A 72,089-nucleotide genomic window follows, 5' to 3' on the forward strand; every position below is an offset into this window, starting at 1 on the left:
CACACACACACACACACACACACACACAGAGACACACACACATATTCATATATGTATATGGTCGGCCCCATGTGGGACCCATCTACTAAAGGATTGGCTGGAGCATGTTGCACCAGCTATATAGCTGGTATTGACGTTAGTAACTTTTGTGGGACCCACCGATGTATGGGTCTTATCCACACCATCCAGATGGTTGTACGGTGGGACCCACCATTCATGTATGCTGCTGGGACCCACCTCTAATGTATGTGTTACATCCAAACTATCCAGCTAATTGGCAAGCTCGTCTCACAACCTGAGACTAAAAATGAGGTAGATCTATCAGGTGGACCACATTGCAAAAAATAACAGAGAGTTGAACACCTACCATTGGAACCCTTTAGGGATTCCAGAAGTTCTGGATTAATATGATATTTATTATTCCCCTTGATCCAGGTCTTTGTGACCGTATGATCAGATTGGATGGAAAATAAATCTTATGGTGGGCCTGTGAACTGTTTAAATGGTGAAATCAATATCTCCACTACTATTTGTGGTGCGGTCCAGATGATATTTTGATGGGCCCATTTAATGTATATGAGGCCCGTTGTTCTGACCCATCTTAATGTATATTGGCCCATTGATACGGCCCATTTGATATATATGACGCCCATATAATGTGGCCCACTTATTGTATTTGAGGGCCATGGGTTGTGGCCCTTATGATATACTGAGGCCCATGGGTCATGGCCCATTGAGATGTATTTTTTGCCCATATGGTGTGGCCATTGTGATGTTTTTATAGTCCATGTAATGAGACCCATATGTAGGGCCCACATGTTATGTATTTGAGGTCCATTAGCAAGGACGACATGTTGTGTATATAAGGCCCATTAATGCGACCCACTCGTTGTATATGAGGCCCATTGGTGTGGCTATTGATGCGGCCCACTTGATTTATATTGAGGTCAATGGGTTACGACCCATTATGATGTATATCAAGGCCCATGGGTCGTAACCCATTGTGATGTGCCCCATGGTGATGTATACTAGGCCTGTTTGAGTGGCCTATTGTGATATATTTTCAACCTATACGTAAGGCCCATTGTGTTGTATTTCTAGCTCATTTAGTAAAACCTAATGAGATGTATTTTTCAGCTCATATATTGCGGCCCATTTGACATATATAGGGCCCATGTATTATGGCCCATAGTGATGTACATGAGATCAATGAGTGAGGCCTAATGCGATGAAAGTACGGACCGATGTAATGTGTGATTTCACTATAATGTATGTAATGATGTTTATGTGGGTCACTGCTTAGGAGCAATGTTGGTTAAATGTCTACATTGATGGGTAATGTTGGTTAAATGTCTACATTGTGACCTTGTCTTAGGCCGATTGTTGAGGCCGATTCTGATTGTCAAGGCGATTTCGATTGTCGAGGCCGGTTCTGATTATAGAGGCTGATTTCGATTGTCAAGGACGATTATCAAGCCCGATTTCGATTGTCAAGGGAAATTCTGATTGTCGAGGCCGATTCCAATTGTCGAGGCCGATTCCGATTGTAGAAGTCGATTATCGATGCCGATTATTGGTGCCGGTTATCGATACTGATTATGAGTATGTGATTGTATAACATCATGACACATACACAAATGCATCATCTGCATGTTTGTTATGAGATGTGATTGACCATTGCATATATCATTGGGCAGGTTGTTATGAGACTCCATGATTGGCAGAGATTATCTCACATGAGCGCACGGTATGCGCAAGATTGATGCAAGACTGGATTGTATGACTCATGCATCTTGCATTGTGAGTTGTGATTACTGTATGCCCTAGCAACATCAGAGCCATAGCCTCCACAGGCATGTCGTGGGGGGCCAAATGGGACACCGAAAATCTGTTACTAGCATCGAGACGCCATAGATGTCCTTGGGTGAAAATTTCTAAACTTCTGTGGCCAGGAGACGCCCCAACGTCGAGACTAAGTGGATATATATGAGCGTATGAGGGCCATATACTAGTAGGCCGCGTGTCCCACTGTGTCGTGGTTAGTTGGGAGGGGGTGTGACCTTACCCGCCTGAGTGAGGGGGTAATATCTAGGTTGAGTTTGACTAGCTGAGGAATGGGTCCGCTATCGACGAGTCGGGCCCGATATTGGCAGGTGGATAGTGAGGTCTCTTTCACTTACCCATTGTGCGCTCGGATAGGGGCAACAAGCTGGCGTAGAGTTTAATAGACCCCGGTGATGATCCCAGATATGTATAGTAATGATTTGTGGAGCAGGAGTTGTATACTTAACATTATATTCATCTACTCATCTATTCACTATCTACTCGGGCTGGTGGTGCACAAGTATTCGTTACATGTACCTTCGCAATGGCCAAGATTCATTTGGGGCACGCGACTAACCTGAGATTAGGAGCTTACCACATTGAGTCTATCTATCCAAATTTAGGTATGAGACTAGTTTGGATAGAAGTCCTTTGTGATAGGGCCCATAGCCTACGATACCACATACTATCATCCCAACTTCACACTGTAGCTTGGTCATTTCATTCGCATCGTATATTGCATTACGTCCGCGGCATACGGTAATTAGATTGCTATGTCTTTTCATCGCATATCCTGGATGAGGTTCAGTATATGATATTTGGCTCATTATGATCTTCATTGCGTACTCTGATATTGTATGACTCGTGGACTTAACCAGTATGTTCCCTCTTACTCTGATATCGTATGATTCATGATCTTGAGAGTATTTCTAACATTGTATGATTATGGCATTATATTGAATACTTGACACTTATCTTGTACACACACTTACACCACCCTCTAAGCTTTTTATAAGCTTATGCACAATAGATGCGTGCAGGTGGCATTAGGTAGCAGCAGCGTTGAGCTTGGAGCGTGCAACGGACTCTTGGAGCTTTGATTTTGTCATATGTATTTCCCTTTCTACATTGTATTCAAATGTTTATATTAGTGGATATGTGCTGATGATGTTGCCTTTGTGATTTGGGTAAACTTGTGGTTATGCTTCTTATGAGATAAATTTACGTTGAAAAATCCTCCTTATAGGATCCCAGGATCAGAGTCTGGCGTATAGGCGCTAGGAGCTGAGAATGGGATACTATGGAGGCTGTCGACACCAGATTCGACGATTGAAAATTTTGTGAGCCCGGTTTCCGAGTATGGGGCGTGACAACAATTGTATCTTGATTTTATGAATTAAACTAAAAAGTTCATGGTACAGGCATTTTGGCCAATAGAGACTAATCAGACCGAGTGAGAGTTTATTAACAAAGAATGAGAAGGTTGAATCTCTCGATCGATCCTGATGAAATGATGTCAGCGACACCAAAGTGAATGAAAACTCATAATTCCTCTTGAAGTTTTTGGATCTTTAATGAAGGTACATGGGATTTAGCTACTAAAATATCACGAGAGAAGGCTTGCTTAAAAGATGATAAGATGTCTTCCATGGGAAGTAGCTCCTCAGAAGAAGAAGTGTAACGACCTTGGAATTTTTGTGCTAATCTTTCCTTAAGTAGTTGTTTTGGGGTAATTAGCGCTTTACTCGATTGCTTGTGAAATTCGCATCAATCACTTTAAATTGTATCTGCATGGCTCTAAACGTGTAGATTAGTGAGCGCTACGTTACTCTGAAATCTGGGATCCATCGCTAAATCCAGTTGTTCTGGGGAATTTTTGGAAGATCTGGATCGGACCTAGACCGCGCGTCGAAAGTCCGATGGCGATGATCTTAGGCTGTTGCGGTCACTGAGTTGGGCTTGGTCTTCACCTCAAAAATCAAGTCGATCTGATGTTCTGGGTCGATTTGGTTGAGTTCGGAGTGAAGAGTGTGAGAACGGTTGGAATTTAATAAGCTTTTTATGAAATCTGAGTCGTGTCGCTTGCGCGACGATTTTAAGCATTCTGACCGTTGGATTCTGACCCAATTTCACCCTCTGATCAGGATGGTTGGCCCAGGCATATCCTAGTGCTTGTGGACCTGATCGAGTTTCCGTGACCGTTGAATTGAGTGTGGTCCGCCACGGCTGATCTGTAGAGCCGGTCGGTACGAAAACTCAGCCTGACCTAGATCCATGGTCAGTGAGCTTAAGTCCGACCTTTCGTGGTTATAGGCCCACCAGAAGTGCTTCGTTGGATCGAGAAAGGCGTACTTTGGTTATAACCTAAGTATACCTTGACCCTGGGGTTATTTCCATCATTTTAAGGCCTCTATATAGTCCTTAAACCCTAGCTCTCATTTCCATACGAATTTTCTCTAACCCTAGCTTGGAAAGAGAGTGGAAAAGAGAGTTAGTGAGAGAGATTGGTTGGTGAATCATCTTGATTCTTCCTTGTTCTTCTTCACCTTTGAACCTTTACTTTGAATCGTTCCTCTGACGTTTCTGAGTTCTTTTGGGGTAAGTTAACCTAACCCTAACCTGTGTTAGAGCTTAGATTAGACTTGGTGTTGTTGTATCTCATTTCTATCCTTATTTTAGGGTATTCTTGCGCCGTTGACGAAGACAACTCGTCTAAATCAGTTCGGCTATTCTTTCTTCGCTTAAGGTGCGGACTTTAAGTGTATAGGTTATGGTTTTCAAGGCTTTCAATCCCAGTTAGTGATTTATTCTTGTTATGGATGAGATTTCACATGTCAAATGTTATGTTTACATTGCTTTCCTGATATGCATGTGCTATATTGAGATTTGTGTATTCTAAGTGTATTTATAAAGTACCGTATACGTATAAAATACGCACCTATGTTTGCCATGATTTTTGGTCATGTATGTATGCTAGATGCATGTATGACAACTCCTTGGAAGAAGGAATTGTCTAAGTGCACGTATTTCAACATGCGTCATGTATGTTGTTCCATGGATGCTAAGTGTTTGTAGAAATGCATGAATGATCTACGTGTAACTGATTACACTAAATGCAGGCGTTGAGAAGTGATTCTCAATACTTCTATGGATGCGCATGATTTCCCTTATGCATTTACATTCCAAGTTATTTAAATTCAAGCATTCCTATGCTTACATTTATGTTAAATTGATATTCTTCAGATGTGTATGCACCATGATTTGAGTGGTTGTTCCATTACTGTTTTACATTCCATATGAATATCTGTCGTAGTGTAGGATGTTTGGGACTATGCCTTAGTCCAGGAAATCGGTAATTGACCCTTTGGTCGTGGTTGAGATTGCTTTCGCCACGTGAGACGCATTAGACGAACCCGAGTCGTATTAGAGTTGGCGGCAGTGGTTTGGCCACGCGGAGTGTTTGCGCACTCCATGTCGTTCATTTCGACGTGCGCTCGTGCTAGTCGAGTTCGTCAACTAACCCGATTGTCCAGTGTATGTTAACCATGTATGGACGCTACTGCTTGAATCTAGGGTACCGAACTTACCAGTGAAATCCTAATAACCATGGTACCTGATCCGCTAAGACTCATGAGCCGGACATGGTGGTATGGGACACCGTGGTCGAGCCGTCGGCCTACGCTGGGGTGACGAGCCTCCCGTAGTGACCGGTGAGCAACTAAACTCGTGAGCCGATTATGGTGGTATGGGACACTATATTCGTGCTGTTGTCGGCCTACATTGATTGGTGACGAGCCCTTTGTAGTGACCTCGAGCATACCTGGATACCGCAAGGAGGTGACGAGCCGATCTGTGGTAGTAAGGGCATGAAAGGCGTGCATTGATTGGTGACGAGCCCTTTGCTACGACCTCAACTATATGATCGTATGAGATGTCTAGGATTGACGACCCTAGTATGGATCACTGTTGGATGGTGATATGAGGAAGGTATCTTAGCTTCCCAATCTGTGTATGAATTGGACTAATAACAACTTGGTAATCATATCCATGCACCGCATTTGCATGTGCTTTGTAGATGTGGCGCACTTTGAGGCGATGTCATGCGTAACGTAAGATGAAGACGCCGAGGGTGTACGCGTGAGGGCACGCATCATATTGCATTCATACCGCATTAACAAGAGTACTTAGGATTTATTTAATTGTCCCGCTTTATCATTATTGTTTGATTGAACTGATAGCATGTTAACCAATGTGCCTTATTGTTCCACCGAGTTGATCACTCACTCCCACGTTTCGGGCGGTGTTTCACACCCACCAGACTGTCTTAGGCCCCGATGTTGCAGATGTGGATGCGACGTCGGAGGCAGAGCGAGCTGGATGACGACGAGGCCGCCTTCTCCTATATGCGGTTTCAGACGGGTTCTAGCGAGCCTCGATCGGGATCTATGGGATGATTATTTTGGGAACGAAATGATGTAACTTGTACTTATAATTTTGATAAATAACACTTTTACACGATCTGGTTGTATATGTAATTCAGTGACTTACACTTGTACACATATTTTACTATAAGTCTTCCGCTTGCTTTATTCACTTACCCTTGAATCATATCTGCGTTTTGGCTTAATCTATCCCATGTTTATGCACTAATACAGTCAACATACATCTCTCATTAATTATGTTGCATAAGTGATGTTTTGGAACTCGGGAGCCGAGTTATGCTCGACCCCCGAATTTCAGGGCGTTACAGAGAAGATAAGGCACAAGAAATATCAGACGATGGGGGCATAGACCCAAAGACATCAACCGTAGGAATCTACCTAGCTCGACCAGGATAAACTTCGGTTGTTTGAGAGATTTCTTCTATCAATACTTCTGTTTCATTCACAAGAACCATCCTGTGTTCGTTGACTGGGGTAAGGTCTACTTAATTGGTCAGTTTTGTGAATGGTGCAGTCTGAATGGAAGATAAGGTTGGCATGACTGATTCCATAACTCCCTGATATTGATTAGGTGCAAGCGATGAAGTTACAAAGTTTAATAGAAAACTAAAGGACTCTGCGGGCTGGTATATTATTACCTCCTCTTAAGTTTGACTTTCTGTCCGATTTTCTGATTGACGAATGTCACTCATTGTCTCTTCTGAATTGGAAACTTCGAGTCTTTCTATACGAGACTGAGCAACATCGACCAAAGTCTCCGAAATAAATGTCTCAACTTGAGGAGGTGATACAGATACTAGCTTTTCAGAGGCTGAGAGCTCTCTAATTATTGTGGAAAAAGAAGGGACAGAGTAAGATTGGTGGATTGAAAAATAATTAAAAAGGAAAAGAACAAAATATTGAACAACATCCACCTAAATTTGACTGAATAGCTGCGGCGGTAAATCAGTCACCTTGGGTAAAATTTTAGTGGGATCGACGACTAAAGCCAAAGCTTAGTTGGAACGAGCAAAATATGGAGGATTATGATATATGGCTTGAGCAATCAATCAAAAGAAAGATTAAGATCATTTAATCTTTCATTTTCACTTTGCCATTTATTAAAAATCCCGTTGAAGTAAGCATCTTTATGTCTCTTATATGCTTCTTCCATCTCTCAAGAATAATGTGAATGAGAAATACCCAGCCAAATTTTGGTTTTGTAATATTTTTTAAAAGCTGCAATAGTTATGGCCGAAGAAGAAATACCTAAAGCAGATCGACTAGAACTTGTAAGAAATGTATGACGAGCTGAGAGAGTCCTGAGCTCAGAAATCTTCAAAATAATTGAAGAAGCTATAGGTGCTAGGATTAAAGTAGTTGTCACAACCACTTTAGCTGGACCCAACTGTGGTCTTCTGATGCTTCAGTTTAGGTTGAGTTGGCTCGATTGTTCTTATTAATGGGAAAGGAGGTTCAACCATCTTTATTAGTGTTAGGGATGGGATGGTCGATGTGACTGAAGTCGTATTCTTTGATCGTGTCTTCCTATGTAAAGGAGACAGCTGACTGAGGTGTAGTCGATTTTTTGGTGCCTTCTTTAGTCATATTCTTCTTCTCGGCCATAGGTTTCTCCACTTTGGATGAAGGAGAAAGCCAGCCGATGATCAATTCATGGAACCTCTAATCAAAGTCCTATAATAGTTTTTCCAGAAGGAGTGAAATGACTTTAGTTTCTGAGGATAGTTGGTAAAAGGCGGAAGTATGAAAGAAGAGCTTATAGAATCAAATGCTCTATAGAGAGTTTGAAATGTGCTGACTGAATTTGCAACTAGTCGATGAGTTAACGGTTGGTTGCAAGTTTGATGAATAAATGAAAATGGAATGCCTTAGGCCAAACCAAATTGATGAGAAAGAAGATTAGAGTAGTATTGTTCAATTCCATCCTTAGCATTAACACCTGTATCTACGCTGCCATATGGTAGGCCTCTATAGATCAAATAACTCTTTCAAGCCGCATCTTTGAGGCTTGCCATCACAGTATCGGTCGGTCCGTAGTCTTCTGTGAATTGGGTTAAGCTAAATTATTTATCTTTAAATGGATAGAAGGAATTGTTAAACTTATTAAGGGTAAAATAAAGGAAGAAACTCATACACTCAATGAAGGAATATTGACTTTGGGGTAAAGGATATTATGGTAGCCAAAAGAAGTGAATTCCATATGTTGGAACAAATTTGATGAATTTTGCTTTAAAATATTCATAGAACCACATTTGGACAAGCCAGATAGGCCTGCCATAGTGGTAAAAACTTTCTTGTTTGCTTCAAACATACTGTGATAAAGGTGACCGAGCACAAAATGGGCGAGAGCAAGCTGGCATCCTTGAGCGAGCGTCTTGACCAGATGGATGCGTTCCTTGGTAATTTGAAGAGCACTCACACATAACAGAAATTGACAAATTCACAATAAAAGGAAATTTGTGTGTTATTTCTCATTAACTTCATCTTGAGATTTGTGTTGTAGTGGCATAAAAGTGGAATATGCCTTGCTGGTCTTGTTTGGAAGAGTAAATGAATGTTAATTTTTCGAAGCAGAGCCTGGATAAACAGGTTCACCAAATGGTAAAAGATGGGTGAAGGCACATACATCCATGATTGTTAGACCCATGGGGCCACATCCAAAATAGAATGTATTGGTTGATTGACTCCAAAAAGTTGAGGAAAGTATTGACTAGACATTTGTGCATGAAAATTTTGATACATTCATATATTACAACCTACTTCCATTTGTTGTCATGCTATACTTCAACACAAGTAAACCATTCTACTCAACCATTCATTAATTTTGGCCATGATCTTGAAGACTTTAAAGCATTAGAAGGGGAGAAAAGATCGGATTGAACAAGAAGAATTTCATTAGGGCACTTTGGAAAGTATGGTTCAATTTCATACAGTTGTTTGTCAATAACCTTTGGATATAAGATTAAGCAAAAGAGTTAACAATACCTTATTCAGTTCAATAGGAGTATTGAAGAAAATGTCGTTGACCACTACTGAAGAAAGAACATCCAGATCTTTAATGAACAATTCTAGTTGGAAGACTGGAACAAAAGAAGATGAAGATGCAACCATGATGATCAATAGAAAGAAGTTTAGAAATGGAGTTTCGACACAAGAGAGAAGAAGCGAAGGGTAAAGAAAGGTAAACCCAAACTTAGAGTTGTGTTTATGTATCGGCCGTTACACGTACACATTAATGAAAGGGCAATCATGACTCTTTGTACGATAGGATTCTATATGATGTGTGATATGGACAGCTTAGAGGGAAGAGGTAAAGAATATATTTTGGTTTAGCCTCGGTTAGGTAGAATCAATGGGGTGACAATGTGGACCAATGGCCGATTGCATCAATTACATTTGGTAATGGAACAACGTCACTTTCACATTTTTCCTAAGGGTGAAGCAACGTGGGGGGGCAATGTTATACCCTATTTGTGGTCATTATAGAAGAAGCCAATAAGAAGGTGACATGTAGCATCACATGAGAAATAAGAGGTGAATGAAAGATCTTCAAGATACTTGGAGTGGTTTTTGCATAATTACAACTGACATATAAATCCAATTTTACATGTCATTAGATGGTTGATGAAGTAATGTAGCCGGGTAATCCAAAAGTTTAAGTGGCGAAGAAAGAAACACGGTTGAGCACTTCAAGATAAAGAAAGAGATCGAGAAATAGAGAGCTTGGTCGACAGAAGAGGAACATTCATAAAAGGAAAACATAACAAGAGAAGAATCCAGAGAGAGACTCTTCGACTATCGTAACTACTTAAGTAATGACAGAAACATATACAAGAATAAGATAGATAGAAGGTATTTATAAATAGCCAGAGAAATAGTAAAGTAAGGGGTCTTATACCAATCAAACAAACCAATTAAATTATCTTTCAACTATCTTGCAATATATCTTTCCTTATCATAACTTAGCTATTTCCTATGAGCAACGATAATCAAGTAATGGTAATTCTTAACTATAGTATTTAGTTGTAATACAAATCTAGGTTCATATGTTGGATTCATCCTTTATCTAATATCAAATAGTTCTTTCAAGTGATGCATTCTTATAGTTACTCTTAGTGGATTATGAGTTTTTTTTTTTTTTTTTTACTATATACTAAAAAAAATTTCTTATGAAATGCAAAGAACAACCCATCTTTTGATGTCGGGGGTCGAAATTGATCAGTTTGGATCGAACCACTACATCGATTCTAGCACGCCCCCATACATTACATGTGACAGAAAACATAGCGAGTGTCAACATAAACAATGTTATTAAGAGTCCGCTTGGGCTTTGGACCACGTCCTGAAATGAGTTGGCAAAATAAATGGATGACATGGATAAAACACATATATCATGATGCCCGATGGAGCTCAGGTAACATATGGCCAGAGGTATATTCCTTGCTGGTGCTACAGGTAGAGCTAGGCATCAGACTGAGTCGGATCGGATTGGGTCCAACTTGATTCGGTCCGAAATCTACATGGGTTGTCCGAACTTGATCCGATCCGGCACCGAGTCTGGGACATCTGACTCGAACTGATCCGATACACGGTTGGCCTGACCTGAACCGAGTCCGACTCGGTCAAGGAAACTAAGTCAGATCGGGTTGGATACGGTTCAGATCAGGTTGGGTTTGTGGATCAAACTATGAGGTATGTGTTATATCCAAACCATCCATCCATTTGGAGAATTCGTCTTAAGGCTTGAGCTGAAAAATAAGACAGATCTAAAGATCAGTTGAACCACACTATAAAAAACAGTGGGGGATTGAACGTTTACCATTGAAACCCTTTTGGAGATCAAGGAAGTTTCGGATTAATATGAAATTTGTTTTTCCTCTTCATCAATGTAGTTTTTAACCTTATTAACGGATTAGATGGAAAATAAACATTATGGTGGGTCTTACGAATTTTTTAACAGTGAAAATCATTATCCTCGCTGCTATTTTCAGTGTGGTCCATTTGAGCTTTAGATATGATTCATTTTATTTTTTATTTTTTTTGCAAATGCTCTAAAATGATCATGAAAAATGGATAAATAGTATGGATATAATAAATACATCATTGTGGGCCCAAGTAATTTTGATCTCATTTGAGCCATTCGTGCAATTCAAAGCTCGAGGTGTGTCTCCGCTCGTCTTTGCACAACATGTATCTACACCAGCTGGCAACTGTAAGCTACTACCTGTGTTGACGTATTGTGCACGTAACTCAGTGGGCTCGTCTTTGCACGACACGTATCTACACCAGCTGGCAGCTGTAAGCCGCTACCTGTGTTGACGTGTTGTGCACGTAACTTAGTGGGCTCTTATCGTACTGAGTAAACTCTGTTGGGGTCCACTGTGAATGCATGTGGTTTATCCACACCGTTCATTCGTTTTTCTAGATCATTTTAGTGGTTGAACCCAAAATTGATGCATATCCAAAGCTAAAGTAGACCATAACATAGGAAAAAGTAGAAGTATTGATTTCCACCATTGAAAATTTTATAAGGTCCCGGTGATGTTTATTTGTTAATTCATAAGATAAATATATGTGATAAATATTCATAAGAATCACTCCGGATCGGCTCGGATCGGATCCATTCGGTTCGGATCGGTCTGGATTAACCATGATCCGAAGTTGATCCGATTAATGGTCAGATCTGACTGATCCAACTCGAACCGCACCGTTCCAGACCTTCAGTTTGCTTCAGATCGGGTCAAATCCATTGGATTGGGTCAGTTTGTGCCCAGCTCTAGCTGCAGGAAATCTGCTTCCGTATTTGTTATCCGTGAGGAAAAGTCAGAGAAGACCGGTTAAAATCTGCTGCCCAAAATGCAGCATTTTTTTTTTTTCTGAAAACCAGCCCTCCCTTTTCACCTATAAATACATGCAGAGCTCCTACACCGTCTTACCCAAGCTAAAGAAGCACACTTTAAGCTTTTTTAGATGGAGAAACGGGTTTTCATCTCCCTTGTTTTGGCTCTCCTAGTCTCAGGTTAGTAGCAAGGCCTTAACCCTTTCATGCTCTATGTGGCATACGTCTGAGGTGAATATAAGTGTTGGTCTAGTGAAGCCACCTTTTGGATGGACCATTACGGCAAATGTTGCTGAAATCATCATAGATGTTCGATTGGGTAGCTGAAAAATGGCTGCCAGCATAAATAGATTGCTGCCCATGTTAATGGTTTGGATCGTGGTTCAAAATTTCACTAGGTCAATGATTCAGATCAATTTAAATGTGTCAAATAGTAGGGAAGAGCTACAGGAACAAGAAGATGGTAAGCGAATTGCGTGGTGACCCATTCCCACCAAGCTACGTGATGTCATGACTGTGGGGCCATCCTCGTACATCATGGTGGGCCCACGGAACTCGGTGACGTCGGTAGTCTGTGGCAGCAATTCGCTTCCTCTTGGACGAGTAGCCTTTTGCATGAAGTTCCTGGGCTGGGATACATGTTGGCCCACCATAATGTTTTTGAGAAATTCATCAGTCCATTGATTTTGCAAGCTCATTTTAAGATATTCCACAAAAAATAAGGTAGATTTAAAACTCAAGTGGGCCACATGAGAGGAAACAATGGGACTTCAGTTACCACCATTGAATCATTCATATGACCATAAAAGTTTTGTATCCAGATTTATTTATTTATTTATTTATTTTGTATTTTCACTTCATCTCAGTTGGACTGACTTTATAAAAGATTTGAATGGCATATAAACATCAAAGTAGAACTTAAATGAACACAGAGAAAAAAAAACAAATATAAACTTGATCTAAACCTTTTGAGGGCTATTAATGGTCAACACTGTTTCCACTTGATAAATGAATCTGCTTTATTGTTGGGATAATACCCGTACATAGATCAAGGTAGGCCCCACGGGTGCTCGATTTCCTGCTAAACCTTTCGGAGGAAGTTCCTGCAGTGGGAAGCTACGTGGCCCACCTCCATCTATTTTGGAAGATCATTTTAGGATATTCGACATAGTGGGATTTCATCACGTATGGATGCTCGAACCCTTGGCCGGGTGTTGAAACTCCTGGGAGTCTACCACCGAGCAAGAGTAAGGATCCTGCGAGTAAAACCGCCTCCCAGTACCACAATGGGGTAGTTTCACCCGATATTGCATCTTAAATGATGTTCCAAACCGTTCATGTTCTGTACCGTACGTTAACCTGGCAATCCTGAAATGCATTTGTTGAACGGGTAATTGTGTATGACGATAAGAATTTAATGGCTCATATTCAACTTCATGATTCAGAGCTCAGGATAACCGATGAAGCATGATTATAAGATTATAGCATATAAGTAACAGTGACATGAACGGCTCAGAAAGTACTTGCAGGGTACGCGGATTCGCTACTTACAGGTTGAGTACCGAGACTCACTACTGAAGTGACGTCACCAAGTTCCGTGGCCCCACCATGATCTATGTTTTGTATAGACATGAGAGATTATAATAGGGCATGATCCATGGACCGTGTCAGATCCAAAGCTCGAGTGGACACCGGAGAGATTATATTAGGGCATGATCCATAGACCGAGTCAGATCCAAAGCTCAAGTGAACCCCACCATAGAAAACAGTGGGGAGAGTGACTCCCGCCGTTAAAAAGTTCCAAGGGCTATAAAAGTTTTCAATGAACCTTCTCATATTTGTGTTTTCCCTTCTTTCATGTCTGCGTTAATATATGAACAGTTTGGGTCTCAAATAAACATCATGGTAGACCATAGGAAAGTTTCAACAGCGGGTGTCACTCTCCCCTCTGTTTTCTGTGGTGGGGTCCACTCCAGCCTTGGATCTGCCTCATTTTTTGGATCATGTTCTAAAATAATCTCTACAAATGTATGGACGGTGCAGATACAACATATACATCATGGTGGGCCCCACATAACTTGGTCACGTCACTTCAATGCCAAGTCTCGCTACTCAAGTTGTCATTAGCTAATCCGCGTCCACTTGCACGACCACTTGTTTGGGCCATAAAGATAATCTCAGGATTAAAAGCTGATGATAATTCTTCAATTTGTGATATCAGGGGCCAAATCAGCAACATTCAGATTCATAAACAGGTGTACATACACAGTATGGCCCGGCACGTTACACAACCCCAGAAAGCCCCAGCTCTCCCAAACGGGGTTTGAGCTCGCCCAGGGCGCAGCAGTCTCATTGGATGCTCCCAACGCATGGGGCGGCCGGTTCTGGGGCCGGACCCGCTGCACCACAGACACTAGTGGAAGGTTCAAATGTGCGACGGCAGACTGTGGCAGCGGCGTCGTTGCATGCAACGGTGCGGGCGCCGCACCACCAGCCACCTTAGCAGAGTTCACGTTGCAGGGTGACGGCGGCAAAGATTTCTATGACACAAGCCTGGTCGATGGTTTTAACTTGCCTATGTCCATTATTCCACAGGGAGGTTCAGGTGAGTGTTCCAAGAGCAGTTGTGACGAAGACGTGAACTCAATCTGCCCGATGGAGTTGGGGGTCACTGCATCAGATGGTGCGATCATTGCCTGTAAGAGTGCTTGCTTGGAGTTCAACAGTGATGAATATTGTTGCAGGGGTGCATTTGGTACACCAGACAAATGCAAGGCCAATAACTACTCTATGATCTTCAAGAATGCATGTCCCACAGCCTATAGCTATGCCTATGATGATCCTACCAGTACTTTCACGTGCACCAAAGCTAATTACCTCCTCACCTTCTGCCCATGAGATCAATAACCATATAGAAGGTTTTGAGCTACTATCCTTGTCTGGGAAATGTTATTGTTGCTCATGTCGGTCCCACGTATGGTCACTTTTCCTAGGTTTTAGTTTAGGTTTTGCTATGTTATGTCTTGCTTTGCTTTGTTCCCGAATGGAATAAAAAGAACTATAGAACTCCAACTATGCAAGGGGAGATCTACTTAGTATAAAAGGTGCATTTTGTGCAAGAAATGTTCTTTTCATGGTTAGTGTAACAAGTATTCATTTTGTAAATAGACAGACTATCATATATTTCGTTTTTTGTGTGTGTGTGTGTATAAGGCGCAGAGGGACCACAGAACCTAACCCTAATTTTGGCACGGTGTCTTAGGTTCTTCCTCTTTATACATTTTCTCTCAAATAGACACCATCTCCAGTACTGTCACTGTAGACAGCCCTCGTGGATGCATATAGGGCGCCTCCTGTTTCCTTTTTTTTTTTTTTTTTTTCTTTGGTTTTTAACATGCAAATAATATTTGGGCTTAAAATATGGTGCTGAGTTGCCATTGTCTAATAAAGCTCAATCTACTGCCAGCTAGACATTTTAGAGTTGCTTAGGGCTCGTTTGGGAGCCTATAAATGACGTAAATGGGAAATGGAATGGAAGGTAAATGAATTGGGAGTAAATGAAATATTCAAGTTATGTTTGGACGAGAGTAAATGAATTGCATCAAAATCTAAATATTCTATTTGGATGGAAGTAAATAAAATGCGATGGAATTTTATATTATATTTACAAAATTTTAAATTTTATTAAGTAAATCACTTTCAACACCCCAGATTAATGTATATATATTACATTAGACATTATAATTACAATAAGTCCTATAAAATATACATTTTAACCTAAAATTACATAAATATGAGCCTTGAGTGGACCACAAATTTGGGCATGCTAATTTTATTATTAAAATTTAGAGCCCTCAACAAACTCATATCAACCATAAGTATTGGAATTTTGGATATTATATCACTGTTAATCTATGCGCTTTGCAGAAGAACGTTCAACAAAGATAAAACAATCAAATAAAATAGAATAACCAAGAAATAAAGCAAGCAACCATAAATACAAAATATTTTACGTGGAAAATCATTGTGGAAAAAAAAAACCACAGAACAAATCAACAGAAATTCACTATAATCAAAGCCTTAAAGATTATACTTGTCACGCCCCAAACTCGGAAACCGGGCTCACAAAATTTTCAATCACCGAATCCGGTGCCGACAGCCTCCATAGTACCCTATTCTCGGCTCCCAGCGCCCATACGCCAAATTTCGATCTTTGGATCCTACAAGGAGGATTTTCAAATGTACATTTATCTCGTAAGAAGCATAACCATAAGTTTACCCAAATCACAAAGGCAACAACATCATCACATATCCACTAATATAAACAGGTGAATACAATGCTGAAAGAGAAAATATATATATCGAAAATCAAAGCTCCAGAAAACAGCTACACGCTACAAGATCAACGCTGCTGCGACCTAATGCCACCTGCACACATCTATCGTGCATAAAATTATAGAAAGCTTAGATGATGGTGAAAGTGTGTGCTCAAGGTAAGTTCCAAGTAAGCAAATATCAGAGTAAGCAGAAATACTAGTAAATCCATAAGTCATACAATATCAGAGCATGCAATGCAGATCGGCTATACGAATGCAGAGTCATAGTGAACTAACTCTCAGATATCGAGGATGCAATGCAATATGCAATGCGAATGAAATGACCAAGCGGAGTGTGAAGTCAAGATGATAGTACGAAGTATCACATGTTATGAGGTCCATCACAAGGGACTTCTATCCAAACCAGTCCCATACCTAAATTTGGATATATAGACTCAATGTGGTAAACTCCTGATCTCAGGTTAGTCACGCGCCCCAGCCGAAATCCTAGTTATTGCGAAGATACACAACAATTAGTTACGCACCACCAGCCTGAGTGAATAGTGAATGAATGAATGAATAGGTAAAATGATGAGCATACAACTCTTGCTTAATAAGTCCACATATCAGTATGACTCATCTTTAGAATATCACCGGGGTCAGTACACTTCACAATGGTTGTTGCCTCCCTAGTCACACAACCAACGAGTGGAAAAGACCTCACTATCTACCTAGCCAGTAGTTTGTCAATACTTACCTGGCTCGTCGATAACAGACCCATTTATGAGCTGGTCAAACTCAGCATAGCTTACAACCCCCTCACTTGGGTGGATAAGGCTACACCCCCTTCCAACCGACCTCAACACAATGGGAAACTCCGCCTATTGGTATTCGGCACCCAGGCGCTCATGTATCCACTCGGTCTAGACGTTGGAGTCTTCCCCGATACTAAAGGATTCTAGGATTCTCATCCAAGGATATTCTATGTGCCCACAGTGCTAGAACTAAATATTTTCGGTATCCCATCTGGCCATCCACGATGAACCTATGGAGACCATAGCCCTAATATCGCTAGGGCGCCAAGTGATCATGTCACATAAATGCGAGAGGTATGAGTCATACCATCCAGTCATGCATCAAACCTGCACGTATTGCACGATCATGTAGGGCAACTCCATCTATCAAGGAGTTTCATGAACAACCTGCCCTATGGTATATGCAATGGTCAATCACATCTCATAACAAACATGTAGATGATGCTTATGGGCATGTATCATGATGTTATATTGTTACATACTTATAATCGGTATCGATAACTGGCATCGATAATCAGCCTCGACAAACGGCGTAACAAAGGGCCTAAGGGAAGGTCACAATGTGGACATTTAACCATCATTACCCATCAATGTGGACATTTAACCAACATTTCTCCCAAGGAGTGGCCCTCATAAGGCCAAACATATAGTGGGCCCATAGCCTCACATAAGGGCCTCACATATCACAATGGGTCGTATTACATGGGCCTTATATACATCAAGTGGGCCACATCACATGGGCCTCATATACATCACAATGAGCCGCATCACATGGGCTTCATATACAACACATCGGGCCTCACTCATGAGCGACATATACATCACAATGGGCCTCACTAAATGGGCCATAAATAAATCACTTAGGCCTCATACATGGGCCGCGTATACATCACAATGGATCTCATTACATGGGCCTCATACATGAACGGCATAGATATACAACACATACATCACGGCGGGCCGCACAAATGGACAAATGGCTCGGATCAAACACGTGCACATCATGGTGGCCAGCTGGACATCCAGCCCATGGACGGATGGCTTGGATAGAATAGATATATCATGTGGGGTCCATGGACGGATAGGATGGATAAAACACATATGTCGCAGCGGCCCCACATGCAGATGGACGGTGTGATATACGACACATCATCAAGGTAGGGGTCCACATAGCCCAAAACGGACAGACAGCGTGGATGTAAGCCACATACATCACGGTCGGCTCCAAATGGACGATGTGAATATAAACACATACATCTCGGTGTATCCCACACCACCCATTCAAATGGACGGGTGTGGATATAGAACAGATACATCAAGGTGGGCTCCTACCCAAATCACCGTCCAGATGGACGGATGAATATACAACACATCATCTGGTGGGCCCTACCCATCCAGCAAATGGACGAACGGTTGGATGTAAGAAACATATAAAGGTGGGCCCATATAGATGAATGGCGTGAATATACAACACATACATGAGGTGGGTCCCACCGTCCAGAGGGCTAGACGGTCTGGATAAGACCCATATATCACTGACTACCCCACACGGCCTGTCCAGATGGATGATACTAATATAGACTACATACAGCAAGGTGGGCCGCACCCCACATGTGCAGCACGTGTGGGTGGGTCCTGCCATCCAGCCAATCAAATGGAGGGATGGCATTGTTGAAACAAATACATCAGGGTGCGTCCCACAGCACCAGCACCGTCCATGCACAGACAGTGTAGATTACATCAAGGTGGGTCTCATCCCACACGTGCAGCACGTGTGGGTGGGCCCCACACGCACCAAAAGGATAGACAGTTTGGGATATAACATATACCTCATGGTGAGATCCACCGTCCACGTGGCTGGATGGTGTGGATCTCACATGCCTCGTGGTGGGCCATAAAACTTGCTTACGTCGTACATCAGCTATATAGTTGGTGTGGGATGCTCTAGCCACTTAGTAGCCATACAAGGTGGGTCCCACATGGGCCCACCATATGATATTATATACATATATATTTATATTTATATATTTTACATATATATATATATATATATATGTTTTGGTCCAGCGTCCAGGCCTTGGACAACCTGGATCAGGCCCCACATAGATGGGCGGTGTGGCTATAATGCACATACATCAGGGTTGCTCCCACGTGGGACCCATGGACGGCTTGGATTATCGGATACATCACGGTTGGCATTCCACCGTCCCAATCCAGCGGACGGTGTGGATTTAAAATAAATAGATCAAGGTGGGTCCCATCCGCCCACATCAAGGTAGGTCCACATGTGTGGCCCATTAGCTGCTGATATTTACGTTTTCCCTCCCGTTCAAACCTAATAACAGGTTGGATGATGTAGATCCGACACATCCATTAAGTGGGTCTCACGAAGGTGGATGGCATGGATAAAACACATGCATCCTCAGGTGGGCCATGCATCAAGAGAGAGAGAGAGAGAGAGGGAGAGGAGGGACCCCACTACTATGGGCCCTCCCTTTCTTACAATGCATACATCAAGATGGGTCCCAAATCATGTGGGCCCTAAATAAAAAAAAATAGATATCTAACGCTATGAACACCCATCATTGGATCTTCTTTTAGGCTCCTTGATCTCCCAAGCTCCTAAGCTTCCTCTTTGATGGAGGATGATGAGAATAGAAGGGTTGGATGGTGAGGATTGAGGGGGTAGGAAGTGGGCTACACCTAGCTTCTCCTCTCCCTTGGACGTTTCATCTCCTTGAGTTGCTTGGGAGAATGGGTGGAGAATGAGAGAGAGAGAGAGAGAGAGAGAGAGAGAGAGAGGGGATGTAAGGGAAAGGGATGGATGTGATGGGTGAGTGATGGGTGTACTTGACTTGAGGGGTATGGGTTGTTTGACTTTGGGAAAAAGAGAAGTATGGGTGTACTTGAATTGATTGATGTGATTGATTTGATAGATTATAGAGATTCCCTTCTCAGGATTTGCAATGCACGACGTTTTCTCGATATAAACACGGGCCCACAACTCCTGGCTTGGGTATCGCATAGGTGCGCGAGATGTGGCGTTGGAACTGCGGTGACAGCGCAGTTGCTAGGGTAGAAGTCTCGGATCTGGCCAACTCTAATATACGGGATGCAACTCATGGTCGTGCGAAAATATCGATTATAGATTGCGGGTTGCCGGAATTCGATGGGAAGGATCGCGAGAGTCTACGGAATGGTACGGACTAGGATAAGGGCCCTACAATACTACTCACCTCCTTGATTACAGATGAGAAAACACTCAAATTAACCAAGCCCTAAATGGGAATAGGACTTAAATACCCCAAATTGCACTAATCTATTTAACTGTTCAGTAGGACCGAATGTAGCCTTCGGTCTAAACAAACTAACCCAACTGCACTTTTTAGTCGAGCAAAAAATGTGCAAATCATCATAGAGTGAATCTTGACAATCCACCAATTTTTGGTCGAACTGAAAATAATCTTGGTTAAACTGAGACAAGATTCCTCAGCACAATAGATTGATAACATCCAAGGCATCATGCACAACAATCTTCACCTCAACTTACATTCTACAAAGTCACCCAGAATATCTCTCATGCAACATCCACCTTAAGCATAGACCACTCCCTGCATTCTTCACTCGAAACACAGCTCCATCCGCACACCTGTATAAGGATACCTAATCTCATTAATGGCTAGTGAGATTGATCAAGCCCAAGTAGTGCTTGAACTTCTCTTTGATCATCGCTCTGTTAACATGTCTGTGGTATTCTCATCTATGTGAATCTTCTAAAATATAATCCATGTTAAAGTAATGAGATCTCATATTTTATAGAACCTCATGCCAATGTACTTCGCTCTCGCGTGATACACCTGATTCATTTCCAAAGGGATAATACTCTATCTCAATGCATCCGATATATTCACCTCATGCTTCAACCCAAGTTCTCCTATCTGACCTTTTAGTTACAGTGCCTCCTTTAATGCCTCCATCATAACCATGTATTCCACCTCGGTTGTAAACAACGCTATTACAAACTATAGCGTAAATCTCCAACATATCAATCTGTCTGCTAATGTGAAGCCATAACCGTGATAAACATCCTTTTGTTCAGATGACTTGTATAATCTGAATCCAAAGCCTAGAACTCACTACTAAAAAATCAGGCAACGACGATGGCTAAAAACCGTCGGCAATGACCTTCCCTGATGGTTAAAAGACGTTGGACGGTCTGTCGGGAAAGGAGGCGTGGACGTTGCTCGCCTACAAATTTAAACCATTGGCGTCTTCGACGGTTGAGGGTGATGGTTTTAGCCACTAGAGTTTTCACCGTCAGCATCTTCGACGGTTAAGGGTGACGGTTTTAGCCGCCAGAGTTTTCATTCAATCAACATTGTTTCCTGTAATGTGATCCACTTGAGATTTGAATATACCTCATTTTTTGGCTCATAGCAAAAAATTAACTACAAAAAAATATGGACGGCATGGATGAAACACATACATCATGGCGGGTCCCACAGAGCACCGACCACGCTAGTGGCTCGAGGAGTAGCTCATCTGTTTTCGTTGTGGGAAGACGAGCGTCAACTTTCCTCGAGCTCTGAGTTGTACGAACAGTTCAATTGAGATTAAAGTTACATGGACCCCACAATGATGTATTTATTATATTTACACCATTCATATATTTGCAGAGATCATTCTAGATCCTGAAGTGGACCACACCATAAATAGTAGTGGGACAATGATTATCACCGTTAAAAAATCCGTAGGGCTGACCGTAATGTTTACCTTCCATCCAATCCATTCACAAGCTCATAGACCTAGATGAAGAGAAAAAACAAATATCATATTGATCTAAAATTTTTGTGACCCCTAGAAGGGTTTCAATGGTAGGCATTCAACCTCCCACTACTTTTTATAGTGTGGTCCACTTGATTTTTGGATCCGTCTTATTTTTCGACTCAAGCCTTACAACGAACTCACTAGGTGGACAAACGGTTTGGATATGACTCATACCGTATGATGGGACCCACGAAACTTAGTGACGTCAACATACCAAGTACGTTGCCGGTGCGTGGTACAACAACCAATACGCTTTCGAACTAGTTGGGGTTGGAGCAGACGCTGATTTCCTGTAAAAGCCTTTGCAGGAAGTTCTTATGCTGGGAACCTAGGTAGGGCCCACCATGATGTTTGTTAGCAATCCACCTGTCCATCTATTTTGTAAGCTCATTTTAGGACCTAAGTTAAAAATGAGCCAGATCCAGTACTCAAGTGGACCAAAAATGTGAGGATTGAATGTACACAGTTGAAATATTCATGGGGCCACATAAGTTTTGAATCAGGTTAATATTTTTTGTTTCAGTTCATCGCAGTAGGAATGACATTATGAACGGTATAGAAGGCATGTAAACATCACTTTCAACCCCGGGAAGGTTTTAATGGTAGGAATTTCCCTACCCACCTTTTCCTTTAGTGCAGCCCACTTGAGTCTTGGATCTTGCTCATTTTTGGTATCAAGTGCTGAAATTATCTCACAAAATGGAAGGACGGAGTGGATTTCTCACAAACATCATGGTGGGTCCCACCTAGGTTTCCAGTACATGAACTTTATGTGAAAGGCTTTAATAAGAAATCCGCATCTGAGCGGAGCCAGAGACGGGCTCATGGAGCCCACTGTGTAATGTATTTTGTTCATCCACTTGTCTATCCATTTCCACAGCTTATTTTAGGGTGTGATCCTAAAAAGGAGGTAAATTGAAGCTCCGACTAGAGCACACCACTTATCAATTCTATATGTTTAATCTCTATTGTTTCCTATTATGTGGTTCACATAGGCCTTTAATATACCTCCTTTTTTGGGCTATGCCTTAAAATGAGCTTTTAAAATGGATAGATGACTTAAATTAAACACAAATATTGTAGTGGGTGTCATAATCCACTTTTTTTGGTAATGCACTTGTAGTTAATATTGCCTTCGCCGATGGCTTTTAGTTGTCAGGGAAACCACTAGATGATTGCAATGACCCGAAAAATTTCGTACCAAGACCCGAGTACTACCTCTATTTTCCTTAGAAGCTATTTGTGGGTTCATTAGCGCTAAACTCGATTGCTTGTGAAATTATCATCAAGCACTTTAAATTTGACCTGCAGGACTCAAAACCTGTAGTATCGTTAGCGCTATGTTACTCTGAAATCTGGGATTCAATGATAAATCCAGTTGCTCTTGGGAATTTTTAGAAGCTTTGGATCGGACCTAGACCGCGCGTCGAAAGTCCGATAGCGATGATCTTAGACAGTTATGGTCACTATGCTGGACTTGGCTATCACCTCAAAAATCAAGTCCAGATGATGTTCTAGGTCGATTTGATTGAGTCCGGAGTGAAGAGTGTGAGAACGGTGAGAAATTAAATGTGACTTTATAAAATCTGAGTCGTGTCGCTTGCGCGATGATTTTAAGCAATCTGACCGTTGGATTCTGACCCAATTTCACCATCGGATCAGGGAAGATGGCCCAGGAAGGTCATTATGCTTGTGGACCTGATCGAGTTTCGGTGACCGTTGAATTGAGTGTGGTCCGCCACAGCTGATCTGTGAATCCGATTGGTATAAAAACTCAGCCTAACCTAGATCCATGGCCAGTGAGCTTAAGTCTGACCGTACGTGGAAAAAGGACCATTAGAAGTGTTCCGTTGGATCGAGAGAGGCCTGCTTTGGTTATAACCTAAGTATACCTTGGCCCTGGGGTAATTTTCATCAATGTTAGGCCTATATAAAGACCTTAAAACCCTCTCTCTCTTTTCCATACGAATTTCCTAACCCTAGCTAAGAAAGAGAGGGGAAAAGAGAGAGAAAGTGAGAGAGAAGTTGGTGAATCATCTTAGATTCTTTCTGTTCTTCTTCTTCCTTAAACCTTCACTTTTGAATCGTTATTAGAACGAGCTATTAGGCTTTGATACCACTTGAAAAGGCCAAGCTATATGTCCTAGAGGGGGTGAATAGGACAATGCCAAATAAAAACTTATAACAGCGGAATAATAAAGAAAATGATAGCCAAATTAAATAATAATGCAAGAAAGAAAAACAACCTCAAAATTCAGATCTTGAGAGGTTGATACAAACGTTATTCTAAGGACAACCTTACACCAAAAACAGAGTTTATGGTAGGACAACCTTATTTCTAGAAAGGTCTTTGTATCAAGTCTCAAATCGAAGAGGAATACAAAAACAAATATGAACCGAATTGAAATAACTTGTAATTAAAGATGTATTGTTCTAGGGACAGCCATACACCATAAAAATGGCAGGCAACCTTGCTGTTGGAACAACTTTCAAAATGAAATTGAAAAACAAGCTTATAAAGGAATAGCAGAAAGTAAATTCTAAGCTATTACAACATTCTCACAAAGCTTGAAATAATTACAACATTCACCACCATACATACATCCCACAAAAAGAATAAAAACAATTAAAAGAATAAATCAATCAACCACAACTCAAAGGATTTATAGTGGTTCGCCTGTGTTCACCAACTGTTATCCAACAACCACACAAAAAGCTACTCCACTCCTAATATCCTCACACAGGGGATATTAGCGTTCACTAAAGATAGGTTTTCCCAGGTTCACCCAAAACCCTTACAATTGTGTCTTTGTATGTGGGCTTACACAATTAAAAAACCCCCACTTCTGAGTTTTCCTGGCTTTCCTCAGATAACCAATATAACAAGATTTTTCTGGCAAATCTTGAAAGAAACCAAAATAATAGAAAGGAATTTACAATATGTAAAATACCTGAATATCTTCTTCGTTGTAGCAGCCCGGTAGAACCAAATCAAAGTAGATGATTGAATGTCCAAGTTCAATGTCCAGTTACTCGATTACAATGGTTCTAGATCTAATTGATTTTAAATTAAACCAAATAGGGCTTGCCTTAATTGATTTTGATTCCAAAGAAAGGGAATAACAATTCCTCTTTTCAAATTAGATTGGAATAAGAAACAAAATCAATTAAAATAAAGCTAAGGAAAGAAGATATTAAATAAGCACACTTAGCTTAGATGGAGCACAAAATTATCTCTCAGAAGTTCGACGAAGATTGGCTTGAATACTATAATTAAATCGATGATTTCTTCTGAGATTCGTGCACTATTTATAGGTGAGAAGATCAGGTCTTCGACTGGTCTAGAGTGCTCTTCGACTAGTCGAAGCCATAACAGATATTTGAAAGATTAGGCGGGATAAGCGCAGGTTCTACGATCGTCGTAGCTCTCCTACGATCGTCGTAGGTCACCTACGATCGGTCGTAGGTTTCCTTCGACCGTCGTAGGTCCTGAATATCTTTCCGGACTTGAGTCATAGATTCTACGAGGTCGAAGATGCGGCACTTGTTCCTACGATCGGTCGAATGCATTCCAGGACTAGTCGAAGGCTAACAGATTTTATCCGGAATTTGTAACAAACTTACGACTGGTCGAGGATTTTCTTAGACTGGTCGAAGCAAGTCTAGGACTAGTCGAAGAAGACCTAAGACTGGTCGAAGAACAGACCAATCACATGTAAAATAAACATTCGACTTATGTATCCGAAATGACCTACTTCTAAGGTCATCCTATGGTCAAACAAACCTCAATCATGAAGTATGGACATTGAAACAAGAGACCATGAAGAATGAGCCTTGAAGTCTTGATGTAGACTAAACCTTGAAGTAGCTCAATCATGAAAGTGGCTTGAGTTTCAGCTTGAGTCTTGAGTTCAGCTTGAGTCTTGCCTTGTACTTTCTTTTTCTTTTCAGCTTGAGTCTTGTGAGCAGTTCTTGCATTCAAGAGTCTTGTCTTGTGATCAGTTCTTTCATTCAAGATCTTGAGTCTTGTACTTGAGAGCGTTGCTTGATGTGAGCTTAGCTTGTACATGTATGTTGATCCTTGAGAGAGCTTCACTTATGCAAGTTATATATAACAGAGTATAATAGTGATTTTGGCACCACAAATTTGACAACAAACAGGGATATAAACTATAGCACTTACAATCTCCCCTTTGTCAAATTAGTGACAAAACACATAACCAAGATAAACATAAAGTAAAACAACTGGTTAATACCTGCAAATCATCAACCAGTTTCAACATTCAACAAGAAACAAGATCAAACATATATTCTTCTTGACACCCCACTCCCCCTGAGTAACATAACCAATGCTACTCCTCTCACAATCACATTAACATATATTCTTCTTGACACCCCACTCCCCCCGAGTAACATAACCAATGCTACTCCTCTCACAATCACATTAACAATAAACCATTCTCCCCCTTTTAGTCACAAGATGACAAAGGAGAACTAAATAAAGGAATGAGAGTAAACATGAGGAGGAAATAGAGTATAGCACAAGAGTCATAGAGATACTCAAGATAGCATCACAGATATCCAGCATTACATCAAGAAAAACAAATATCCAACATAGAATCCAACTCAAACTCAATCAAACAAGAGCAAAGTAATAAAGTTATTACATACCAAAAGTCTCATAGAAACTAGTCAGAATTAGAACTTGAAGATGGAGCAGGAATAGAAGGATCAAGTTGGTGCATGCCTTTGTTCAAGCGCCTTAGGTATTTGCGCATGTATTTGAATTGCAAATCATGAGCAACAGACATGTTTTCCAACTTAACATTTATATCCTCAACTCTACCTTCTAATGCACTCAGACGTGCATCAACATCAGATGGTACAAAATCTGGATCATTAGCAGAGTCAGAATCCAGTTCCTCAAAAATATCATCCATATTAATATCAACACCAGCTTCTTCAGGACCACCATCAACACCACCACCTTGTTCAGGAAGCAGATCCAACTTCATCTTATTAATATTTGTATTGTTGAAGATCAGATGATGGATTGGTGCTTCATCAACAGGCATATCGACTAACATATGAGTAGCCAATACAGTCATAAAGTATGCAAATGGAATGTCACTATGACCAGGATGGAGACGAAACTGAAGAATAAAATGACAGATTAAGGAAGGCAAACAAATCTGAGTACCATTTGAGATAGCATGGATAACACGAACCATAAATGAAGTTAAATCAGATTTATTACCCGATCGAGGATACAGATTAGACACAAAGATTCTGTGAAGAATTCTGTATTTGGGTAACAAATACCTTGCGGGGAGCGCATTCCCTTTTTGAGTCCATTGAACATCCATATTACACAAGTCTCTAGTGAGCATGCGTTTTTCAGCCATTGAGGGTTTATCAGTGAAGTTATGAATTGGAATACCCTCATCATTCACAGGAATTTCCATAAGGGCTGAAATTAAATGACGATCAACGTCAAATGGCCCTTCTCTAGTAGAAATTTGAAAAGTTAAATTATCCTGTGAAAATGCACTAATACATGAAAACATGGATTGGGCAATGGACCGGTATGCAGGCCCACCCCAATGCAATAAGTTAGTCCAACCTACAGTTTCAAGCATAGGAAGGATGTCAAATGGAGCAATATGATTGACATCAACAGCATGTTCAACGATAACCTTACGAGATCTAATGTCCCTAACAAATGATGGATCATCATTGGGAACAAGAAGATGACGTTTAGATAAAGGGGTAGATCTGGAGGAAGAAGAAGGACCACGTGAAGTAGTTTTCTTACCTCTAGAAGCCATTTGCAACAAGGATTTAAAGGAATAAAGAAGTTGCAAAGGATTGAGAAGAGGGTTTGCTCAAAACAGATTTTTCAAAATCTCAACCCCAAATCTCAATGATTTTCAAGATAGAAAGCTTCAAGAGAGAAAAGGAAGCAATCTTGACACAAATATGCAAGAAAAACGGATTTGGAACACTAACCTTGAAGAACTTGAAGGATGAGTTCGACGAGTCGAAGTTCGGCTCCAAGGAGAAGAAAGAAGAAATGAGGAAGAAAGTGAAAAATCCCCAATATGAAGTGAAATCCGTGCTCCACGACTGGTCGTGGGTATCTACGACCGGTCGTAGTACGACTGGTCGTGTATACTCACGACTGGTCGTACAAACCCAAAAATTTAATATCTTGCAAATTTTACAAAAATAGGAATACAATCTAGCAAATATATACAATATTATACAAGAAGGCATAAATTATCAATTTAAAATGCACATGCCAAGATCAAATTTCATCTTTTTGAACCTGCTTTTATCAAGAGGTTTTGTGAAAATGTCAGCTCGTTGATCTTCGATAGGAATATATTCTAGAGATATAACTTTTTCTTCTACTAATTCCCTTATATAATGAAATCTAATGTCAATATGCTTAGTACGAGAATGCTGAATAGGATTTTTTGAAATATTTATCGCACTGGAATTATCACAATGTAATAACATAGAATCCTGTTTAATTCCATAATCACTTAGCATTCGTTGCATCCAAACAAGCTGTGTACAATATACTCAGCTTCAGTTGTTGAAAGTGATATAGAATTTTGTTTCTTACTAAACCAGGAAACTAAACAATTTCCAATAAAAAAACAACCACCACCGGTTGATTTTCTATCATCTAGATTACCAGTCCAGTACCCAACTAATTGAACATTGGTTTCATGAGGATACCGGAGACCGAGATTTACAGTACTTGCGACATATCTAATAATTCGCTTGACAGCAATCAATTGAGATTCTTTTGGATCCGATTGATATCTTGCGCAAATACCAACACTTAGAGAAATATCAGGTCTACTAGCAGTTAAATATAACAAACTACCAATCATACTCCGATAAAGTTTTGAGTCAACATTTTTACCATTAGAGTCTTTTGATAGTTTCAGGGTAGTACTCATAGGAGTATCGAAATTCTTGCCATTCTCAAATCCAAATCTCTTAATTAGATTCAAGGCATACTTAGATTGAGAAATGAATATTCCTTCAGATTGTTGCTTTACTTGCAATCCAAGGAAATAAGTCAATTCCCCAACCATGCTCATTTCAAACTGTGATTTCATCAAATCTGCAAACTCAGTAGTCAAGTCAGTACAAGTTGATCCATAAATGATATAAACAACAAAAAAATCTACCATTAAGATATGATCATTATGTATTTTAACAAACATAGTTTTATCAACAGATCCCAATTGAAAATTATGACATTAAAAGAAATTTTGTTAGTTTCTCATACCATGCCCTAGGTGCTTGTTTTAATCCATAAAGTGCCTTGATAAGCCGATACACATGATCAATATTTTTGGAATCTTCAAATCCCATTGGCTGTTCAACATAGACTTCTTCATGTAAATCGCCATTTAGAAAAGCACTTTTTACATCCATCTGATAGATCTTTATCTTTTTAAAACATGCAATGGATATAAATAGTCTGATAGATTCAAGACGTGCTACTGGTGCAAAGGTTTCATCGAAATCAATCCCTTCAATTTGAGTATAACCTTGTACCACCAGTCTAGCCTTGTTTCTAATTATATTTCCACGTTCATCAGACTTATTTTTGAAAATCCATTTTGTTCCAATGATGTGTTTATCTTTAGGTCTTGGTACGAGATACCAAACATCATTTCTTATGAATTGGTTGAGTTCATCTTGCATCGCAACAATCCGGTCATCATCAAGAGCTTCTTTTACGTTAGATGGTTCAATTTGGGATGTAAAACATACATAATTACATATATCCTCAAGTTGTCTACGGGTGCGAACACCGGTGAGAGGGTTTCCAAGAATTTGTGTGGTTGGATGATCTTTAACAGTCCTCAACTCAGAATCAGTTTGATTTGATGAAGTATCGGGTTTATCAATGATTAGTACTTCATCATTATCTGAATTAGAAGTTGGTGTGTTTAAATGATCATCAATGACAACATTAATGGATTCTTGAATCACACCAGTCCTTTTGTTCAGGACCCTATAAGCTCGACTGTTTAAAGAGTATCCTAGAAAAATACCTTCATCACTCTTCGTATCGAACTTTCCCAAATTTTCACGATCACGTAAAATATAGCACTTGCTGCCAAAAACTCGAAAGTATTTAACAGTAGGCTTTTTATTGAACCACAATTCGTAAGCCGTCTTATTATTATCTTTTTTTTGTGTAGACTCGGTTAATAATATAGCAAGTTGTGTTGACTGCTTCAGCCCAAAGATTTTTAGAGAGCTTCATGCTATTCAACATGACATTAGCCATTTCTTGAAGCACCCTATTCTTCCTTTCTACAATTCCATTTTGTTGTGGAGTTTTGGGAGCAGAGAATTCATGTAATATTCCTAGGTCGGTACAGAACTTCTCAAAATTGCTATTCTCAAATTCAGATCCATGATCACTACGAATTTTACTGATTTGAGAAGATTTTTCAGTTTGAATCCTTTTGAGAACTTTTCTTACTTCTTCAAGGGTTTCAGATTTATCCCTTAAGAAGACTACCCAAGTGAATCTGGTAAAGTCATCAACTATTACCAAGATATACTTTTTACCACCACGACTTTCCGTTCTGGTAGGTCCTATCAAGTCCATGTGGAGAAGTTCGAGTGGTCTTGATGTGGTATTTGAATTCACCTTTTTGTGTGAGTTCTTTGTTTGTTTGCCTATCTGGCACTCACCACATATTTTATCTAATTTCTGAAGTTTGGGTAAACCTCTTACAAGTTCTCGTTTGCTCAATCGATATAAATTTCGATAATGTATATGTCCAAGACGTTTGTGCCATAAATCAGTCTCGTCTGTATGGACCATGTAACATGTTTGATTAGATGAGCTGGATTCACTAATAATATAGCAATTTTCAGATGTTCTACGTCCAGTTAATATTACAGAACCCTTATTATTTAATATCTCACAGCCTTGATTAGAAAACCGAACATTATGGTTATTATCACATATTTGTGATATACTAAGCAAGTTGTGCTTTAGGCCTTCAACATATAAAACATTTTTAAACACTGGAAGATTAAAAAGTTGAACCGTACCTTGGCCTATTATCTTGCAGTTGCTACCATCACCAAATGTGACTGACCCATTAGTCATATCTTTCAGATCGGTGAATAAAGCTTTGTCACCTGTCATATGCCTGGAGCATCCACTGTCTAGGTACCACTTTGAATGACTTGTTGCTTTGAAAGCGGTGTGAGCAACCAAGCAGGTGACTTTAGGAACCCATTTCATAATTGTTTTGGGTTTAGGAACATAGTTGGTCTTCTTTTGTGTATACTTGTAGGAATGACCTATAGAGTTAGATTTTAATAGCTCCTTGAGTAAATCAACTATCTTTTCAGCTAGTGGATTTCGATTCTGATTAAAGTTGACATGGTTGTTTCTAGGTTTTTGAAAAGTTTTTGAATTTTTAGAAAAATCTTGATAAGTACTTTTCCCTTTTGAGTTTGAGGACTCTCCTTTAACAAACATAGGAGGAGTATACTTTTGTTTAGGAGGTTGATTTTTATCATAGCCCAACCCTGATCGATCGCCACATTTTCTTGATTCGGATAACAATTTTTCTAACTTTGGATCACCTTGGGCATATTTCCATGTGTCCTTTAAACTCAGAAGAGAGGAAACTTCAGTTTTAAGTTTCTCAATTTCAGATTTTAAATCAACAATTTGAGAGTTTTTAAATTCCAAATCGCATTTTGATTTTTCAAAATTATCAAATTTGTGATTTTTCTAAGACAAGCGATTCAAAACAATTTTTGAGTTTAGAAAACTTTTCTTTTTGAAGTTTAAGTTTGTAACAATTTTACAACTTTCCTTATATAGGGCATTGTAAGCATCTTGAAGATCATCTTCATTTTCACATTCACTATTCAGATTTTCTTCACTTGTAGAGTCATTATCTGAAAATGTGAATTTGGCTAGAGTCATAAGAGCTTTAACCTCATTGCCCGACTCAGTTTCAGAATCTTCTGATTCAGAAGAACCTTCAGAATCAGATGATTCATCCCATGTAGCCAACATACCCTTCTTCTTGGGTTTGTCCCTTTTAGGACATCTATTTGCTAAGTGCCCATATTCTTGACAGTTGTAACATTGACTATCTTTCAAAGATTTTCGAGATTTGGGTCTAAACTTCTTTTTGTCATTTGATTTTTGAAAATCAACTCTTTTCTTGCTTTTGAAAATCTTATAAAATTTTTTAGCTAAAAGAGCCATGTCATCTTCTGAATCAGAATTTTCTTCTGAACTACATTTAGAAGATTTTAGAGCGATAGATTTACCTTTAGGAGCTTTAAAGTTTAACTCGTAGGTTTGTAGAGAACCAACTAGTTCTTCAACCCTCATATTATCCGTATCACGAAGTTCCTGGATTGCGGTTACTTTAGAATTGAACCGTTCAGGAAGTGAGCGTAATATTTTTGCACATACTTTACTTTCTGGGATTTTATCGCCAAGACCCCACATTGAGTTTACAATGTCATTCAATCTAGTGTAAAAGTCCATAAACATCTCATTTTCCTCCATATGAATTTCTTCAAATCTGGTTGTGAGGAGTTGGACTTTAGATTATATGACAATTGTAGTACCCTCGTGTGTCATTTCTAATATATCCCAAGCTTGCTTTGCGATCACAAGAGATGATTCTTTTGAACTCATCCGGTGATAGTGCGCAAGTAATTGCATTTAGTGCTTTAGCATTTGCACTACTCTCACTTTTCTGAAGGGTGGTCCATTGGTAATATGGTGTGGTTTTCATAGACTTTGAACCATCAACCCCAGTAACTTCCATGATAGGAGGATTCCATTCAGTCACTGTGGCTTGCCACACATTTTCATCCATTGATTTGAGGAAGATCCTCATTCTGGCTTTCCAATAAGCATAGTTGGAGCCATCAAAGGGTGGAGGCCTAGTGACTGAAAGGCTATCAAAATTTGACATCTTAAATAGCTTAAATCGTTAGCTCAGAATTAAATCCAAGAATTAAAAGGAGCTATTAGGCTTTTATACCACTTGAAAAGGCCAAGCTATATGTCCTAGAGGTGGTTATAATAGGACAATGCCAAATAAAAACTTATAACAGCGGAATAATAAAGAAAATGATAGCCAAATTAAATAATAATGCAGGAAAGAAAAACAACCTCAAAATTCAGATCTTGAGAGGTTAATACAAACGTTATTCTACGGACAACCTTACACCAAAAACAGAGTTTATGGTAGGACAACCTTATTTCTAGAAAGGTCTTTGTATCAAGTCTCAAATCGAAGAGGAATACAAAAACAAATATGAACTGAATTGAAATAACTTGTAATTAAAGATGTATTGTTCTAGGGACAGCCATACACCATAAAAATGGCAGGGCAACCTTGCTGGAACAACTTTCAAAATGAAATTGAAAAACAAGCTTATAAAGGAATAGCAGAAAGTAAATTCTAAGCTATTACAACATTCTCACAAAGCTTGAAATAATTACAACATTCACCACATACATACATCCCACAAAAAGAATAAAAACAATTAAAAGAATAAATCAATTAACCACAACTCAAAGGATTTATAGTGGTTCACCTGTGTGTTTACCAACTGTTATCCAACAGCCACACAAAAAGCTACTCCACTCCTAATATCCTCACACAGGGGATATTAGCGTTCACTAACAAAATGGTTTTCCCAGTTCACCCAAAACCCTTACAATTGTGTCTTTGTATGTGGGCTTACACAATTAAAAACCCCCACTTCTGAGTTTTCCTGGCTTTCCTCAGATAACCAAAATAACAAGATTTTTTCGGCAAATCTTGAAAGAAACCAAAATAATAGAAAGGAATTTACAATATGTAAAATACCTGAATATCTTCTTCGTTGTAGCAGCCCGGTAGAACCAAATCAAAGTAGATGATTGAATGTCCAAGTTCAATGTCCAGTACTCGATTACAATGGTTCTAGATCTAATTGATTTTAAATTAAACCAAACAGGGCTTGCCTTAATTGATTTTGATTCCAAAGAAAGGGAATAACAATTCCTCTTTTCAAATCAGATTGGAATAGCAGAAACAAAATCAATTAAAATAAAGCTAAGGAAAGAAGATATTAAATAAGCACACTTAGCTTAGATGGAGCACAAAATTATCTCTCAGAAGTTCGACGAAGATTGGCTTGAATACTATAATTAAATCGATGATTTCTTCTGAGATTCGTGCACTATTTATAGGTGAGAAGATCAGGTCTTCGACTGGTCTAGAGTGCTCTTCGACTAGTCGAAGCTCTAACAGATATTTGAAAGATTAGGCGGGATAAGCGCAGACAGTTCTACGACTGGTCGTAGGTCACCTACGACTGGTCGTAGGTTTCCTTCGACTGGTCGTAGGTCCTGAATATCTTCGCTGGACTTCGAGTCGTAGATTCTACGACTGGTCGAAGATGCAGAAACACTGCTCTACGATCGGTCGAATGATTCCGTGACTAGTCGAAGGCTAACAGATTTTATCCGGAATTTGTAACAAACTTACGACTGGTCGAGGATTTTCTTAGACTAGTCGAAGCAAGTCTAGGACTAGTCGAAGCAGACCTAAGACTGGTCGAAGAACAGACCAATCACATGAAAAAAAACATTCGGCTTATGTATCCGAAATGACCTACTTCTAAGGTCATCCTATGGTCAAACAAACCTCAATCATGAAGTATGGACATTGAAACAAGAGACCATGAAGAATGAGCCTTGAAGTCTTGATGTAGACTAAACCTTGAAGTAGCTCAATCATGAAAGTGGCTTGAGTTTCAGCTTGAGTCTTGAGTTCAGCTTGAGTCTTGCCTTGTACTTTCTTTTTCTTTTCAGCTTGAGTCTTGTGAGCAGTTCTTGCATTCAAGAGTCTTGTCTTGTGATCAGTTCTTTCATTCAAGATCTTGAGTCTTGTACTTGAGAGCGTTGCTTGATGTGAGCTTAGCTTGTACATGTATGTTGATCCTTGAGAGAGCTTCACTTATGCAAGTTATATATAACAGAGTATAATAGTGATTTTGGCACTACAAATTTGCAATAACAAGGATATAAACTATAGCACTTACGATTAATCTAACCCTAATCTGTTTTAGAGCTTAGAATAGTTTATGTGTTGTTGTAGCTCATTTCTATTCTTGCCTTAAGTTATCTTGTCGCCGTTGACGAAGACATATCGTCTGAATCAGTTCGGGGCGCTATTTCTGGTTTAAGGTGCGGACTATATTCGTATAGGTTATAGTTTTCAAGGCTTTCAATGTCAGATAATGGTTTATTCTTGTTATGGATGAGATTTCACATGCCAAACGCTATGTTTATCTTGCGTTCTTGATATGTATATGTTATATTGAGATTTGTGTATTCTATATGTATGTAGGAAGTATTGTATACGTATAAAATATGAACATGTATTTGCCATGATTATCTGTCGTGTATTTGTGCTAGATGTATGTGTGTCAACTCCTTGGAAAAAGGAAATGTCCAAATGTGTGTATTCCAACATACGTCATGTATGTTGAACTTTGTAGTCTAAGTGTTTGTAGAACTGTCTGAATGATCTGATGTGCAATATATTAACCTAGTATGGGCGTTGAGGAGCGATTCTCAACTCTCCTATTGGTGTGTATGATTTCCTACACGCAAGTCACATTCTTTGTTATTTAACTTCAAGTATTACTCATGTGTAAATCCATGTTGAGTTGATATTCTTCAAATGCTCACATACTACATGGTTTAAATTGTTGTTCCATTACTATTCTAAATTGTTGATATGAATATCTGTTGTAGTGGAATATGTTTGGGACTATGAATAGTCCAGAAAATCGGTAATCGGCCTTGAGTTCATGGCTGAGGTTGCTTTCGCCACAAAGGACGTGATTTGACGAACCCGAGTTGTATTAGAGTTGTCGGCAGTGGTTTGGCCACGCGGAGTGTTTGCGCACTCTATGTCATTCGACCCAACGTGTGCTCGTGCTAGTCGAGTTTGTCAAGTAACCCGATTGTTCGATGTATGTTCACCATGTATGGACACTATTGTTTGAATGTAGGGTACCAAACTTACCAATGAAATCCTGTTAACCGTTGTACCTTGATCCGCTAAGACTCATGAGCCGGACATGGTAGTACGGGACACTGTGGTCGAGCTGTCGGCCTACGCTGGGGTGACGAGCCTCCCCGTAGTGACCAGTGAGCAACCAAACTCGTGAGCCAATTATGGTGGTATGGGACACTATATTCGTGCTGTCGGCCTACATTGATTGGTGACGAGCCCTTTGTAGTGACCTCGAGCATACCTTAATACTGCATTAGGGCGACGAGCCTTAGAGTAGTAATGAAGGTATGATAGGCGTGCATTGATTAGTGACAAGCCCTTTGCAGAGACCTAAAACCATATGATCGTATGAGATTGCTTAGGACTGATGACCTTAGAATGGATCACTATGTGAAAATTGATATGAGGAAGGTACCTTAGCTTCCCAATCCTGCTATATGAAAAGGACTAATAACAACTTGGAAATCATGTTCATACACCGCATTGCATGTGCCTGGAAGAGGTGGAGCACTTGAGGACGGTTGTCATGCGTAACGTAAGATGAAGACACTGAGGGTGTACAGGCGAGGGCACGCATCATTCTACATACATCCTTGCATTAACAAGAGTAATTAGGACATGTTTGATTGTTCTGCTTTATCATTACTGCTTGATTGAATTGATAACATGTTAACCTTTACTTTATTGTTCCACTGAGTTGATCACTCACTCCCACGTTCTGGGATGGTGTTTAAACACCCACCAGACTCTGTCTTAGATGCAGATATTGATGCGACCCCTAAGGCAGAGCAGGAGTTTGAGGATGATGAGGCCGCATTTTCTTTTATGCAGTTCTTAGGCGGGTTCTTGTGAGCCATGTCCTGATGCGCGGGAATTCTGAGTTTTCTTTTGGGAATAAATGATGTCATATAATATTTGTATTTTTTTTATAGTACCACTTATAAGTATGACCTGGCATGTATACGTAATTCAGGGACTTACACATGTACACATATGTTCTTTAAGTCTTCCACTTGCGTCTATCACTTATCCCTGAATTATGTTTGCAGTTTGGCTTAATCTATTCCATGTTTTATATACTCTTATGGACAACATACATCCATCATTAAATATGTTGCATAAGTGATGTTTTGAAGCTCGGGAGCTGAGTTATGCTCGACCCTCGAATTTCAGGGCATTACAAGTTGGTATCAGAGTATGAATTGGATTAAACTGGACCTGGGTTATGGTCACACACTGCACGATGTTGCCACCTTAGTGTATTTGGGTGCGAGTTCATCGTAGAATTTGTGTATGTGTCCCGTTGCTTCTATCGGTGAAAGTTTACTGAAAATGATCACCGAGATCGAGTCTGTGCGCACTCCTGATCACACACAGCGACCCAAAATCTCTTTTAGACCGTACCTTGACGAGTTTAAATGGTTTATATTTCCATCACCGCCCTTCAAATGTCAGTAAACCTCTGCTTATATCAGATTTTAAACCGAATGGCCCGATAGGCGTCGAATCGGACAAAGGGGCCGATCGGGGCAATGCCAGGGGGACCCAGGGGGGACCCACATCATTTTCCACTTAAGGGGCCAGGAGGACCTCGCCCAAACGGTGAGTCATCGCCGGATGGTCCAGAGACTGGCGATGACCTCGCTGGGTCGATGCATGTGAGGCCTAGTGTGGCTCATCCCTCCATGGTTGCTCGATTAAAACACCTCCTAAACTCTACTTCCTTCACAAAATACCCTCCCAAGCTATCCTTTTCTTCAAGTTTCTCTCAAAACTCCACCAAAATTCCTCCCCAATCTCCTTCTTCTTCCATTTTCGTGCACACCCAACCAACCCATCTCAAAACCTTATCCCCATTGCTGTTTACACTTTCTTTTCTTCTCATTTGAGCTCCCAAATCCTTCTTTGGGATCTCAAGTGTGTGGAAGCTTCACCATCCTTCCTATTTCTCCCTTTCTCTCATTTTCCATGGCCTTGTTTGAGTTTGTCCCAGCCATCTTTTTCATCTCCACCTTTCTCTCTTTGATGGGGAAGAAGAGAGCGCCCGTGGATGAAGCCGGACCTAGCCACCCAACCCGTGCACGGAGGCGGAGAGGTGCCGCCGCGAGCACGACCGCCACCCGTGAGTTTCAGACCAAGCGGGACCTTGATCCTCAAGCTCCCATTGGAAGAACCTTGTTGGCGGAGCTATCTCATGGAGTCTATGAAGGCCATAGGGTCCTTTTTGAGGCTCATGTAGATCCGCGGCTATTTGGCGAGTTTCTGTTGTTGGAGCGCCTGGAAGGGACCGGTTGGTGTCCCTTGTTTGAGGGCGAATATCGCGCTAATGCAAGCACTGTTCGAGCTTTTTATGCCAACATTCGTGATCCTTCGCTGGAGCCTCTGCAGTTTAAGATTCCTTGTGGAAGCGGTCAAGAGGCCACGGTCAACGTCGCTTTGATATCCCGACTCTTGAATGTGCCGCTTGGTGAGGTGCATGCCAGTGAGAAGAATTTTAGCAGTATGCGAGAGAGGGATCGTCGCACCCGGCTCCTGTGTGGTCGTCTGGTTGAATGACAGCCTAATAGAAGCCTTCTAGCTACCAACATGACGGATGACTTCCGTTTGCTTTACCACATGTGCACCTTCAATGTATACCCAAGGTGGAGCAACCGTAGCGAGTGTACGTGCCTGATGGTAGATTTTCTGTATCATGTGGGGCAAGGAAAGAAGCTATGTGTGCCAATGTACATCTTGCGTCAGATTATCCTTATCGCTCGTTCGAACAGGAGGACCGAATCGCTCCCATTTGGCCAACTCATTTGTTAGCTTGCACATGAGTTTGGCAATAGGCTTGGGGCTAAAAAGCTGGTACCCGTTCGATACATTAATGAGACGACCCTAAATCAGATGAAAATTGGGCCTCGTCGACGACAAGCCTCAGAGAGTGAGGATGAGACAGAGAGCGATGAGGAAGAGAGTTATGCTGAGGGTGGATCTGAGATTGAAGAAGAAACAGAGCAGGATGAGGAAGAGGTAGAGGCACAGGATACGAGTGAGAGTTCTCCTCTTGTGGCACCAGAGCAGAGCGCAGATCAGGCTACCAGGGATGCTCGTATTGCTCGGCTTGAGGAAGGGCAAGCTGTTCTACGCTAGGATATCATGGATCTTCGAGGCCTTGTGAAGCATAAGTTTAAGAAGGTGACTCGAACTCTGAAGTCTATCCTGTGTTGTTTGCAGGATAAGGGTGCCCCGCCTCCATCTCCTGATTCCAACGAGTAGATGCAGTTGTAGTCATCCTTTGCTTTGTTTTGTTGTTTACCGTTGTTGGCATAGTGGTTGGTGGTTATTTGTTGGTTGAAGTTTTAGATGTTTTGTTCACGTGCTTTCTCTATCGCGATTCATGTAATGCTGCACTTCTTGTATTGTGACAATTTTGTTAAATGAAATGCATGTTGTTTATCGTTGAAGTTGTGCTGTGATTGCTGTGTGGGTGGATTATGTGGATGTAGAATCTTACAAGTTGCATCCTCTGTTGAATGTAGGGTATGCCTCCTAAGGGTTCGAAGACTTCGGCCCGTCTCTCTTTGGTTGAATCGCTTATCGGGGTTTCTCCCCTGAGCGATAGTCAGACGGATCCACAGTCGGGCCCGTCTCATACTGGTGCTGGGCCGACACCTGTGATTCCACCTATGGCTCCTCCAGTCACGTCTTCGGTTCTTGAGCTGAACCGTGCATCTGCGTCGATGCCGTATGCATCTTCTTCTGCTCCACCTTCTGATAGATTTGAGCAGATGATGTTGTTGATGCATCAGCAGCAGCAGCAGCAGTTCCTGTCTTCCATGGCTGGCATCTTTGCTCAGTCAGTGGGGGCGACTCCACCTGCTTCACCTATGCACCCATCTGGGAGCGCTAGTGCGAGCGGCACCTTTGAGCGATTCCAGCGCTTACGACATCCCACATTTGCAGGTTCTCATAGACCCGAGGAGGCCGAGTACTGGACTGATCGCATCTCTAAGATGCTGAGACCGCTGCACTGCTCAGAGGTTGAGCAGGTCGAGCTTGCCTCCTTCATGTTTGAGAAGGAGGCTAGTTTATGGTGGGACAGTGTTCTTTGCACTATTGAGGAAGGGTATGAGTGGTCGTGGCAGGCGTTTGAGGCACGCTTCTACAAGAAGTATTTCCGGTTACATACCGACATGAGAAGGAGAGTGAGTTCCTTCACCTCGGTCAGGGAGGGCTGTGTAAGTGCTATAGTTTATATCCCTGTTTGTTGTCAAATTTGTGGTGCCAAAATCACTATTATACTCTGTTATATATAACTTGCATAAGTGAAGCTCTCTCAAGGATCAACATTCATAAACAAGCTAAGCTCACAACAAGCAAAGCTCTCAAGTACAAGACTCAAGATCTTGAATGAAAGAACTGCTCACAAGACAAGACTCTGGAATGAAAGAACTGCTCACAAGGCAAGACTCAAGCTGAACTCAAGACTCAAGCTGAAACTCAAGCCACTTTCAAGATTGAGTTACATGAAGAGTTCAACTACATCAAGACTTCAAGACTGATACTTCAAGGTCACTTGTTCCTAATGCTTCAATGTCCATACTTCATGATTGAGGTTTGTTTGACCATAGGTTGACCTTAGAAGTAGGTCATTTCGGATACATAAGTCGAATGTTATTTTTCATGTGATTGGTCTGTTCTTCGACTAGTCCTAGACTTGCTTCGACCAGTCTAAGAAATTCCTCGACTAGTCGTAAGTTTGTTACAAATTCCGGATAAAATCTGTTAGCCTTCGACTAGTCACGGAATGCATTCGACCGATCGTAGGAAGCAGTGTCGGCCCGATCTTCGACCAGTCGTAGGAACAGTGTCGACTGCATCTACGACCAGTCGTACAACCTTCGACTCGAAGTCCAGTGATGGTTTACAGGACCTACGACCAGTCGTAGGAAAGCTTCGACCAGTCGTAGAACGGTCAGAGCATATCCCGCCGGATTTTTCAAATATCTGTTGTTGCTTCGACTAGTCGAAGAGCACTCTAGACCAGTCGAAGACCCGATCTTCTCACCTATAAATAGTGCACGAATCTCAGAAGAAATTATCGATTTAATTAAAGTATTCAAGCCAATCTTCGTCGAACTTCTGAGAGATAATTCTGTGCTCCATCTAAGCTAAGTGTGCTTATTTAATATTCTTCTTTCCTTAGCTTTATTTTAATTGATTTTGTTTCTGCTATTCCAATCTGATTTGATAAAGAGGAATTATTATTCCCTTTCTTTGGAATCAAAATCAATTAAGGCAAGCCCTATTTGGTTTAATTTAAAATCTATTAGAACTAGAACCATTGTAATCGAGTACTGGACATTGAACTTGGACATTCAATCATCTACTTTGATTTGGTTCTACCGCTACAACGAAGGAGATTTTCAGGTATTTTACATATTGTAAATTCCTTTCTATTATTTTGGTTTCTTTCAAGATTTGCCAGAAAAATCTTGTTATTTTGGTTATCTGAGGAAAGCCAGGAAAACTCAGAAGTGGGGTTTTTTTAATTGTGTAAGCCCACATACAAAGACACAATTGTAAGGGTTTTGGGTGAACCTGGGAAAACCTATTTTTAGTGAACGCTAATATCCCCTGTGTGAGGATATTAGGAGTGGAGTAGCATTTTGTGTGGCTGTTGTTTAACAGTTGGTGAACACACAGGCGAACCACTATAATCCCTTGAGTTGTGGTTGATTGTTCTATTCTTCTAATTTTTTTATTCTTTTTGTGGGATGTATGTATGGTGGTGAATGTTGTAATTATTTCAAGCTTTGTGAGAATGTTGTAATAGCTTAGAATTTACTTTCTGTTATTCCTTTATAAGCTTGATTTTCAATTTCATTTGAAAGTTGTTCCAGCAAGGTTGCCCTGCCATTTTTATGGTGTATGGCTGTCCCTAGAACAATACATCTTTAATTACAAGTTATTTCAATTCAGTTTATATTTATTTTTGTATTCCTCTTCGATTTGAGACTTGATACAAAGACCTTTCTAGAAATAAGGTTGTCCTACCATAAACTCTGTTTTTGGTGTAAGGTTGTCCTTAGAATAACGTTTGTATCAACCTCTCAAGATCTGAATTTTGAGGTTGTTTTTCTTTCCTGCATTGTTATTTAATTTGGCTATCATTTTCTTTATTATTCCGCTGTTATAAGTTTTTATTTGGCATTGTCCTATTCACCCCCCCTCTAGGACATATAGCTTGGCCTTTTCAAGTGGTATCAGAGCCTAATAGCTCGTTTTTTGGATTTAATTCCTGAGCTAACGATTTAAGCTATTTAAGATGTCAAATTTTGATAGCCTTTCAGTCACTAGGCCTCCACCCTTTGATGGCTCCAACTATGCTTATTGGAAAGCCAGAATGAGGATCTTCCTCAAATCAATGGATGAAAATGTGTGGCAAGCCATAGTGACTGAATGGAATCCTCCTATCATGGAAGTTACTGGGGTTGATGGTTCAAAATCAATGAAAGCCACACCATATTACCAATGGACCACCCTTCAGAAAAGTGAGAGTAGTGCAAATGCTAAAGCACTAAATGCAATTACTTGCGCACTATCACCGGATGAGTTCAAAAGAATCATTTCTTGTGATACTGCAAAGCAAGCTTGGGATATATTAGAAATGACACACGAGGGTACTACAATTGTCAAAAAATCTAAAGTCTAACTCCTCACAACCAGATTTAAAGAAATTCATATGGAGGAAAATGAAATGTTTATGGACTTCTACACTAGATTGAATGACATTGTAAACTCAATGTGGGGTCTTGGCGATAAAATCCCAGAAAGTAAAGTGTGTGCAAAAATACTACGCTCACTTCCTGAACGGTTCAATTCTAAAGTAACCGCAATCCAGGAACTTCGTGATATGGATAATATGAGGGTTGAAGAACTAGTTGGTTCTCTACAAACCTACGAGTTAAACTTTAAAGCTCCTAAAGGTAAATCTATCGCGCTAAAATCTTCTAAATGTAATTCAGAAGAAAATTCTGATTCAGAAGATGATATGGCTCTTTTAGCTAAAAAATTTTACAAAATTTTCAAAAGCAAGAAAAGAGTTGATTTTCAAAAATCAAATGATAAAAAGAAGTTTAGACCCAAATCTCGAAAATCTTTAAAAGATAGTCAATGTTACAATTGTCAAGAATATGGGCACTTAGCAAATAGATGTCCTAAAAGGGACAAACCCAAGAAGAAGGGTATGTTGGCTACATGGGATGAATCATCTGATTCTGAAGGTACTTCTGAATCAGAAGATTCTGAAACTGAGTCGGGCAATGAGGTCAAAGCTCTTATGACTCTAGCCAAATTCACATTTTCAGATAATGACTCTACAAGTGAAGAAAATCTGAATAGTGAATGTGAAAATGAAGATGATCTTCAAGACGCTTACAATGCCCTATATAAGGAAAGTTGTAAAATTGTTGTCAAACTTAAACTTCAAAAAGAAAAGTTTTCTAAACTCAAAAATTGTTTTGAATCGCTTGTTTTAGAAAAATCACAAATTTCAGATTGTTTTGAAAAATCGAAATGCGATTTGGAATTCAAAAACTCCCTAATTGTTGATTTAAAATCAAAAATTGAGAAACTTAAAACTGAAGTATCTTCTCTTTTGAGTTTAAAGGACACATGGAAATATGCCCAAGGTGATCCAAAGTTAGAAAAACTTTTATCCGGATCTAGAAAATGTGGCGATCGATCCGGGTTGGGCTATGATAAAAATCTACCTCCTAAACAAAAGTATACTCCTCCTATGTTTGTTAAAGGAGAGTCCTCAAACTCAAAAGGGAAAAGTACTTATCAAGATTTTTCTAAAAATTCAAAAACTTTTCAAAAACCTAGAAACAGCCATGTCAACTTTAATCAGAAACGAAATCCACTAGCTGAAAAGATAGTTGATTTACTCAAGGAGCTCTTAAAATCTAACTCTACAGGTCATTCCTACAAATATACACAAAAGAAGACCAACTATGTTCCCAAACCCAAAACTGTTATGAAATGGGTTCCTAAAGTCACCTGCTTGGTTGCTCACACTGCTTTCAAAGCAACAAGTCATTCAAAGTGGTACCTAGACAGTGGATGCTCCAGGCATATGACAGGTGACAAAGCTTTATTCACCGATCTGAAAGATATGACTGATGGTTCAGTCACATTTGGTGATGGTAGCAACTGCAAGATTATAGGCCAAGTTATGGTTCAACTTTTTAATCTTCCCGTGTTTAAAAATATTTTATACGTTGAAGGCCTAAAGCACAACTTGCTTAGTATATCACAAATATGTGATAATAACCATAATGTTCGGTTTTCTAATCAAAGCTGTGAGATATTAAATAATAAGGGTTCTGTAATATTAACTGGACGTAGAACATCTGAAAATTGCTATATTATTAGTGAATCCAGCTCATCTAATCAAACATGTTACATGGTCCATACAGACGAGACTGAATTATGGCACAAACGTCTTGGACATGTACATTATCAAAATTTTCAGAATGCACCATTTCTCGGCAAGAGGCCTCGGGCAGATTTTCCTCTGAGGCGTTCAGCGCCGTCCGCTCAACAGGTGTGAGCTGATCTTCGCTGTTCGTACTGTGGGAAGATGGGGCATTTGGATTGTACTTACTTTTCACGTATGCGAGATAGTGGATTTACTCCACTGCAGAGGATCAGTCGTCCGATGCCTCAGGTTATATCACCTCTACCTCTTCGTTCAGCGCCAGCTCATCCATCCTTCAGACCTTCTGTACCTAGCTTCAGGCCACATCAACGGCCCATGGTTCCTCCGTCGAATCGCCAGCAGCAGGCTCAAGTTCACGCGCTCTCAGCTGAAGCGCCTGTGGCTGACTTGGTGTCGAGATCCTTCGAGGTTACAACTCACATTGAAGGTATTCTCGTTTCTATGTTGGTGGATACAGGGTCCACTACCTCTCTTATATCGTATGCGGCAGTTAGGCGTCTGAATTTGGGCACTGTTTCTATGCAAGGAGTGACGCTTACTACCGTTACAAGGATCTCTTCTGCTATGAACAAGCGTTTTTTGGATTGTTTGATTGATCTTGGGAGTGGATCGATTCTTGTTGACTTTTTTGTCGCACCTCTTTACCATTATGATGTCATTATGGGTATGGATTGTCTCACGAGGATGCGAGCAGAGATTGATTGTGAAGCAAGGTCGATGACAATCCATGGACCTGAGGGCGAGACAGTTACTTTCCCAGTTCAGGTCAGTTACCCTTTTCGTCTTGGTTATTATACTTCTCTATTGGAGAGTATGACTGGGTCAGCGTTTGAAAGCATGCCTGTAGTTCGAGAGTTTGAAGATGTGTTTGAGTCGATTCCTGGATTACCCCCCTCAGCACGAGATTGATTTTACTATCGATCTCATGCTTGGTGCGGCGTCCATTTCTTTGCCCACCTATCGTATGCCTCCGAGTGAAATGGAGGAATTGAGGAAGCAGATAGATGGTTTGTTGAATTTGGGCTTTATTCGAGTGTGTCTCATTGGGGAGCACCTGTCCTGTTTGTTAAGAAGAAAGATGGTTCCTTGTGATTATGTATTGATTATCGCAGGTTGAATCTGGTAACTGTGAAGAATAAGTACCCTTTGCCTAGGATTGATGATCTGTTTGATCAGTTGAAGGGGGCACGGTACTTTTCGAAGGTTGATTTGCAGTCAGGGTATCACCAGTTACGTGTCAAGAATGAGGACGTGCAGAAGACCGCTTTCAGGACTAGCTTTGGCCACTATGAGTTCCTTGTGATGTCGTTCGGTCTTATGAACGCACCGGCCGTGTTCATGGATCTGATGAACAGGGTATTTCGGCCATTCTTGTTCCGATTCTTCATTGTCTTTATCGATGACATCTTGATATATTCGGCAAGTCGGGAAGAGCATGAGGAGCACTTAAGAGTGGTCTTAGATACTCTTAGGAAGAATCAGCTTTTTGCGCAGTTTAAGAAATGCGATTTCTGAAAAGAGGAAGTCAAGTTCCTAGGACATGTGGTGTCTAAGGAAGGGATAGCTGTCGATCTTGCTAAGGTAGCTGTAGTTCAGGACTGGAAGTAGCCTGGTTCAGTTACTGAGGTGAGAAGCTTTCTAGGTCTAGCAGGTTATTATCGATGCTTCATACGAGACTTCTCGAAGATAACCAGACTGTTGTCTCAGTTGACACGGAAAGATTTGAAGTTTGCTTGGAATGAGAGGGCGGAGATAGCTTTTCAAGAGCTGAAGGACAAGTTGACGTTCGCTCCTATGCTAGTATTGCCATAGCAAGGGGTTAAGTATACGATATATACTGACGCCTCTCGCATTGGTCTGGGTTGTGTCCTTATGTAGAAGGACAGGGTGATTGCTTATGCTTCGAGACAGTTGAGGAAACACGAAGAAAATTACCTTACACACGACCTGGAGTTGGCAGCTGTCATTTTCGCATTAAAGCTCTGGAGACATTACCTCTACGGAGAGGAGTTCGAGCTCTTTTGGGCCACAAGAGCCTTAAGTACATCTTCACACAGCGTGACTTGAATATGAGGTAACGCCGATGGATGGAAACATTAAAAGACTTTAAGTTCGATGTTTCTTACCATCTGGGTAAGGCGAACCTTGTGGCAGACGCGTTGAGTCACAAGAAGGCTATAGAGTTTGCAGCTCCGCTAATGATAGCAGAATGAGACATGTTGGAGTTTGTGCGAGACTTTGAGCAGAAACTTACGGTGGAAGAGCCGTATGAGGTTATCGCACACATTCGTGTACAACCCCTCATTGACGAAAGGATCGTTATAGTTCAGGCAGATGATGAGCTTTTGGCGAAGATGAGAAAGGGGGTTGGTACCGATGAGGACTCCGAGTGGAGTATTAGTTCAGATGGGGGCCTATGACTTTGTGGCCAGTTATGTGTCCCAGACATTCCTGACTTGAGACGGGAGGTTCTCGAGTCAGCCCATAATTCTAAGCTTGCGATGCATCTAGGTAGCACGAAGATGTATCAGGATATGAGAAGATCTTATTGGTGGGACAACATGAAGATTCATATTGCTGAGTTTGTATCTCGTTGTCTCACGTGCCAGCAGGTCAAGGCAGAGCATCGCCGACCTCCTGGGCTGCTTCAGCCCATGCCAATAGCAGAATGGAAGTGGGACTTCATCTTTATGGATTTTATTTTAGGGTTGCCGAGAACGAGGAAGGGATATGACTCTATTTGGGTGATCGTCGACCGATTGACGAAGTCGGCTCACTTCTTACCGATCAGAGTCACAAACTCTGCAGACGAGTTCACTAGGCTGTACATCAAGGAGATTGTAAATCTGCATGGAGTTCCCTTGGAGATTGTGTCTGACAGAGATACGTGTTTCACATCTGTCTTCCAGACTTGTATCCAAGAAGCGATGGGTGTGAAATTGAAGTTCAGCACCATGTTTCATCCACAGACAGATGGGCAGACGGAACGTGTGAATCAGATTCTGGAAGACATGTTGCGAGCTTGTGTTTTGGATTTCAAGGACAGTTAAGATGATTGTCTCCCTTATGTAGAGTTTGCGTATAATAACAGTTTCCGGGCGAGTATCGGTATGGCTCCCTACGAGGCATTGTATGGTCGCCCGTGCAGAGCACCGCATTGCTGGGCAGAAGTTGGCGAGCGTAGTTTGATTAGCATGGAGTTGGTGCAGGTGACTTCAGAGAAAGTTGACATTATTCGACGTCAACTTCTGACAGCCCAGAGCAGGCAGAAGAGTTACGCTGATACGAGGCGGCGACCGCTTGAGTTTGAGGTTGGAGACCATGTATTTCTTAAGGTTTCCCCTATGAAGGGAATTCTGCGGTTCGGTAAGAAGGGAAAGCTCACGCCGAGATTTATTGGTCCATTTCAAATTCTGGATCGAGTGGGAGCGGTAGCATATCGCCTTGCTTTGCCCACACCACTTGTGGGCGTGCATAACGTATTTCATGTTTCTATGCTGAAGAAGTACGTTCCTAATCCTTCGCATATTATTAGTTGGGGGCAGGTGCAGTTAAGCGAGGATGCCACATATGTACTGCGACCGACGCGTATTCTAGACAGGAAGGAGCAGGTATTGCGTAGCAAGGTCATCCCTCTTGTGAAAGTACTATGGACGCATCATAGTGAAGAAGAGGCTACTTGGAAAACTGAAGCTGAGGTCAGAAAGAGCTACCCTCAGGTCCTTGAGGAATATGAGAAGGTACGAATTTCGAGGACGAAAATTTTCTTTAAGGGGAGTAGATTGTAATGACCCGGAAAATTTCGTGCCAAGACTCGAGTACTACCTCTATTTTCTTTAGAAGCTATTTGTGGGTTCATTAGCGCTAAACTCGATTGCTTGTGAAATTATCATCAATCACTTTAAATTTGATCTGCAGGACTCAAAACCTGTAGTATCGTTAGTGCTATGTTACTATGAAATCTGGGATTCAACGCTAAATCCAGTTGCTCTTGGGAATTTTTAGCAGCTTTGGATCGGACCTGGACTGCGCGTCGAAAGTCCAATAGCGATGATCTTAGACAGTTATGGTCACTATGCTGGACTTGGCTATCACCTCAAAAATCAAGTCCAGATGATGTTCTGGGTCGATTTGATTGAGTTCGGAGTGGAGAGTGTAAGAATAGTGAGAAATTAAATGTGACTTTATAAAATCTGAGTCGTGTCGCTTGCGCGACGATTTTAAGCAATCTAACCGTTGGATTCTGACCCAATTTCACCCTCGGATCAGGGAAGATGGCCCAGGCAGGTCATTATGCTTGTGGACCTGATCAAGTTTTGGTGACCATTGAATTGAGTGTGGTCCGCCACGGCTGATCTGTGAATCCGATCGGTACGAAAACACAGCCTGACCTAGATCCATGGCCAGTGAGCTTAAGTCCGACCGCACGTGGAAAAAGGACCACCAGAAGTGTTCCATTGGATCGAGAGAGGCCTGCTTTGGTTATAACCTAAGTATACCTTGGCCCCGGGGTTATTTTCATCAATGTTAGGCCTATATAAAGACCTTAAAACCCCCACTCTTTTTTCCATACGAATTTCCTAACCCTAGCTAAGAAAGAGAGGGGAAAAGAGAGAGAAAGTGAGAGAGAAGTTGGCGAATCATCTTAGATTCTTTCCTGTTACTCTACATCCTTAAACCATCACCCTTGAATCGTTATTCCGGCGATTCTAAGTTCCTTCTTAGGTAAGCTAATCTAACCCTAATCTGTTTTAGAGCTTAGAATAGTTTATGTGTTGTTGTAGCTCATTTCTATTCTTGCCCTAAGTTATCTAGTCGCCGTTGACGAAGACATATCGTCTGAATCAGTTCGAGGCGCTATTTCTGGTTTAAGGTGCGGACTATATTCGTATACGTTATGGTTTTCAAGGCTTTCAATGTCAGATAATGGTTTATTCTTGTTATGGATGAGATTTCACATGCCAAATGCTATGTTTATCTTGCGTTCCTGATATGTATATGTTATATTGAGATTTGTGTATTCTATATGTATGTAGGAAGTACCGTATACGTATAAAATATGAACATGTATTTGCCATGATTTTCTGTCGTGTATTTGTGCTAGATGTATGCGTGTCAACTCCTTGGCAAAAGGAATTGTCCAAATGCGTGTATTCCAACATACGTCATGTATGTTGAACTTTGTAGTCTAAGTGTTTGTAGAAATGTCTGAATGATCTGATGTGCAATATATTAACCTAGTATGGGTGTTGAGGAGCGATTCTCAACTCTCCTATTGGTGTGTATGATTTCCTACACGCAAGTCACATTCTTTGTTATTTAACTTCAAGTATTACTCATGTGTAAATCCATGTTGAGTTGATATTCTTCAAATGCTCACATACTACATGGTTTGAATTGTTGTTCCATTACTATTCTAAATTATTGATATGAATATCTGTTGTAGTGGAATATGTTTGGGACTATGAATAGTCCAAGAAATCGGTAATCGGCCTTGAGTTCGTGGCTGAGGTTGCTTTCGCCACAAAGGACGTGATTTGACGAACCCGAGTCGTATTAGAGTTGTCGGCAGTGGTTTGGCCACGCGGAGTGTTTGCGCACTCTATGTCGTGCGACCCAACGTGTGCTCATGCTAGTAGAGTTCGTCAAGTAACTCGATTGTCCAATGGTTGTTCACCATGTATGGACGCTATTATTTGAATCCAGGGTACCAAACTTACCGATGAAATCCCGTTAACCGTTGTACCTTGATCCGCTAAGACTCATGAGCCAGATATGGTAGTATGGGACACCGTGGTCGAGCTGTCGGCCTATGCTGGGGTGACGAGCCTCCCCGTAGTGACCAGTGAGCAACCAAACTCGTGAGCTGATTATGGTGGTATGCGACACTATATTCGTGCTGTCGGCCTATATTGATTGGTGACGAGCCCTTTGTAGTGACCTCGAGCATACCTTGATACTGCATTAGGGCGATGAGCCTTAGAGTAGTAATGAAGGTATGATAGGCGTGCATTGATTGGTGACGAGCCCTTTGCAGTGACCTAAAACCATATGATCGTATGAGATTGCCTAGGACTGACGACCCTAGAATGGATCACTGTGTGGAAATTGATATGAAGAAGGTACCTTAGCTTCCCAATTCTGCTGTATGAAAATGACTAATAACAACTTGGAAATCATGTTCATACACCGCATTGCATGTGCCTAGAAGAGGTGGAGCACTTGAGGACGGTTGTCATGCATAACGTAAGATGAAGACGCTGAGGGTGTACAGGCGAGGGCACGCATCATTCTACATACATCCTTACATTAACAAGAGTAATTAGGACTTGTTTGATTGTTCTGTTTTATCATTACTGCTTGATTGAATTGATAACATGTTAACCTTTGCTTTATTGTTCCACTGAGTTGATCACTCACTCCCACGTTCTGGGACGGTGTTTAAACACCCACCAGACTCTGTCTTAGATGCAGATATTGATGCGACCCCTGAGGTAGAGCAGGAGTTCGAGGATGATGAGGCCGCATTTTCTTTTATGCAGTTCTCAGGCGGGTTCTTGTGAGCCATGTCCTGATGCGCGGGAATTCTAGGTTTTCTTTTGGGAATAGATGATGCCATATAATATTTGTATTTTTTTATAGTACCATTTGTAAGTATGACCTGACATGTATACGTATTTCAGGGACTTACACATGTACACATATGTTTTTTAAGTCTTTCGCTTGCGTCTATCACTTATCCCTGAATTATGTTTGCAGTTTGGCTTAATCTATTCCATGTTTTATGTACTCTTACGGACAACATACATCCATCATTAAATATGTTGCATAAGTGATGTTTTGAAACTCAGGAGCTGAGTTATGCTCGACCCCCGAATTTCAGGGCGTTACAATGACCATCGGTGTTGGTCATTTTTTTGGTAGTGATTCCACCCGACGCTCCATGTCCTACTAACATGATCTAGTGTCAATCGTGCCCTTGAGATACTCGAGAATCCATTTAACAACATTCCAATGCTCTTTTTCTAGATTCATCATATATCTTCTAACTACACTAAAGATATCCAACCTCATGCAAACCATTGTATACATGAGACTCCCCACTGCACTAGAGTACGACACCCATGACATATCTAAAATCTCTTCTTCTATACTTGGACACGACATGACTGACAAATTAAGTGACCTACTAAAGTTGTGCTAACTGGCTTAAAGCATTCCATGTAGAACCTTTCTACCACCTTCTGTACACAACCTATTTGAGACAACCACAGTTTCCTAGACTTTTTATCTCTATGTATATTCATGCCTACGATCTTCTTCATAGTACACATATCCTTTATATCAAACTCCTTCCTTAACAGAGACTTAAGCAAGAGCACATTCTTTTTATTCTTTAGAGCAATCAATATATCATCAACGTAAAATATTTGTAGAATGTAGGACCTGTCCTCAAGCACCCTGTAATATATGCAACAATCGTACTCACACCTAATATACATAATCTCCACCATGTAGGAATCGAATCGCTTGTACCACTACCTCGGAGACTGCTTAAACCTATACAATGACTTCTTCAGCATACACACGTGACCTTCCTTACCAAGCTCCTCGAATCCTTCAGGCTACCTCATGTAAATGACTTCCTCATTCTTATAAAGGAATGCCATCTTTACATCAAGCTACTCTAATTTCAAATTGGATTTTGCTACCATTCCTAGCAGCACCCTGATTGAAGTATGTTTCACAACCGAAGAGAATACTTCATTGTAATCTACACATTTCCTTTGCGAGTATTCCTTTGCTACAAGGTGTTCTTGACTTTTTCACCCTTTTTTCAGTTAAAGCTTCCTTCTTCCTGAACACCCACTCGCACCTTATAGCCCTCTAACCTTTTAGAAGTTCCACCAACTTCCATGTTTGATTCTTGTGTAGAGATTTCATCTCCTCTGCCATAGTCGACATCCACTTGCCGCCATTCTTTTCAAATTTTACTTCAAATGTAAAGGGATCTCTACTCCTCGTGAATAATGCAAAAGAAACCATGTTCTCGAACCCATACTGAACCAGGGCTTTAATGATTCTTTTTTCCATATTCTCGACCATAATTTTCTAGGTATCCTGCTAATTATTTTGCTCAGTGTTAAGGCATAAAAAGTATTCCATTACACTAGTCAGAGAATTCCATGGTGCAGATCTTTCCCAGGGTCATTCACTCCTTATTTTAGTAAAAATCCATGTCCAAGAGTATTTTAGGTATTTTGGTAAAAATCTATGTCCGAGAGTATTTTAGGTATTTTGGTAAAAATTCATGTCTGGGAGTATTTTAGGTATTTTAGTAAAAATCCATGTCCAGGGGTATTTTAGGTATTTTGGTAAAAATCCATGTCCCGGGGTATATTAGTTATTTTGGTAAAAATCCATGTCCGGGGGTATTTTAGGTATTTTGGTAAAAATCCTAACCGGGGGTATTTTAGGTATTTTGGTAAAAATCCATGTCTAGGGGTAGTTTAGGTATTTCAGTAAAAGGAATTAAAGAGGGGTGTTTTGGTAATAAAGGGTGCACAGGTGTCATTTTAATGGAGAGAGGTTGTACACCACCATTTAAGGAAGAGCTTGGTGGACACCGTTGTTTAAGAGAAGAAGATGTACATATGTGAAGAGATAAGTGGTGGTGATCACCACTTTGTATGAGAGCAAGGGCCTATAAATACCAGGACATGGAGAAGAAGAAGTGAGGAGAGAGAGAGAGAGAGAGAGAGAGAGAGAGAGAGAGAGATGTTGTTGCGCGAACCACGCAAGGAGATTTGCTGTTGCGCCAACCGCGTAAGGGAGAGCCGCTGTTACGCCATCCGCGCAAGTCAAAGAAGGATTACGCCAACCGCGCAAGGAAGATCGTCTATGCGCGGTCTACTTGTTGTGCGACCCGCGTAATAGAAACGGGATAATTCCCGTAAGGCATGTGTCACAAAATGCTGTCCGAGGGAAGATTTCCATTGCGCGAACTGCGCAACCGGCCGGATCATCGGTCGTGCGTAAACAGAGGAAGAAAGACATTTTCCTTCCACTGTGTTGCTGGTGATGCCCTGTATAGCAGTCTTTTGAGAAATTCACACCGTCCACCAGATTCCTCTTGGGATTTTGACTGTGAATGACTGATTTTGGTCCTCTGATGATGTGGCCCACCGAGATAATCAAGCTGCAACGACAGTTGAACGGTCTCTTTGCGATCGATGTAACGATCATGTGAATGAACATGGTCGCCAAAGATCAACATGGTTTTGATGGGTTTTTCTCCCTCTACCAGATGAATGGTTCAGATCCACCTTTCACTCCATGATGGTGGCCCACAATGAATGAACGGAGCCTTTGTTACGAACAGAGTCGACGCACGTCGACTTTGTGAAATGTGATGGCCCACTTATTGAGCTGCGTGGAAAATCCACTCCGTACATTGGATTCAGAGAAAAAAACCAACCACGAAGGAACCCTTTTGGAGTGAAATTGGTGTGGCCCGCGAGGTTATCTACTTCACTGTTCATTATATGATTAACGGCTAAGATCTTGAAACAGCCGGCATAGTGACAAAAGGACCAGGCAGGAGTAATACCCACCCTCTGGAGTGAATGGACGGATCAGATCATTCAATGGTGTGGAGAGTGGGCCCCACTACTTGGAACCGATGAACAACGTCTGCACACTGTTGATTTTGAGGAAGAAGGTCGGGTCAACCGACTTTGACCAGAGACGCTCGTCCGGTGCGCGTCAAGCATACATGTACTTTATGTACATGCAATGTCCATGCAGGGTCCATAGTGATTCTCATGAGAAATCTGCTTCGTTCATCCACATTGTTAGCTCATCTAACATGTTGAGACCAAATTTGAAGCATATCGAGATGCTAAGCAGGCCCCAAATCAGGATTTTGGAGGTTGATTTGATAGTTTGGCCATTTTCACAGGGATCCAGGAGCTGAAATCTGACATGTACGACTAATTTGTGGTCCCAAGGCTACATATAAAGTTTCGAGTCGAATGGATGGTGGAAACCCTATAATCTTGCACTCTGGGTGATTTTTCAGGCTCGTTTAACGTAAGCGGCCTGATTTTCTTAGATCTTGGCCATGTAAATTCATCGAGCTTGGTCCCCTAGTTGCCTCTGTGCCAAGGATTCAAGGAAGAATGACCGGAAGAATGATCAAAGCTGATCTTAATGGTCAGACTAGAGGATTCAAGCCTGCACAACCCCCATCTCCTTGAAGATTGGTTGATCCATTCAACATTCCTCCTAAGTCCTAGGAGATGACTGAAGCAACTGTCGAAATGCTACTGAAATTTCTATCGAACTATCTTCTCTTTCATTCATTACATTGCATTAATTGTACTTTATTTTCAGAATCAAGGGAATCCGAGGATGTAAATGAACTCAGAATAAATGTGATCAATGTTCTCTCATCAAATTCTTTGTTATCATTGAATAAATCCCCCGAATCAAATGCATTTGTTTTCTTGTCGAAACAAAATGACAACTCTGCTGGGGAATTTATTATTCAGTGGTAACTTGAAAAATATTTAGAAAACATTTATCACTTTTTGGCGTCTATATAGACGCTAAAATGGCGACTCTCAGTGGGAACATCCTCCCTTTCATCTATAAAAACAAAGTGCCATTTTATTTAAATAAAATAACTAACACTCTGTTCCAAATGGCAGATGTATCAGAGAAGTTCAAATCAGTTGGGATCAAAGACAGACAATGCCCTAGTCCACAACAGTTTCTGCTTCATCAGTAGCATGGTAAGACAATGAAGGATGGATGATAACGTGTTGGCGCACAAAATGTACAAAGTCTCCATCATGTGTTTATTTTGAGAGATGGGAAGATATTAGAGATAATGGTATAGGGTACTACACATACAAGGGCAATGGTGATTAGATCAAGCTGACGGAGACAGCTGAGATTTGATGAAAGGAATATCATCCTATCGAGTACGGATATCAATACATTCGAAGTGTACAGAAAGTAGAGAATTTGCCAACAAGATGTTAATCAACCTTCACCAAATGAACGTGCTACTAAAGACCCTACTTTTCCAACAGCAACTACCATGAACGACAGTAAACCTTGAGGAAAGCCTTCAGATGAGAAGTTAGTTCTGATTAGAAGTTAGTTCGACTGAATCAGACATTACTCGCTAACAGGTAAATGAATCAATTAGCAAATTAACAAAATTCATCAGTCAATAGAGAACCCAGGGGGCATCGTCACAACTTTCTAAAGTAGAAGAGCAAGAGTCAAAGTAAAGCTGCTCCACTCTCATATGAATCGGCTATTTCAAGAGTCTTAAGGGAACAACAACAGATATTGCCAAAGAAAGAAAGCAACACAAAGGATCGTCAAAAAGTAAAAGATTGAATCTTCCGATAAAGAAAACATCGGCGATTTTACAAATAAGAAAGTAGAGAAAGAGTTTGGACAATTCAAGGACTAAGGGAAACATATAATCGAAGAAGAACGATATACTGCTTATGGGGAATCAATCGCTAGCTGCAGAGGCAATCAAACTGCCACGGTTACAGTATTCAAAGGAAATGAAGCAAAGAAGAAAAGAATATTCTACAGGAGATGCTTGATAATAGTAAAATTATCATAAAGGAAGACATAAGAAATAAAAGAGAAAGTAATGACATATGATCCCGATGGAAAATAGTCACTCGATGGAAGAATTACAATGTTTTGACCAAGAAGAATTACAACATTTTGACCCAAGAAGAATTACAGCATTTTGACCAAGAAGAATTACAACGTTTTGACCCAAGAAGAATTACAGCGTTTTGACCAAGAAGTATCATGGCATTTTGATCCAGAAGATTCACAACACAATTATTTAGGAGGCAAACAAAGGCATACAACATACGTTATCCTTGAAGATAAACTACAGTTTTGATGCTTCCAAATTTTAAAAAAGGGCATGATAAAGAAAGTCTCAGAATGACAAAATCTCAGAATCCCAAATGAGGTAATCGTTGATTCCCCGAGATGATAATTGTTTATGATGATTGTCTATATCAATTTTTGCAGGTTAAAGTTAGGGCAAAAGCAAGCATTGATGATTGCTATCAAGCATTGGCAATTGTCACCGACAATTCGAGGAGCAAAAGGATTGCGAAAGACAAAGTTATGTATTCTCCCTTATGTGAATGAATAAAAGCGCAAATTTTCAATTAACTTTAAATTTCAGGAGAAATTCAGGAGACAGTTGATAAAAACAAAATTGTTAAGGTGTATGACATAAAAAAATAATAAAATAAGAGTACACAGGCCTGATTAATTCGAGATTGGGGACAAAGTTGATCTTGGGCAAAAAGTATGAGATGATGCGGCGTCAGTATATTTGTTAAAGGTCGCAACTTCATGATTTTCATTACGAGGATTCCCAAAGCAATGCTTCCTTATCAAAAGGGGGCAATACTGGTGAGTAAAAAGGTGAGTAAGAAACTATGAAATGTATTTCTCACCATAGAATGTATTTCTTTTGTGTATTTGAATAAAATGTAGGCTTTCAAGCATATCAAGTCATCGCCAAAGTAAGACAAGTGAGTAAAAAATTCTGAAATGTATTTCTCACCATAGGATGTATTTCTTTTGTGTATATGAATAAAATGTAGGCTTTCAAGCATATCAAGTCATCCCTAAATGTGAAGCGCCAATAACGATCGCCAAATGAAAAGCGTCGAATGAAAAGCGTCGATGACTATTGCCAAAATTGGTAACTATCACTATTGTCATCAATTGCTGATACAAAATTATCTTATCTCACCTTATTGAAATTGCTATTATCACCAAGCTGATACACTATCCTAACCACAAGCATTGTCAGAACATATCAACAGTGGCGAAGTATCAATTATTGATTCACCATTCATGGCAGTGAAATAAGCCTATATGGCCAACCACACAAATCTTATGACAGTGATGGCAAATGATCATTTAAGGCACCATTGCCAACCCTGTATGGCCAACTATGCATAAGACCTACAAAGCTTCAACGATTTAAAATGCCCGAAATTGGCCAGCCCGAAATCGGCGGTAAACTATAATTGCTCCTTGAGCCCAGCCCAAAATCGACGGTAAACTTAATATATATTCGATGTATTTATAGCCCATTGATGCAGCCCACTTAATGTATATTCGAGGCCCATATGCGGTGTATATCAGGCCCAAGTGGTGAGGCCCGATGTGATGTATGAGGCTCATTGGTGCAGCCCGTTGATGTGGCCTACTTGGCGTATATGAGGGCCGACTTGAAGAACATGAGGCCCCTTATGATGTGTATTAGGCCCTTATCATGCGGCGATTGTGACGTTTATTAGGCCCATGACACGTGGCCCATTTGATGTATTCGAGACCCAGATATGTGACCTATTTGATGCATACAAGACTCATGTGTAGGGCCCACATGTTGTATTTAAGGCCCATGTGTAGGGCCCACCTATTGTGTATGTATCCCTTTTATGAGTAATGATGGTTAAATGTCCACATTGATGGGCAATGATGGTTGAACATCCACATTGTGACCTTCTCGTAAGCCTTATTAGGCCCATTCTCATCAAAGCCGATTTCGATTATCGATACCGATTATGAGTGTGTGACAGCATAGCATCATGTACATGGCCATACGCATCATCTGCATGTTTATTATGAGATGTGGTTGACCATTGCATGTCCTTGGATAGGTTGTTATGAGACTCCCTGATAGGCGGAGATTGTCTCACATGAGCGCATGACATGTGTAGGATTGATGCATGATAGGATTATATGACTCATGCATCTTGCATTGTATGTTGTGATTACTATATGCCCTAGCGACATCAGGGTCGTAACCTCCACCGGCGTGTCGTGGATAGCTAGATGGGACACCGAAAATGTTTGGTTCGAGCATCTGGGTACTTTGGATGTCTGTGGGTGAAAGTCCCTAAACCTTCATGTCCAAGAGATGCCCCAACGTCGGGACTGAGTGGATACATGAGCGCCCCAGTGCCGAATACCAGGAGGCTACGTCTCCCACTGTGTCGTGGTCGGTTGGGAGGAGGTGTGGCCTTACCCACCCAAGAGTAGGGGGCATAACTAGGCTAAGTTTGACTAGCTCGTGAATGAGTCTGTTATCGACGTGCCGGGCAGATATTAGCTGATTACTGGTCAGCGGATAGTGAGGTCTCTTCCACTTGCATGGTCGCACGTGAGTGGGCAGCGATTTGCATGTAGAGTGTACTAGACCCCGGTGATGATCCCAGAGATGTACAATACAGATTTGTGGAGCAGGCGTTGCATACTAATTCATTCATTCATTCACTATCCACCCAGGCTGGTAGTGCGCAACTATGTGTTACGTGTGCCTTCGCAATGGTTAGGATTTCGGTTGGGGCGCGCGACTAACCTGAGATCAGGAGTTTACCACATTAAGTCTGACTATCCAAATTAGGTATGGGACTGGTTTGAATAGAAGTCCCTTGTGATGGACCCCGTAGCCTGCGATACTACGTACTATCATCCCAACTTCACACTCCAGCATGGTCATCCCATTCACACTGCATATTGCATTACATTCACGGCATATGACATTTTAGGTTACTGTGCTTCTGCATTTATATGGTCTAGATACGGCTGACGGTATTCGTGAACTCATTAGGAAGTGTATATTACACTGCATCCTCGACATCTGATATTTGGCTCTTTATGGGTCCTTGTTTGTATAGCTAATCTGTATTGAGTACTTTGAAATTATATGACTTATGGATTTGTCATTATTTTCACTTACTCTGATGTTGTATGATTCATGATCTTGCCAGTATTGTTGATATTATATGATTATGGCACTGTATTGAATACTTGGCACTTGTACACGCACGTACACCACCCTCTAAGCTTTTTATAAGCTTATGTATGATAGATGTGTGCAGGTGTGTTAGGTTGCAGCAACATTGAGCTTGCAGCATGCAGTAGACTTCTGGAGCTTGATTTTTGATATATGTATCTCCCTTTCGGCACTGTACTCAAATATTTATATTAGTGGATATGTGATGATGATGTTGCCTTTGTGATTTGGGTAAACTTGTGGTTATGCTTCTTACGAGATAAATATACGTTGAAAAATCCTCCTTGTAGGATCTCAAGATCGGAATCTGGCGTATATGCGCTAGGAGCCAAGAATGGGGTACTACGGAGGCTGTCGGCACCGGATTCGGTGATCGGGAATTTTGTGAGCCTAGTTTTCGGGTTTGGGGCATGACAATTACCATATACTGGAAAGTGGTGGATTGTTCAGAGCAAAACGGCATGCATGTTTAATTTTTTTTTCATGGTATGTGTAGAACGTCGTGACCCCTTTCCTCCATAAGTCTTGCAATTCATCAATCAATGGTAGTAAATAAACATCAATATCCTTTCATGGTTGTCGTGGTCCCTCAATGAGCAAAGTCAACTTAGTAAACTGATGTTTCATATAAAGCTTTGGTGGAAGGTTGTACGTCACACACATAACGGGACATGAACTATACGATGTACTAAAAGCGCTGAATGGGTTAAACCCATCTATAGCCAGACCCAATCGAACATTACAATGCTCAGCTGAAAAATCCATATACTTATCATCGAGATTCTTTCATACAAGAGAATCAGTTAGATGCTCCATCTTTTCATGTTGCAATTTTCTGGTTGAGTGCCAAGACATTTCTTTCGCCAACTATGGCACACTAAACATTCTTTGTAGCCTTGGTGTTAATGGAAAATACCTTAACACCTTGGCAGGTGCTTAAGATTGTTTTCTTTTATAATCTATTTTTGTTTTGTACCTAAAGTTTTACAATTTGGACAATCGATTTTCATCTCGTTCTCTCTCCAGTACAAGATACAGTCATCTAGACAAGCATGGATCTTCACATAATCAAGGATCAACTTTTTAATGATCTTCTTCGCTTAGTAGGTATTAGTTAGAGCCTTGTTACCGGAAGGTAACACCTTCTTTAGTAATTGAAGGAGCTTTGTAAAGCTTTTTTCGCTCCATCCATGGTTCACCTTTAGTTTGAAAAGTTGTACAATAAAAGTTAGCACGGTGAAATCTTGGTCCCCAGGGTATAGCTCAGTCATTGCGTCTCATAGATTTTCTTCAAACTCATTAGTTTCATTTTCCCCAAAGATGCCTTCGACTACAGGGGTCACATTCGACTCATCCTGTACAACTTCATCTAGGTTATTACCACCGAGTTCTTGAACGATCGGGTTGTGAACCTCATTTAAGTTTGGGACACTGTGGTACTGTTGGGAACTTGATGCATGTTCAGTACACTCAGGTGATACATGCTCACCATGCATGTTCCAAACCCTAGAGCTTGGGTTGAATCCATTTTTTATTAGATGTATTTCCAAATCATCATAAAAAACTGGTAATCGTAAACATCTGCAAGTGGTGTATTGACAAAGAATGGTTTCTCTACTAGGAAGGTGTTCTCATGCAAACTTTGAAAAGCTTCTCATTCCAGAAATAAAATGTGAGTCTGAGAAACTTAGTGTCATCCACTCCCTATCTATTACATCCAGATCCTAATTAACCAAGGGTTCCATTTTGAACTTGCACCTTACCCAAAAAAAAAAGTTATTTTTCACCCATAGAAATTAATGGGTGTAAGTGTTGTACACACTTTTGTTTGTCAAATTTCAATGAGACAAAACATCCTAAGTGATAGAAAATGAATCTTCAAATGGACCTTCAAGAATGCAAGTGGACCTTCAAGAAAGATGGAAAGTTCACCATCAAGTCATGAAGTTGGAAAGTGCAGGCACAAGCACAAGTAGTGAAGTTGAATAGATCAAGCTTAACGACCTTGCTAGTAGAAGATCAAGTTCCACTTTCGACTACAATTCAAGTAGAAGATCTACTGAGCACTATTGAAGACTCAAAATTCAAGCTATACACTTCAATGTCCAGTTTTCTCAGGTATAAATGACCCTAGAAAGACCTTAGACTTAGGTGCTTTCAAATGTTAAACTTATACGGGTTTATATACTTTGATTTGGCTTTAGTTTGACTAGTCTAAGCCTTGGTTCGACTAGTCCAAGCTTTGGTTCGACCAGTCCAAAAATAACTTCGACTAGTCTAAGATTCAAACTAAAAAAATGGATATTTCTAGTGGCTTCTTGACCAGTCAAGCGGGCTACTTGACCAGTCGAAGGAACATCTTCGACCAGTGGAAGGGTGCTCAACTCGAAGTCCAACAACCAATTTTAGGCACCCTCGACCAGTCGAGCAGGGCCTTCGACCAATCAAAGAACGATTTTATCCGATTGCGCCTAAAATTTAAAATTTGGTTGGATCTTAGATGAGTCGAAGCAACAAAGTTTGAGCCTATAAATAGAGGCATTCTCTCGTTCCAAAATTACCAATCTAAGCTAAGAAAAACATCCATTTAGAAATAGAGAAGTCCGCGCTATCATCAAGCTATTGTACGGTATTTTATATTTATGTTTATATAGCTTTTATTTTGATTCTTTAATCTCTGGTTTATGAATCTTACTTCTTAAAAGAGAGTAATCACTCTTCCTTTTGAGATCTAAAGGAGTCAAATAAGTAGCCTAAGGTTTGAATTTATTTAAAATCAATTTAGAACCCAGAACCCTTGATGGTATTACTGGACATTGAGTATTTTACATCAAACAAAGCGGTTCTAAGGGCTACATCAAGAACTTATTCATAGAAGAAGATAAGTATCATTCTGTACTTTTAGCTTTGGTTTCTTTGAGATATCCAGAAAATCTCTTGTATTGATTTTGACTAAGATAGCCAAAAAATCTCAATGTGGGGTTTTGTTTGTGATAGCCCATCTAAAAACATAACTGTATAGGTTTTAAGGTGAACCTATGAAAACCTTGATTATTAGTGAACACCAATATCACATGTGTTGTGATTATTGGGAGTGGAGTAGGTGTGGCTGTTTGAGAATAGTTGGCGTACACACCGAACACTATAACTTCTGGTGTTTGTGGTGAATGGTTTAAATTTCTGTATATGTGGTGAATGATTGTAATTTGTTTATGTTTGTATGGTGAATGCTTGTAATAGATATCTCCCTCTTGTCACTTGCTTAGTTTATGATCTTGATCTTTACTACATTCATGAAATCAGGTTTTCCTACCTAAAACTTTTGTTTTTGGTGTAAGGTTGTCCTATGAACAAAGTTTGAATGAATTTCTCAATACTATTGCTATTGAGATCAATGATTTATTCTGATTTATTTACTAATTCTATACTTTGATTTTTTTTAACACAGTCCCCCTTCTAAGGGTAGGCCTCGCCATAGGAAATAGTGGGCATCTATTAAAAAACATCTAAATTCATGCACCTGATGGCGGTTTGATTGGAAGGGTTTTTAGGCCATCCAACTTTCATGGTGGGCCTAACCTAATGGACAGGTTAGATCTTGGATGTCATAAATGCACTCCATCAGGCTATATGCATCTTGCACAATAATTATTCCCAAAGCTTTGAAATACGAGATAGCTAAGCGAACTGGAGAAGTTCTTTCCCAATCACCATGCGCATAGCCTAATTTTGCCTACCAACCTTACTTTCTCTAATCTAGGAAAACAACTTAACATGCATGAAAGCATGGTGTCAATCAGGTATATGAAACACCTTGTTTAGCCTTGATCCCCAGAGCAAGCTATTTCAACACTCAGGTGGGCCATCCCAAAAGAATTATTACATAAAGCATCTAAATTCACATGGTATTGCCCACACAAGTTTTGGAATAGCATGTCTTTGGCTAAGTGGTTCATCTTCACATCAGGTGAATGGATCGGAGGGCATATAAACATCACGAAGGGTCCTACACAAAACTGATGGTGGGCATTCCATCCTAATTATTTCATATAGTCTGGTGTAACGCCCCGGATTTCGAGGGTCGAGCAAAACTCAATTCCTGAGATCTAGCACATCACTTATGCAACATGGATAATGATGTTGAGATGTTGTCCATATCAATGTATTAATCATGAGTGAGATTATACTAAAACATCATATCATACTCCAGATATAATTAAATTTAGCAAGCGGAAGACTGAAACACTTATATATCTGAACGGGTAAATGTTTTACAACCTCCAAAGTATGATGGTGTAACAGGGTTTAATACATACAAGGTTTGTTTTAAAATATACAAAATGTCAAAATGTAGGTGTCCAACTAATCCATGTGACCCTGTAATCCTGTTGAATCAGTACAAGGTCTACGTAGACCCGGCTGATAGCTGAACATAGGAGAATTCCTCTTCATCATCTATGAAGTCCAATTCAGCTGCGTAGACTTCGTCATCACCTGCATCTATAACAGATTCTGGTTGGTGTTTTAAAACACCATCCCAGGGTGGGAGTGAGTGATCAACTCAGTGGTACTATAAGGCAAAGGTTAACATGTTATAAATTCAATCAAGCAGCAATGATAAAGCAGTACAACAATCATTTCCTAACTACTCTTGTTAATGTAGGGGTGGTATGCAGTAATGATGTATGCCCTCGCACAAAGCTCCCTCACAAGTGACTCTGACAACCAAATATGCACATGACAAACTCCCTAAAGTGCAACTTCCTAGCTAAAGCACATGTAATGTGGTGCAAGATCGTGTTAGTCGAGTACTTAATTAGGCTTATTCATACAACATATTTGGGAAGCTAAGGTACCTCCCTTTATATCATTAACCCAAACCAAAGGATCCATCTAGGGTCATCAATCTTAGTTAATCACATACGATAGTCAAGTTGTAGGGCATCAACCCTAATGAAAAGCAGTCGATATGCAGACCGATAGCTCGAACACGGTGTCCCATACCACCATGCCCGGCTCACGAGTTTGGGTTGCTCACTGGTCACTACGAGGAGGCTCATCACCCCAACGTAGGACGACAGCTCGACCACGGTGTCCCATACCACTATGCCCGGCTCATGAGTCTTAGCGGATCATGGTACCATGGTTGAAACAGGTCTTTACATTAGTAAGTGGTACATTAGATTCAAGCAGTGATGTCCATACATGGTAAACAAACAATAGGCCAATCGGTTTATTAGACAAGTTTGATTGGTATGAGCGCACGTTGACTTAATCAACATGGAGTGCATAAGCACTCCACGTGGCCTAACCACTGTCGACAATCGTCATACGAACTGGATTCAACGGACAAATCAAATGCGGCGAGACTAATTTGGTCACTCGAACGGGAACTATTACCGATTGCCTAGACTACGTTGTAGTCCCAAGCTTACTCGAATGCGAAAAGTAAACACATGTGATAATCATGTCAACATTCAACAATCAATCTAAATAAATTCCTCATTTGAGCATTTCATCAAACACCTTTAAACACAATATCAAACACTTGCACTTTATCCAAATTTGCATAGTAGTAAATATGATTACATGAAAGAAGTTATACATATGATTAAGGTAATTGAGAATCCCATCTCAATACCCTTATTAAATACAATTCATCAACAATTTCTCATTCATACATATTACCAAACACTTAGACTACACATTACCAAATACATAGAATAGATTAATTATGATATATATTATGGTAAATCCTTACACGAAGAGATCGTCATAAATACAACAAGCATGAATCCTAGATTTATAATCATGACAAGCACAAATCACAGTTTCATGTTCATTCAAACATTTCAACAAACACATGGAATGCATCTTGTATTCAACATAGTTCACACATGCATAATATATCGAAAATGTCGTAACTAAGATCATATGGCAGCAATCAAGTCCGACATAAATCATTATCTGACATTGAAAGCCTTGAAAACCATAACCTAAACGTTTATAGTCCGCACCTTTCGTCGGAATACTCGATTCGGACTCGGTTCAAACACTACGTCCCCGAATAGGTTATCTAGTTTATCAATTACTCAATTTGGATTTCTAAATCAAGATTAGGGTTATGATTTCTTACCTAAATCATAACCGAAACAGATCGGTTAGCTAGATAGAAAGGCGATTCAGTGCGTGTAGTTGTGGGAGAGAGACACTGAACAATCTCCCAACCTTTCACTTCTCTCCTCACTTTTTTCTCTTCTTTTCTCTCTTCTCTCTCCTAGGGTTTGGAGAAAATTTGTATGAAATAGAAGTGGGGTGGTTTAAGGGCTTTACATAGGCCCAAAACTGATGTAAATGGCCCCATGGTCATGGTATACTAAATTTATATTCAAAAGGTGACTGTTTTCGACAAAGGTCCATTACTCACATACATCACAGAGTAAGTTCCCTAACAATGGATCTATGCTAGGATGTGATTTCAGCGCGATTGGATTGGTCGATTAGCCGTGGAGGACCTATGTCAGATGAATGGTCATGCTTACTCAATCGGGGCCACAAGTACACGAATATGAGTAGCGAAATTTCCCTTATCCATGGGTGAAGTTTGGTAAAAAACTGACGGTCTGAAATCGTCAATTTCACGCGTACCAATTTACTTAAGTTCCAATACATTTTCTAATGATATTCGTGTTTCTCACACACCTTGCTCAGGGCTTAAGTTGTGCGTTTCTTGATACTATTTGGGTTTGATTCCCGCGATGGTCGTCAAGCCCAGTAGGACGGTAAAAACCCTATAGTTTCATGGTCATCGAAGTTTCGACGTGCGGTCCAGGACCGATACGGAATTTCAATATACTCCCAATAGCGATAGCCTCACGAGATTTCTCCTAGGTTTTTAAGTAGTGTTGAGTTAGGGATATTGATGGTTTTGGGTCTTGTCATTTGTATAAATAGTGGTTCGAGCTAAATCACTAATTAATTTAGTTCAGTGCTTAATTAATTTTCACCTAAATTTCTACAAAATATGGTCCTTAGGGATTTCTGCCTAAGATGGTACTTGGGTCTTTGTATGGATTTTTTCAAGATGTTACAATCTACCCCCCTTAAAGAAAAATTTCATCCCTGAAATTAGTACCTTTTCGTACTCCTCGAGGATCTGAGGGTAGTTCTTAAGGACCTCGGCTTCTGTTTCCTAAGTAGCCTCTTCCTCAGTGTGGTGTGTCCATAATACCTTTATGAGTAGGATCACTTTACTGCGTAGCACTTGTTCCTTCCTATTAAGAATACATGTTGGTCGAAGTGCATAGGTAGCATCTTCACTCAGTTGTACTTGCTCCCATTTGATAATATGGGAAGGGTCAGGAACATATTTCTTCAACATTGATACGTGGAACACGTGCATGCCTATGAGTGGTGTGGGCAAAGCAAGGCGGTATGCCACCACACCCACTCGGTCTAGAATCTGGAATGGGCCAATAAATCTAAGCGTGAGTTTCCCTTTCTTACCAAAACGAAGGACTCCCTTTATTAGAGAAACTTTCAGGAATACGTGGCCCCCAACCTCGAATTCTAGCTGTCTACGTCTTGTATCAGCGTAACTCTTCTGTCTACTCTGAGCTGTAAGAAGTCGACGCTTGATAATATCAATCTTCTCTGAGGTTGCCTGTACTAAATCTAGGCCAGCCAAACTCTTCTCGCCAACTTCTGCCTAATAATGTGGTGCTCGACATGAGCGTCCATACAGGGCTTCGTAAGGAGCCATGCTAATGCTTACTTGGAAGCTGTTATTATAAGAAAACTCGGCATAGGGGAGACATTCATCCCAACTATCCTTGAAATCAAGCACACACGCTCGCAACATATCTTCTAATATCTGATTTACCCGTTTCATCTGCCCATCAGTCTGTGGGTGGAACGCAGTACTAAATTTCAGTTTCACTCCCATTGCTTCTTGGATTCGAGTCCAAAATATAAATGTAAATTGTGTCTCAGTCTGACACAATCTCCATAGGAACTCCATGCAGCCATATAATCTCCTTGATGTACAGCTTGGCCAAATCATCTGATGAGTTTGAAACTCTAACCGGGAGGAAATGAGCTAATTTCGTCAATCGGTCCACAATCACCCAAATGGAGTCATGCCCCTTTCTCATCTTCGGTAACACGGAAATGAAATCCATGGATATGAAATCCCACTTCCACTCGGCTATAGGCATGGGCTGAAGTAAGCTAGGGGGTCGACGGTGTTCAGCCTTAACCTGCTAGTACGTGAGACAACGAGACATGAAGTCTGCTATCTGGGCCTTCATGTTATCTCACTAGTACAAATGCTTCATGTCTTTATACATCTTCGTACTACTCGAATGCATCGCCATCTTTGAATTGTGAGCGGCTTCTGGAAATTCCCTTCTCAAGTCATGGAGATTCAGGACGGATAGGCGGCCAAGATATCGTAAACCTCCATCCGAACCAATTCTCCATTCGGATTCTTCACTGTCACACGCTCGTTCTCTCATTTTTATTAATAGTTCATCTTCTTTTTGAGTCATAATGATTCGGTCATCAATAAGTGGCTGAACGTGGATGTGCGCAATGCTCTCGAATGGCTCCTCCACTGTTAGCTTTTGTTTGAAATCTCGCACGAATTCTACCATATTCCACTCTTCTATCATCAGTGGGGCTATAAATTCTATTATTTTCTTGCAGCTCAATGCATTGACCACTAGGTTGGCCTTGCCAGGATGGTAGGAGACCTCAAACTTGAAGTCTTTCAAGGTCTCCATCCAACGTCGTTGCCTCATATTTAAGTCTTTCTGAGTAAAGATGCACATGAGGCTTTTGTGATCGCAAAAGAGCTCGAACTCCTCTCCATAGAGGTAATGCCTCTAAAGCTTTAATGCGAAAATGACTGCTACTAATTTCTGGTCGTACGTGGGGTAGTTTTCTTCTTGTTTCCTCAACTGTCGCGATGCATAAGCAATCACTTTGCCCTTTTGCATAAGAACACAATCCAAACTAACACGAGATGTGTCAGTGTATAAATATCTGATCGCTTGCTCTGGCAATACTAGCACGGGTGCGGACGTCAGCTTGTCCTTTAATTCTTGAAAGGTTACTTCTGCTTTATCATTAAAAGCAAACTTAAGATCTTGGCGAGTAAGTTGAGAAAACGGTCGGGCTATCTTGGAAAAGTCTTTAATAAATCGGCGATAGTAGCCGGCAAGACTAAGGAAACTCCTCACTTCAGTAACCGAGCTGGGCTGATCCCAGTCCTGTACCGTGGTCACCTCGGCAAGGTCCACAACAATTCTTTCTTTAGACACCATGTTGTAAGTGTCATAGTTTATAGCCCTTTGTGTTGTCAAATTTGTGGTGCCAAAGACACTGTTATGAAGCTTGCATCTATGAATAACAATGCTCTACTCAAGAACAACTTAGGTTGACAAGCACTATTCACAAGTTAAGAATCTCAAAGATGCTTTCAAGTTCTACCTCAAGATCTCAAGAAGCTTTTAAGTTTGAGCTCTATCAAGACTTCAAGCTTCACTACTTTCAAAGGTCACTTGTCTCCTATGTTCAATGTCCTTATTTCACTCCTGAGGTATAACTGACCTTAGGTTGACCTTTAGAGTAGGTCATTTTGGATATATAATTCATATGTTTTCTATAAGTGAGTTTTGGTCTGTTCTAAGACTAGTCCTGGACTTTGTTCGACTAGTCCTAGCAGTGCTTCGACCTGTCTAAGAAATTCCTGGATCAGTCGTTAGTTTGTTACAAAAATCAAAAAATTTCTGTTAGGCTTCGACTAGTCGTGGGGACAGTTCGACCAGTCGTAGGTACAGTGTCGACTGCTTCTTCGACCTGTCGTAGAGCTACGACTCAATGTACAGCGCTGAAATTCGACTTGCTTTGACTAGTCATGTGAAACCTACGACTAGTCATAGGAGACCCACGACCAGTCATAGACCACCTATGACCAGTCGTAAAACTGCCAAATCTTATCACGCCCGAATTTTTCAAATATCTGTTGGTTTTACAACCAGTCGTAGAGGTCCTTAGACCAGTCAAAGGTGTGATTTGCTCACCTATAAATAGAGCATGAATCTCAGAATAAAACAAGAACTTCAAGTTAAATTAATTCGGTCTTCTGAGAGATAAGTCGGTGCTCCATTTAAGCTAAGTGTGCATATTTAATATTCTCTTTCTTTAACTTTGTTAATTGATTTTGTTTCTTGCATTCCAATCTAATCTGAAAAGAGGAATTGTTGTTTTCCTTTTTCTGGAATCAAAATCAATTAGAGCTAGCCCTTTTGTTTTAATTTAAAATCTATTAGAACCTAGAACCATTATAAAGTGAGTATTGGACATTGAACTTTGACATTCAAATCTCTACTCCGACTTGGTTCTTCTGGACTGCTACAATGAAGGAGAAAATCAGGTATTTTACAATTTGTGTAATTTACTTTGTTTGGTTTTATTTGAGGTTAAGCCAGAAAAATCTCAAAGTTGTTGGTTATTTGAGGAGATCTAGAAAACTCAGAAGTGAGGGTTTTTGAATTGTGTAAGCCCTTTGAAAAGGACACAATTCTGAAGGTTTTGGGTGAACCTGTGAAAACCTATTTGATAGTAAACACTAATATCCCCTGTGTGAGGATATTAGGAGTGGAGTAGCATTTTGTGTGGCTGTTGTTTAATAGTTAGTGAACACACAGGCGAACCACTATAATTATTTGTGTTGTGGATGTGTTATTTATATTTCCCATCTTTTATCATTCAGAATTGTGGAATGTATGTGTGGATGTGAATGTTGTAAATTTTACATTTCAAGCACAGTGGGGAATGTTGTAATAATTTAGAGTTCCATTTCAGCATTATATTTTTCGCTATCTATTTATTATGTTGAGGTTCTGTTTCTCTATTTGTTCTAGAAATAAGGTTGTCCTACTATAAACTTTGGTTTTTGGTGTAAGGTTGTCCTTAGAACAAATTTTGTTTAAATTTCTCTATTTTAGGTTGCTTTCCATTCTTTCTGTGATTGGTGTATAGTGCTATCTATTCCTTGTTTCATATTCTGTTGTATTTATTTTTAATTTGGCATAGTCCTATTCACCCCCCCTCTAGGGCATATAGCTTGGCCATTTCACACATGTCCCAAAAACTTGACTTCTTCCTTCCAGAAGTCGCATTTTCGGTACTAAGCAAATAACTGATTTTTCCTAAGAGTATCAAAGACTGCTCACAGGTATTCTTCGTGATCTTTTCGACTCTTGGAGTATATCAAAATATTATCTATAAACACGATGATGAATTTGTACAGATATGGCTGAAACACCCAGTTCATGAGGTCCATGAACACGGCTGGTGCATTTGTAAGCCCAAATGGCACCACGAGGAACGCGTAGTGCCCAAAACTGGTTCTAAATGCTGTTTTCTACACGTCTTCATTCCTGACGCGCAACTGATGATACCCGGACTGTAGGTCAATTTTTGAGAAATACTATGCCCCTTTTAACTGGTCGAACATGTCATCTATCCTAGGCAGAGATACTTGTTCTTGACGGTGATGTGATTCAGTTTGCAATAATCAATACACAATCGTAGTGATCTGTCTTTCTTCTTTACAAACAACACAGGTGCTCCCCAGGGAGATATGCTTGGTCATATGAAACCTAAATCCAAAAGATCATCAATCTGTCTCCTCAACTCCTCCATTTCACATGAAGGCATGCGATACGTCGGTACCTGGCACTAGGTCAATGGTAAAATCGATCTCGCGCTGAGGAGGTAGCCCAGGAATCGTTCTAAACACATCCGTGAAATCTTGGACTATAAGCATGTCCCCAAGCATCGGACTATCAAAATTTTCTATCAGGGAAGCATAACAACTAATGCGGTAGGGCCAACTAACCTGAACAGGAAAACTGGAGGTTGTGTTTTCAGACCTATGAGTTGTCACCAATCTAGTTTCGCAGTCGATTTCGGCCTTCATCTCGGTGAGCCAATCCATATTGAGGATGACATTATAATGATATAGCGGGGTGACAATCAGGTCAACGCACACCGTTTTGCTTCCAATGTCTATCGGGCAATCCTTACAAAGCTTAGTAGCGTCGGAGAAGGTCCCTGTTGCAGTAAGGACTCTCACCCTAACCATAGGGGTAGTATCCAACCCCAGTCGCTTGACTGCTGAGCATGTTATTATTGAAACGGTGGACCCGATATCCACCAATAGAAATACGGGTGTACCTTGAATATGGGCAGCGACTTCGAAAGCTAATGGTACTGCAGTTGCTGACTCAGATGCTTCAGCTGCTAGTGCATGTACACGAGCTTGTTGACGATTTGGTTGCACTGCCATAGGTTGTTGAGGCGGCCTATTTTGAGGTACGGGTGGTCGGTAAAATGACTTTGCTAACGGTGCTGACCGTAAAGGTGGAGCTGATATAACTTGTGGTGGCTGGCGGTTGATCTTCTGAAGAACCCCATTCTCGGCTCCCAGCGCCCATTCGCCAGGTTCCGATCCTGGGATGCTACAAGGAGGATTTTGTA

The 72,089-nt window shown here is 40.6% G+C and overlaps 1 protein-coding gene across 1 annotated transcript; it reads left to right on the forward strand.

The window, feature by feature from the left end:
* Window positions 1-12,181: 12,181 nt before the first annotated feature.
* Window positions 12,182-15,239, forward strand: LOC131225689 (thaumatin-like protein 1b). The gene is made up of 2 exons (XM_058221265.1): window positions 12,182-12,285; window positions 14,327-15,239. Exons 1-2 carry the CDS (start codon window positions 12,237-12,239, stop codon window positions 15,001-15,003), a joined length of 726 nt encoding a protein of 241 aa, XP_058077248.1. The 5' UTR covers window positions 12,182-12,236; the 3' UTR covers window positions 15,004-15,239.
* Window positions 15,240-72,089: the final 56,850 nt, after the last annotated feature.

Source organism: Magnolia sinica, chromosome 14 (genome assembly GCF_029962835.1).
Source record: "Magnolia sinica isolate HGM2019 chromosome 14, MsV1, whole genome shotgun sequence".
In the NCBI taxonomy this organism is placed as follows: Eukaryota; Viridiplantae; Streptophyta; class Magnoliopsida; order Magnoliales; family Magnoliaceae; genus Magnolia; species Magnolia sinica.

Excerpts from the sequence above, each read along its gene's own strand:
- LOC131225689 (XM_058221265.1), top strand. The coding sequence starts at position 12,237 with ATGGAGAAACGGGTTTTCATCTCCCTTGTTTTGGCTCTCCTAGTCTCA. Across the intron at positions 12,286-14,326 it reads TTTGGCTCTCCTAGTCTCAG|GGGCCAAATCAGCAACATTC; the intron begins GTTAGTAGCAAG and ends TTGTGATATCAG.